Below are 72,089 nucleotides of genomic sequence, written 5' to 3'. Positions count from 1 at the left end.
GCACTAACTTTGTGGTTATTCATTATAATAAAATAAATAAAATAACTTTGTTTTTAACCTCTAATTTTTATTTTCCATCGACCGGTTTCAAAGCAAACAAGGTGGAAAATAAAAATAAGTGGTTAAAAACAAAGTTGTTTTATTTATTTTATTAAAAAAATATTACTTAAAGTAAATAAAAAATTAATAAACCTTGCATATAATATGATTTCTGTGTTTATTTGTTCCATAAAAAATGACTTATAGTTCTAACGTTCTTCTTGTAAATAAAATACTTTGTCTGTTTTCTACAGGTTCGCAATATTATTTCATTTAAAGAACAATATTATTAAATCCATAAAGAAAATCATGTTGATAGACCAGCTTAGAATTATTTATTTCATTCACCGCTCGTACACATTCGGCTCAAGCAAACAAAAGAACTGAACGAACTAGAGACACGAAAGATACGAAGATACAAATGATACGAAGATGCGAAAGATGCGGAGATATGATGATGTAAATGAGCCGAATGAGCTAAATTCGGCAAATTGAACTACTTAAAAGATTCGGTCACTTTGGTGAGGCGGATTAAGTGATACGTATCCTCTCGGTGACAGGGTCTTACCCCCGTCAACTACGTTCAAGTCGCACGGAAAGAATGCGGTGATGTGTTTTGACGTTGCCCGGTTGAGTTTCAATTAAAAATTGGAGCGTCGATATTTACGAATATAATATTTTCGTGAATATCGACTCGCCAATTTTTATCGAAACTCACCCGGACAACCCACAACAATACCGAATTCCTGATGTGCTCCTTAAACGTAGACTCCGAATGTAGGTACTTCAATATACATATTTATTATATAATATCGAGGCTTTACTGAAAGAATTTATTAAAACAAGGTCCCAGATAATAGCTTTTTTTTTTTTTATTCTTTCAACGCATTATTTCTCCCATAATTTTTATCATTCCGTGTGAATTTTTGCCATGGTGTGAAATGGGCCTTTTTTTATAAAACGTACCTTTAGTACGTCAGGTCAAAGTCACGAATCTGCATTTTGGTCAATTTTGAGATATCATATTTTCCTTTCTAATGGCGTATAGGGCACTACATCAGTACACCAACCGCAGCGTGTCTTTACATTTTTGTTTACACGAAGGTAAGATGATCAATCATACACTTCAATCGACACTCCTGTAACTATGACGTATTCTTGTATTAAAACACCTTTTAAATAAATATTTCATATCAATTATGTTGGGAAGTGAACCCGAAACCTCTTGTGTGGTAGGCAAACGCGCCGACTGTTTGACTACGAGACGGATAATTTTAAGATATGAATGTAGGTAGGTATAAAAAAACAACTTTTATACTTAAGTTTTTAGGTACACTACCAAAACAAATGATAAGATATGCTATCAAAGTTTGTATTTTAATATAGAACTGGGTTGTGGTTTGTGGTTTGCGGTCCGTGATTACTGTTGCGGACTCACGGATCAAAGGTTCGAGGTTCAAACCCCGCTTTACAGTTATTGGATTCCTATTTTGAATTGAATTGAATTTAAATGTTTTTGGTAAACCCCCGGGATACAAATATTTATTTAATAAAATGTATTTTGAATCTGGTTACTATCTACGGTAGGTATACTTATTTCAAATGGCGGCCGTTATGAATTTTTTCCAACTTACTACTTACCTTTCAGGTGCCAGTCCTGGGACTATGAAGTATTATAGTGTAATAATCTTTTAAAATAAATATTTCATGTCAATCATGTCAGGAATCGAACTCGAACCTCTTGCATGGCAGGCAATCGCGTTGACCATTATTTCACGAGGTGGACATTTTCATACAAACTGTCCGATAAAACTATAAAGTGAATATAAAAATATTTTTTGCGATACGTATATGAGTCTGCAAATAAAGAAATAAAGCGTAAAAACAGATTTTCGTAAATTCTAAAATCAGTGTTTAAAAAAAATTCTTTGCCCTTATCAGTGTTATTATTTTTTTGATTTCATTACCTTTAAATGGCGTTTTTTGAATTTTTTGTTTACATTAAAATATTAGATATCGTCGGCCTAACTTGCAAAACTTGTAGATCCAAACCTACTTTTTTCCATGGGAGAATGAAAACAGTTTTTACTTCAGTAATAAATTGTAGAGAATTTTTTTACATACAATTTTTTTTTCATAACAGTTACTATTTGTAAATACAAGTTTTACACACTCGTACGATTATTTGAAATCCTAACAGAAAACGTCAAAAATCTTATTTTTTACTATATGTGGATTCTTTAAGACCTTTACAAGTTAGGATGACGATATTTATGTTACTTTTATATGTGCAGAAATCCCTGCAAAAAAACTGCGTTTGCAGTTTGGCGGGAATTTAAGTGTACGTACATATAATTTATTGTGAATGTGAAAATCTTTTCAACAAACAAAAAATAATGTGCACGTTAAACTCCAATACGTCATTTTAAACTTTTTATTATTGCGTAAGTGCGGTACCTATGCAATTATTACATTTTCATATGAAATATTAAGGATAATAAACGTTACGTCATGTCGCGTCAATTATTTCGGACAACCAAATGTTTTAACGTTATGGTGCTTGTCGGCCACTTCATTTAACAAATTGCACATTCCGTGAGACATTATTTCTGCAATTTGGTGAGTAAATTACACACGAGACAAGACGTTGCGTTGTCGCCAAACTCAGATGTGACGCGAGGCGCCTGATAATGCCATTAGCCCACACCGCACTGTCTCTGATAAATTAATATTATTAGGCGACAGGTCCGCCTCCTTAGTCGTGTTATCCTGCTGTACCCGGTTCGATTGTCACTGGGTCATTAAATAAAGAAATCTCAACCGGGTCGGAGAATTAAGAGTTTACGGAACATGCGACCTTTTATTAGATATTACTAATTGTTTATATACTGTTCTGCCTTTGTTCTAACAAAGTCCGAATTCAGTTAATAGGGAAATATATTTTTTAAAAACATTTTTAAGTATTAAAAGTCTATGAAATACTGTCCAGTAAAAAAAATATTTTTGCTGATTAGCATAAAATATACTTTTATATTTATAATTTTGAATTCCCGCAAAAACGGCCATTCCATTGGGCACGCCCCTAATACGTCACTATTCATGTTTATTTGTTCCTGGCCATTGAAATTTGTTCAGAACAATATCACGAATCTTAAGGTTACTAACCAAGGCCAAAACACGTCGCATTTTTCTAACAACGCATTTTTATTAAATTTATTTTTTACATTTATAAGTAATAAAGATCTATGAAATACTCTCCCGTAAAAAAAATATTTTATGCTAATTATTAGTAGCATAAAAAATACTTTTAAATTTGTAATTTTAAATTCCCGTAAAAACGGTCATTCCATTGGCCACTCCCCTAATTCGTCACGATTCATGTCGATTTGTTCCTGGCCATTGAAATTTATTTAGAACAATATCACGAATATTACAAAAACACGTCGCGTTTTTCTTGCAACGTATTTTTACTGAATTTCTTTTTACATTTATGAAGGAAAACATTTCTCCACAATATCCATATTGATTTTGAAAATACAATAAATTATTCTAAATCCATTTCATATATTTTTATCGGTATTCGTAGTATGTGATATTTCCCTATTTGAAAAAATAAAATATTTAGGAATAATTCCGAATGATCAGTTTTTGTATTTTTTTTTTCGGAACTTCAAAAAATTTCCCAAAACCTTAAATTACAGTAAAATTCGGAAAAATTGTGGAGGAGTTCTAAAAAATTTTACACTAAGCGTTACTTATTTATTTATTTTGAGAAAACAGACTAATCGTAATAAAAAAAACACTATCTACTAATAATCCAAAATTGTTAGGCCAAATTATAGTTTTCTACAAAATCTTAAATAAAATAACAAAAAAGCATCTTTATGTACGTGAAGGGCACTGCTAGGAAAACAAAACTATATATATTTTTTAATACTAGAAAACAGTTATGTTATTTATTTTCCGTTTATCAAAATCAATTGAACCATAATATTTTTTGTACCTAGTTTGAAAAGGAGATCAAACTCAAATACGAAAGAAAATAACATGAGAAATATGTGTAATCAGCTTCATCTTCTTGTCGCCCCTCTTCCCGATGGAGGTTTAAATCATCACAGCAATTCTGACTTTGTTTGCAGCTGCCCCGAACGAAGGCTTAGTGCTCCAACGGAACCAGCCCCGCAAGTTCTTGAGCTTAGAGATGCGCCTTCTTCCTGCACTGCGTCTTCCTTCAATCTTTCCTTGTAGAATGACTCGTAAAATGCTTTATTTTTCGCCTCCCATCACATGCCTAAAATATCTAAGTATTTTTACTTAAGTAATTAATTAGTTAGCAGGTTTTTAAAAACGACTGTTGATTTCTTTATCCATATTAAATTGTTTTACAGTAATTTTAGCACATAAATATTTCACACGTTCAGTATGACAATCTTTTGAGTATGTCCAAATGTTTGTAGACAGGCTGGATTTCCAATTGAAAATTGTATTTAGGCGTTTCCTTGTAGGTGAATTGATTCAGCAGAATAAATCTCACTTATGATAAAGGTTCTAGCTCTTTTACTTCTCACTAGTTTAAAAAATGTTGATGTTTAAACAGGGGCAGAATGGTGATTTTTAGAAAGCATGGTCACTAAAACCAGTCAATGATAGGTAATAAGCCCTATAAATGCCTAGACTTTCATATTACCTTGTCAAAAATGATTTGTTTCTCTGTTGCAGCAAATTTAGGTTTAAATTGCCATCATTTAGTGACCAGTGAGTGGTCAGTTATCTGACTACATTCTGTCTCCTTCCCACGGGGTCACCACAGGAAAAAGAAGCATCTCGAATTCCTTTGTTTTGCAGGCCAGCAGTGGTGTTATTAAACGTGGGGCGGAAGCAATGAATATCCATTACAGCCAGTCTTAACCCTAAACGAGTTTATAAATAAGTTGAGGCGCAACTTTTGATAAAGTCGTCTTTTTGTGTAATTCGATTGACGTCGTACACACGCTTCCAATGCTCTAGGGAAAAATATCTTCTAACTTTTTAAAGAAAAGTGGGTGATATATATTTTTTTACTGTTACATGCCAAAAAAATTGGCCATTCAGGCTTTGGTTGATCGTGTAACGATCCTGTTGTTCTTCTTCACATTTAACACCATTTATATTAGTCAGATTTAGAGTTTTAATATGGGTAGGTTCTAGTGCATTTATAATATCAATAGAAATTCAATAATGTTTGAGTATGTTTGCAGACTGGGTGGATTTCCACCCTAGGGAGTTATTTATATTTAATTTTATTTCAACAGAGAGGGAAAACATTTTTGAGAACATTTCAAACATTTGAATTTCTGAAATTTCTGAAACATTTAAAACTGTTGTTAAAAATTTCACATTTAACACCATTTTTATTAGTCATTGTTTAGATTTACAGTTCTACTATGGGTAGGTTCCAGTGCATTTATAATATCAATAGAAATCCAACAATGTTTGAGTATGTCCAAATGCTTGCAGACTGGCTGGATTTTCTCCCTCGGGAGTTATTTATATTTAAATTTATTTTAACAGAGAGGGAAAACATTTTTGAGAACATTTAAAAACATTTCAAACATGGGGAGAATGGCGAATGTTACAGTGTGTGTGGCCACTTAAACCAGCCAATGATAGATCATAAGCCCTGTAAATAAATGCCTAGACTTCCATATTCAATAGAAATCATTTACAAAAAACGATCATTTAACATTAAATTGACACAAGTGTAAATTTGATGTTAAATTAATAAAAAATACTAACACATTTGCAAATAATATTTCACAATACGATAATGTTTGTGTATACTATTATTAGTTTTAAAAAAACAGAATTGTGGAAAAATAAATATCAAAGCCAATATGAACATGATCACGATACCAGAGAAATGGTAAAAATTAGTCTCTCGTTTAGAAAAAAAGGCGAATCCACAAAATTCAATTTCATACAAAGCAGTAAAAAAATATTATGAAATGGGAAATAACATTTATGATTTAAAAAAAAAACAAAATTCAAGTACAAAGTGTTAAATAACTTATAAATAAAATATATGTACAATGTTATTATTACAGCACACGTAAGAATATGTTTATATGTGCCCCATTTCAAAATTCAAAATGCAAAAAAAAAAAAAACTCTTTTTATTAACAAAAATAACAATTTCTTGATCTACTTTATGTTTTAGCTAGATTTTTCTGAATTATGTGTAGTCTTTATCGTTTTCGGTAAGGGCTGTTCTGAATTAATTATGGATAACTTATATAGCGCCATTTTCGTAATAAAATACCTCAAGGGCGGTATTGAAGGTTATAAAAAAGTCAATAAGGTATTTTTTAAATTGAATATTACAACCAGAATTATTTTTTTAAAATTATATATACGGCCTAAGCCAATTACAACAGTTACATGAAGAAACATAAATGCAAGAAACTAAACAAAAAGAACATAAAACTACTCGTATTAAGCAAAGATAAACAAGGGCAAAACAATAATTGTATACAATATATTTAAAAAAAACGAATGACCTAAAACTTCATATTTATTATCTTCTTTTTTCAAAAAAATAATACAATTCTATAAAAAAAGGTTTCAACTAAAGTTTTTTAATATAAATTTTTTAAAGTATTACCGAAGGCACAATTTTAAGTAGAAATAAAGGAAAATGTCACCAAAATGTATGTGATTTGGAATGCTTGTATTTCTTTTCAAAATCAAAAAAAATAAATTTGGCTTCGGCCACTTTCTTTAAATTATTACAACAAATTTTAGTTGAATACTTAGTCTTTATTGAGATCCCAGATACCTAAGTTTAGTCTAAATTTGAAATGGCGGAATCTGACGGTCTAAAAGTAATTATATTTTAGTTACATAAAATTTTTAAGTATATTTTTAACAGAAATAGCTTTAATTATAATAATATAATGCAGTTCCACCAAGAAATGTCAGTAGAAAAACTCAATATATTAAGAAATAGCTTTATAAAATATTTTTTTGTTATTGCGCGATTGAAAAAAAACATTCGTTTTAAAGTCGCAAAATCGTATAATTTCCTAATTTTGCGTTCGTTTTACCAGACTACAGCCTTTATTAAAGAGTGAAGTTTATGAAAAGGAGGTAATATTAAATGAGGCCAATTTAAAATTAGTTAGAGAAACCTTTTACGAATGTTTAAAAACGCTGATATAAAACAATAAGGTTTCAAAAGTGTTTACTAACATTATTTATTACGTTCCCATGTCGTTTTCTTCGTAATGTTTAAGAATCAATGATTGGTGTGAATACAATGCAATCATTGAATAACTTCGTTTTCATTCATTAAAAAAATGCTTATTTACATAGTATATTTTAAAAGATAAATGTGGGAAAGTGATTGCACAAATAATAATGCCTATTTGCTAGCTTATTAAATTATTAAAAATAATAATAACCATACAACTAATGAAGCAAATCAAATGCAATTGAGTCAACTGTCATGGGGAAAAGATTGAGAGTCAGAAATTAGAAACATCACTTTGCATCATTCCGACGCAAGCAATATTACTGATGATTGAGAAATAAATACAGGAACTTACTCAAAAACTCGCGAAAATGCTTTTTCTGTCATGCTCCGTGCGCCTGTTACAGACATAAAAAAAACTGTTTGGATGCATTAAGACACTAGATTTGTAAAATTGTTTATATCTTGAGGAAAACGGTAAAAATAGATTTTTTGCTCATCTGCATAATAGTGAGAATGCTACCCATTAATTTTGGATACATCGATAATGAACAGTGTGCAGAGGATAGGACCAAGCACGGAACTTTGTGGGACGCCAGATTTAGGAAGTGTAAATTAAGATTTTTAACGCACGACTTGAACTGATTGCATTCGCTCCGAAAGATAAGATCGAATCCATGCTTTAGTAAGCCTAGATGTTTAAAAAGTAACTTCTAATCTTTCAATAAGAAAGTTATGGTCAATTGTATCGAATGCAGCACTCATTCAGCCGTGTGGAGTTATCTGGAGTAAGCTGATTAGAAGTCAGAGAGCAAGTTGTTATTTTTTAAGCTAACTGAAATTTGTATAGCTATGCTTTTTTATAGGATTTTACCAAATATATTTTTTTATTTTCTTTTATTCAGGAACATACAATTGAACATAGTTTTACAGTATACAAAATAACACTTAATTCTAATCGACCAGTGAAGTTTACATATTAGATTACATACTTAGGTTATCAATCAACTATTTTGATTATTTCAAGTACAATGATACTATAAGGGAAAAACACATAAACGAAATTAGTTCAAAGATTAAATTTAAATTAAAATCTACAAAAACATCAAAATAAAAACATTCTCTAAATAATTACAGGAAAAAACAGCATTTAAAGTGTCCCAAAAACAACGAGTAAAAAGGTGTGTTACCTAATCAGTATTTACATAAGTGGAAATAATACTAAAAATTGAAAAAACTTAACAAAAGTTAGAATTTAAATTAATAAGAATAAAAACATGCTCAAACGCAAAAAAAACATTTTCAAAAAGGATTTTTAAAAATATGTTTTAAGAAATTTAAATAAGAGCATATGTGAAGCAGTAAAGAAGCCTAATAGAAATTAAAAGTAATTTATAAAACAACTTAGTATATTTGAAAAATAATATATTTTATTTTTAAAAGCAATTCAAAAAGTACTTTAAAAATGTATAACATGAGTTATTACTCCTGTTTTTTTTTCTTTTTGTAAAAAGAAAAAAAAAACAGTATTTCAAGCAACCTTGATACTGGAGGGAAAACGGGGGCTGACTTCATCATCACCCCGTTCTCCCAAACCAGCCAATGACAGGTCATAAGCCCTGTAGATTCTTAGACTAGAAGAAATCGTCTCTCTTGAATTCACCGTCTAAAAATTAAATTAAAAAAATATATATATTTCATGTCGATTAGCCGGAAAGCAAGTGAGATAAAACTACCAGTTCTGCTCATTTTGACAATATATAATAACATAACAATTATTTTCAATATTTGAGTTGGTCCAAATGTTTGTAGACAAAAGACTGGATTTCACCCCCTCGGGAGTCATTGAGATTAACAAATTATAACAGGGATGGAGAATACCTTAAATAAGGGAATATGGAAGTCTAGGCATTTACAGGGCTTATGACCTGTCATTGGCTGGTTTATTTATTATTTACCTTTAAAACTTTTTTAATTTAACTTTCTGTGCTGCAACTGGCCCTCAGTATTCACTTCGAATCCCTCAGAGTAAAAACGCGCTACGGCTGTAGATACGCCATTTCGCTCTATTGTATAGAACAGAAGCCTTGCAAATTTTTGCTTTAGTTTTTGGTTTGACAGACGTGTAACGGACGGTTTCGTCACTGCACCTGCGATTCTCGACCTGAGTACCTACGGTCCATTGTTTTACTGTAAACTACAACTAACGTCGTGATTGATAATCCTCTAGGATTCCAATGACTTTTGGCCGTATGGGCGGCTATATAGCTGTAGCACGCTATTATTCCAGTCAAATCCAGTAGCTAGCTTCGTTTAGTCTCCCGTTCCAGTTTTGTATTTCCTTTACTGAATTATTTATAAACTTCCATTTGGAGATAGCGAGGAAAGCCAATATTGGGTACAGAGTCAGTGTGGCCAACGCAGCAGCATAACACAACTTCCTCCATTGAACAAAAGTAAATAAACAAGCATCACTGGGTTTGTGGTGATGTTTAGTTTACGCATCATCTGTGGTAATCTTCCAGGTGTTCGATGCCATAGTAACCTGTGAGAAGACTCTGTATTCATAGTCATTTTAGATTTATTTCGGACCGTTACAAATAAACCACCGATTTAGGTCCAGTTGCACTAAAAAAAATGTTATTAAGTTCAACGTCAAATAATTGTTGCGTTTTCATAAAAACAGGCGAAACGAGTAATGTAAAGATAACGCAACCATTCATCCGCGCTTAATAGTGTATAGGGAACTGCTCTGGTACACCAACCGCATCGTATCTTGATCATTTTAGTTACTCGAAGGTAGATGATCAGTCTTACGCTTAAGGTACCAGTCCATGGACTATAAATATTCTGCTGTAAAAATCACATTTTTAATTAATGATTCGTGTCAACCACGTCGGTAATTTCAATTCCCGACGTGGTTCTGGTTTGCCCGAGACGTCTTGCACGGTAGGCAAAAGTGCTGACCACGATTTTTAAAAACTTCACTTTCTGTAGTTCAACTGCCCCTTAATCAAGCTTTTATGGTTAAAAATAACAATTTGATTAAAAATTCATTGAAGTAAATATAAACCTTCTACCTTATCAGCAAGGTAAAAAATAATGTCAATCCCATATAAAAAAAAATGTTTAAAAAATCAGGCTTAAAAATAGCTGTTTGAAATTTAGTGAAAGCTCGACGAATATTTTGACGTTATCTCAAGACCAATACTGTTCGTATTATTTCGAGCAAGTTGTATCAAAAAGAGTTAAAGTAAATAATAATTGGGATTTCCTCAAAATAGACAAAATATTTTTTTAAAGATAAAATAACTCATTTTGACAAAAATGCAAGAATCGCTTAACTTTTAACATTGTTAAACTCAACTTATTGCGGAGCATTGACTGACTTCGGCAGCAGACTGACATTGTATCCGATTCGGGGCGTAAAACATCGAATGCAGTTTCCCAAGAGAAGAGACGAGATGTTTGTATTGATTCGCTTTCACCGTTACCACGGGGTCGCACACGGGGTCGAATCCCAAACCGTTGGAAAAAACTAAAAATTGAAATTTCACCAAGTTTTTGTCAAATAGTTATTTGAATATATTTGGCATATAGCTCCATTCTTAAAAATCACATTCCGAGTTGTGTATCATCACTGTTACACTCGCGATTCGCGCTCAGCCACCGTACGGGCTGGGCGTGAAATATAGTTCCTCTCCAACCGTAGCTTATAATCTTATAATAAATTTGAAAATAAGTTATTATATGTTAGAAAACAATGAGTTAATGTTTATCAGTCGTTAGTGTGTAGTAGTGTAGTCATGTTTAAACAGACAGTGGAAAAAAGAAGACTATTTTTTTAATAGCATTGTTTTATACTTTATTCTTAACAAAATATGTGACAAATAGTGAACAATGGAAACATACAAAAAATAGTGCGCCTGTAACCTTAAAATCATAAAATGTTATATGAATCCCTTAAAACCGTTTAAGAATGCATCAGCTTTTGACGCGAAAGTACCTAAATTTTGGTATTTAGAACACTACACCCATAATAAATAAATTACAACAGTGCTACTAAAAGTGAACTGACATTTATTGAAAAATACATAATATTTCAAATATCTGCCTTCTAATAAAAAAATGATAAATCAAACCGCTCATACACGCGTTTGTGTAATATTCATGTAAAAAAGTGAATTGAACAGGAATGTTGCGTCTCATAAAACGAAATAATACGGACCAAAATGGACACCAAGTCGTTGGAACAAAAGGCATAATAGTACTACACACGTGCGTTTCCAGAAATTATCTAGCAGCCAGTGGGCCACATGGCGACGGTATCTACCTACTGTCTACAAAAGCTTCTCTTCGGACATCTATCTCCCTTTGTTAACCATGGAGTTGAAATAGTGTTTGATTTATTTAGTTTTTTATTGCTTCCTTCTTGGCATGAACACTTGACCAATTTACTACTATGCTCTATTTTTATAAATTTATTGATATTGTTTTAACTTTGCTGGAATTCCACTCGTCCATGCGCTTTGTAGCTGCACGATGATTGGTTATCTAGCTTTCATATATCAACTTTAAAATACCTAAATTTTGTAAATGGGGTCTAGAATTCCAATCGTCTATGCGCTTAGTAACTGCAAGGCGTGTTGTAATCTTACTCCTTTTTATTATTCATATTTTTTATTTTTTTAAATATCATTAATAAACTAAATTTATTTGTCAATTTTTAAAATGTGTAAATGGGGGCTAAATTTCTAATTGTCCATGCGCTCTGTAGCTGCAAGACGTCCTGTAATCTAGCTCCTATCTGTTATAATTTTTGATTGATCTTAATTGAAAACGAGGAACTAGAATCCCAACCGTCCATGCGCTCTGTAGCTGCAAGACGTACTGGGATATTTATTAATTGTACAGCGCCCTTGAGGTGATTTTCACAAAAATGGCGCTATATAAATTATCCAACTATATATATATATATATATATATATATATATATATATATACACTCGAAACTTGACCGTCGTGATTGCAACTTTGCCGACCGCGATTTGCCACCTTGTATTCTTTACAAATACTTTACAGAGAAGGGCTTCGAGTTTAAAAAAAAGTGTCATGTCTGTAGTAGTAGTGGGCGCGCTTTTCTCCGAGTGCTTGATTCAGTCTCATCAATTGTGTTTGGTAGTCAGCTCCAGTAATGGTTTCGTTCGGTTTGAGCAACCCATAATACACGACACCAAGCTGATCCCACCAAATACACAACGAGAGTTTTTTTCAATGAATATTTGGCTAAGCTGTAGATGTTGAAGCATGGCCAGGTGGTCCCCATGATTTCTCCTTTTTTGGATTTTCATAGTGGATCCATTTCTCATCACAAGTGACTATACGGTGCCGACAAGCCTTTCGTTTATGCATGGCAAGCGGCGTCTCACAGATTTTTTTAAATTGAATAAGTAAATCGAAAATCCCCGCAAATTACTCTTACAGCTCAAAACTCGACATTTTCGCACACAAAAGAATATATTGTACTAATATTTCAAAGTTATATTGCTGACAGATGTCCACCATACGATAGTGGCGTTTTACATCTGACAACGTTAACCATAACTTACTGGTGGCGGTCAAACGTCAAACGGCGGAAACATATTAATTTGTCCACCTAATATTAACATGTTTATTGATTGATGAAGTATCAAGTACGCATGAAGTAATGTGAAAAAATACATACCTAGCGTCCAAATTACCATTTATTTTACTAAAAAAAAATAATTTCTTGTGTCTGATATTTAGAAGAGGTGACCAGAAACTAACCGAAAAGGAAATAAATTCATGTTTGCAATAAACTTTAATACTTTTTTTATAAAAAAATCTTTTAAAATGAGGGCCGCTTCCAAACAAATTTGTGTGGTGGAGTTAAATGATAAAAATCTTCATTTAAATATAGACGTAAACAAGAAAATTGTTGCAATCATATTTTGTATTTATTTTAAGAATGGGTTTGTCAGTCTCCAAACTAAAACCTGGCTTTGAAAGTAGTAAGACGGAAGTATTTTCATACGTTTCTTTTGCAATTCGTAAAATGCAGCTAATCTGGAGTAGATGTACAAGAAGACCTAAAATTATTTTTAATATAATGAGACCATGAAATAAATGTCGATTAGCTTCTCGCGCATGCTTTATGTTTATAAAGCTATGTTTTATGAAAAATGATTTGCAAAAAAATTGAATAGTACCATATGCCGCCAACTGTCCTTAAAAGTTTTTATCCATAGCTTTGAAATTATTAAGCGTACTTTAGTACCAATTGATCCTATAGATATAACTGCAGATGCACAAGTAGCCGGGAATAAACTATTTAATATGTACAGATAATGCTGCTATCGGAAAATATTACTCATAAATAAATAAAGATGTATTTAATTTACTATTCATTTTATCGAACTTTCTTTCTAACCAGGTTTTCAAAAGTACCCAGAAAGAACGATATAATATAACTTTAAAAAATGAAGTTTTAAACTTATTAGGTCTGCCCAATGTAACGATATCCGCCATAAATGAAAATCAACTTGAAAATTCTTTGAAAAGTAAATAAAGTTTAAAAATATAAGTTTTTTTCATTAAAATTACTTTAAAACTATTGACGTGATAATATATATTGTTTTGTTTATTTGAATTCCGAAATTTCACTAAAATAATTTATTCCAAAAATTCGTGATTTTGGCTCTTGTGTGCGTCGGTCCAGTTCGTGAGAGCGAAATTGTCACAGTCATGACCTCGGAGATCTTGTGATACAAAAGGATTCAGAAATACGTTGTTTCGAGTTGAGTACATACGAGTATTTATGTTTTAGTTGTCTTTATAAACAATTTGAAATGTCGTCAAGTGATCTTTGGAAAATATTCTGGTTAAAAAATACATATTCTAGAAAATGCTTCGGTCTCGTGGCGACGGCTCCCTATCCGGATCAATCGACATTTCATTATGGCCAGTCTGTAGTCCGCACCTAAAAAGTTACGATAAAATACAGTTTATAGTTAAATAATTATTCCTTTTTTATTGATATGGACAAAATGTGTTGCATGAATAAAGTACGATAGGTAAAACACCCCCTTTTGACGAAAACGCTACTACGACTACCATCACGCTATTTCTCTACAATCTCTAGAGAGAGAGGATGGACCGCCGCACACGTCTACACATACATTCCTAGCTTATTTGACATTCATACATCTTGTCGTATATGCCCTTCGGTTGTATGCTTTTGTCATGACCAGATTTAAGTTCTTTGTTTTTCTGATCATGCGACAACGCAAATTTTTCAAACTCAACTTACCCTTAAAACTTAAAAAAAAAGATTTATCATTAAATCAGTTTATTAAGAAACCGAGACCACACAAAGATTATATGAAAAAATATGCATGATTCAATAGTTTCGTACTGATAAACTCAAATATTTTTTATGCCAAGTAAAAAGAATTACATAAATATAATAAAAAATTGGTGGAAAATTATGATTACTCAGCGGTAATTAAAAAAAATTAATGGCTCCGATAACATCGTAGATGAATAAATCACTGAAATTGTTTATGAAATACGTCTGTTTTACAATAGATTATTGGGTTACTTATTATTGCAAGTCATATTTGCATTCTTGTTGAAACAAAACTCATTGTAGTGTATTTTTAATTGGCGTTTTTTTCATACGAATTGAGTTTCGGATAGTGGTTTCATTACCCCTTTACCTACTCCCTCTTAAAAAAGAATGATTTATCATATTTTACATTGCACTATCCAAATAAACTTAAGCGGAGCAGTAAGAGTTGCCTGTGTTTATATTTGTGAGTGCTATTTATAGGACACGCGGGAAGAAGCGAGAGAAGAAACAGAGTGTTGGGGAAGCGATGAAAAGATCGGTTAAAGTATTAAGTAAAAATACTCCTAATTTATTACCCGCACTCTGTACTAGTTTCTGTACTCCGGATCATCTTGAGAAGATCCAAAATATCTTTATCGATTTTGTATTTCTTCTTCGGCCAGACCTCTGATTATAGTGGGAAGTTAACAGATTTATCTTCAATTATCAATTAAGTAAAATCGAATTTATTGTTCGAAAATGTGTATATTTGTACGAAAACTTAAAGTATCTTTGTCGATAACACTTATATCTAATTTTTTTTGTAAAGGAAATTCGATTTTGTGTATATTTAAAAAATGGTCGTCTTTCCACAGTCCTCATCATCTTCGGGAAAAGGAAAACATCCTGAGGAGACCAGCCCGGCGAACACAATAGCTGAGAGCATCAGTGTGTTCTGGTTTTTTTGTCAAAAAGTAGCAAGAAGCTACGAGGAGTGAGAGGGAGCTCGTAGCTTAGAACTCCCGTTCGTCGTTTTCGCTCTGGAATAATCTGGAAAATTCGTCAATCACATCAAAATGCGTCTTACTTATAGTCCTTGAAATATAGCTTGATTAGAATGACATTTGTCAGAAAAAGTGACTACATAACTTTGTAGTAACGTCAAAGGAGTTATTTATATTGACACACGAAAAATCATTCGTATCTGCTGTGATAATTATTTTTTTAAATACGCTTGACACATAAATCAACATTAATATATAAAATCAGCTTTAAAACTAAAATAAACCTAATTATTAACGACGTTCTTACAAGGTTATCATTTTGCAAAAACGTTAGAGATGTGACAAATTGATCAATGTAAATTGATCGAATAACAAATAGTTCATTTGATTTTGTTCATGAAAAGAGTATAAATGTCTTATTTTTTGGTGAATAATTGTGTTAAACACACTATAGTAAATAAGCTTGTTTTTGCGTTTTTCATATCAATTTTCAGAAACAGAGTTCCATGATTGCACGAAATAACTGATAAAATCGATTTGATCAGTGATCAGTAATTTCCCATCACTAATGTAATTAGTTTGACAGCTGTAATTCTAATCAAGATATATTTTAAGGACTATAGTTTGTCTGTCAAAAACCAACTACGCGTCCAAAATGGCCGAAAATTGACGCTCTTACAAATACGTACTTGATGCTCTTACAAATACTTAAATTTGAAATTACAGTATTTTTTTTATCAAACCTCTATAATGTGTAGAGGTAGCATTGCCTTTTTAAATATTATATGAATAAAAACGCTCTGTATACGATTTTCTTAATTTCTATTTCGAGCATATTTGACCGTGATTTCTGACCTTAACAATTCAATTTTGGGAACAGTATTTCCAAGTTTAGCATCCAATAATAAATAATTATAACTCGTAATGGATTATGGCGGATCAAAGTCACGTTCGGGGAAATATTTACTAAACACGTGCCGCTAAATGTGTGTTTGACGTATGCACACGTACAATACGACCAAAAAGCATCAGCTCGATTCCTCTTAATAAAAGAAATGCACACGTACAATACGACCAAAAAGCATCAGCTCGATTCCTCTTAATAAAAGAACTAGACTGTCTGCTTACTGACTGAGGATTTAAAACAATTTCATTTTGCAAAATAAATATTTGCAATTGAAATATAACAAGGTATCGTAGTAACATGCATTAATCCAAAGAAAATCTACCGTGTACTATTTTGAGAGGAACGTTAGACTGCACGAACTATAAAGAGCTACCCCTCCGAGAGTATCATGATCAAATGGAGGAGCTACACTTAATATGGCCAGTCAAAAAGAGCCGACAAATACCGAGATGAATGGAGAAGATACATATGTTCGCTGCAAATCCCAAGGATTGAAACCAGAAGAAGAATTTACGAAATATTTCCGTTCCAGGAAATAGAAACTAAAATTATTTAAACAAACTACGATGCCAATGACTTAATTGTAGAATTTCTGTACGATTTCTAAATAATTAACATTTCTTTGAATCAGAAAGTAATAAGCAAAGAATACAAAATATAACTAAAAAAGCACGTCAGAACCCCATACCACATAGGTACAACATTAATTCTAGGACGAGACTATCAAGGGTGATAAACCAGAGAATGCAATTATGAAGTTCAGTGGTTATTTTACTTTTTTAATTTGTTAATAGACAATCAAACTAAGCCAAAAACATTAAAAATATATTTTTATGTATCGTATTAGCTCCATGATTTTCTATAGTTTTGTAATTTTGAAATTACTCCGCCCATGACATCACAAGCTCTCACTGGTGAGTTCTGCTGATAGCCGAGTTGGCTTTCCGGAAACCGGAAATATATCACAACATTATCATTGGCTGGTCCAAAGATCTTGTGATGTAGTTTAAAATAGTTCATTTTCATGATTTTTTTGTACTTTTTCGAGAAACTTCGCCGTACAATTTAATGCTCTATTTTTTCACCGCGTGTTAGAAAACATTTCTTGAATCCAATTTCCCATAGCACTGAACTTCCATATTATTATAATAATAAGTATTAATCTAAAGATTCAGAAAAAAAAAATTCGTGAAGGAAGAGAGTGTAACATAAGCAAGCGAGAGTTAAATATAATAGTCAAGTATTAAAAAATGCAATAATTTATACTTATACATACTTACTATGGAAATTATTAAACATTATTTAAATGTAGAGCTAGATAAATCTGTCTAGGGGTTCGAACTGTTAGTAGGTTCCCAGTGAGTCACATCTTGCTGGAGGGTGTGATTCTATAAAATGCTGCAAACGCCCAGTTGCATTCCACCGGCAACACTACTGACTAGTCCAACACGTTAGCGTCCACGTCGCGAACCCCGGGCAAAGGGATCACACTCATAACGGTGTGATCACAGCAGATAACGAGAGGATAAAAGGCGAGTTCCTGGCGCCTCAAAACCAAAACCGACCAGCCAAGGGAAAGATCCCAGACAGAAAATCCACCGGAGAAAGCAACGGGAAACCACTCTGGTTATCTTTTCCCAGGAATCACTATGGCGAGTACATCCAATAAGCAGTTGTCCTGGCTGTGGATAAATATAATAAAGCGCAGGACCGAGATGCTTTCGCTGTAATGATCGCCAACGTCGGGGGGACTGACTAGGCACCGCAAGAAGAATGTATCTGTCTAAAGCCGATCATGATCACATGGTTGGTTTTTATTATAAATGATTTTTTTCAGGCTTTCTTTGTGACCTTAATTGTTACCATATGGCTGTGCAGTGTACTGAAACATGATTTATTATTTGTGTATTAATTTTTGTGCTCTCGGTGACTTAACTAATCTAGATTTATTTTTGTTCGCAGGTAAGTTCCATTACATCACTATCATCAGGAGTAGTTTAAACGCCTTTGTCTGCTCACAAGTAAGTTTTAATAATAGGACAGGAGACTTTATTTGCATTGCTCAAATAATATAATCTAATATTACTACTACTACTACTACTACTACTACTACCATCACGCCATTTCTCCGTAGGAAGAGTAGGCAGAGAGTATGGACCGCCGCACACGTCTATCCTGGCATACATCTAGACAAAATTTCATAATCAAGATTTTTTAAATTTATTTTGGCTTGATCCACTCATCGATCCGTGCGCAACCCACCTCCCTTATCCATTTCTTAATAGCAATTTTACATTGAGAGTACTAACTTATTGTTCTTATAGACAATGGAAGTAGATTGTACACTTTAACCGAGTAGTAGGCCAATTCCCTTTGACCGAAAGTTGTATTAAATTTAAGTTGTTTTTGCAGCATCAGGGTGGAGTATCTAGTAACTCTTGTATTTGTGTAATGAGTTATAGAAGGTAGAAAATAATGTTTGTGTGCGTAAAGTAACAGAGCTTTTACATAAAGTTGTTTTACAGATGTTACATTAAGATTTTCGAATATACCGAGGGAGCTAAATCTGATTGGGACTCTTAAGATAATTTTTATTAAAGATTTTTGTGCAATGATTATTTGTTTGATCAGTGTGTCATTTGCACATGCACACAAATGAATCTAGTATAGGAATAACGTGCATATTTATCATACGTCAGGCGTTCACACATAATTATCGTAGTAATGGAGTAAATAAGATTGATTGCTCACATGAAAAATCACTTTTTATTTGATTTAATTGTGTCTTGTCGCAATCCGTTCGCGTTTCCTAGAACCATCACTTACGCAGCGCGCGTAACCGACTTCGTGAGTTTGATTTTTACATATTAGCTGTCAATTGATTACACCCATCAATTCAATCAATTCGCGATAAATCTCATATTATTTTCAGCGCTTGTTTTATTATTTGAGTGGCGTCCAGGTCTTGTTTGTCAAAGTTTGTTATTACTGCTCTCTTTTGACATTGGCACATGACTGAATCCACGTCCGCTCCCATATGGTGGAGCATATGATATCCACGAAATCTCTCCAGTTGTGTTATTCTGAATCTCCTCTACCTCCTAGCCCGAGACAGTGGTTAATTTGGGGATTTTTATTTTTTGACTGCGACTACACTTTGCTTTATATATGGACACCCTGATGATTAAACGTCTAATGATGTATGTAATGGTGTGTAATTATGTAAAACGGAAGAAAAAACTAATACCGTTTGGTCAATGAGGAAGTTCAGTGGTTTTTTAAAAAAAAATTATTTGTTGATAGACTGTTAAACTAAGTATTTTTTTTTTTTTTTAATTTTTATATATCGTATTATCGGCGCTACGATTTTTCAAAGTTTTGTATTTCTGAAATAACTCCGCGTGTAACGTCAGAGGTTCATTTCAGCTTATTCTCATTTAGTTCTTCCCATTGGTCCAGAAGCGACAAGCATACCGGAAATCTTCCATAGCTCTCAGATCATAGGTCGATTCACATGAACCAGTGACGTCATTTAAAGTAGTGCGTTTTTATCAAAATATTTTTTATTATTTTTTCTGTACATTTTCAAGAAACTTTGCCGTACAATTTAATGCTCTAATTTTTACCCCACGTAAGAAAACATTTTTTGTATCCAATTTCCCGTAAGGCTGAAGTTCCTCATTCAACCTAATTAAGTATTTTGGGTAATGCTTTTCAATCATCAATTATGTTCTAAATAAAAATCATCGTTTAAATTTGTTGCAACAGATAGAGAAAAAATGAATTAAGTGATTCTTTTCGATTTAGTACACAAATATTAACATAAAATTATGTTTTTAATTGAATTGGCATTCACTTCGTAACACGTCATTATAAATTATTATGAAAATAAAACTTTGTTATCAGTGTTACACAATTTTATTATTTTCTTTTACAAGAACACATCGATAGTTTCAGGAGAGCACTCCTCCCATCGCTATGCTAACACCTTAGATAAGGGGAAAAAAACCCCCCTGGTCTAAGTTTCACTGATTAATTTGTTTATTTTTTGTTTAGATTCTATGACATTGCGAAAAATATTTTGTGTTTATTAGATTAGTTGTATATCACCCGTCGATGGGAGGAGTGCTCTCCCGAAACTATAGTTGTGTTCTTGTAAAATAATAAAATTGTGTAACACTGATAACAAAGTTTTATTTTCATAATAATTTATAAAATGATATCGTCAATACATAATGATATGACACACATCACAGTTTTACTAGGTCTGGCTGTTTTCTGCAAAATGCACATCTTAGGTTGTGTGGTCAGCCAGACTTTAAAAATCATTAAATAGTGTCATATGTAGAAGAAATTTCTTTTTTGTATTACAAAAAGACGAATGCATGCATTATTTATCATTTGTCAAAGTAAAAAAAACATTCCAACTGTTGTGTAGATTCGATTACTCACCTGTTTCACAAAAGTGCTTTTATTTCAGTTTCACTTTTCTATGGCTGGCTGCTTTATGCATAACTACGTTAAATTATTATGGCTTAGCACGGGCACAGCCTAAAAAGCCTTTTTAAATTCATGAGTATGTAAACGAGTGTAATTTTGAATGAATAAATAAAATAAATAAATATATCACACCCAATTATAATGCAACAAATATTAATTTCATTATTTTTTAAACTAAATTTTTTGATTGCTTTCTGCGACTTTGTGTTCATTTGTAATCGTTGCTGTTTCAACATTCGGTTCTTAGATAGCGCAACAACCTGCATGTGCAAACTGCGGAGTGCAGGTGGCAACATTGTCAGGTGAATCAACGTTAAATTACCACGGTGAGCATTATTTACGGATCGCCTGGGACAAATGCGTTATTTGTAAGTCCAAATACACATAGCGAGTAAAATTGTCAAATTTCATTTCATCATAATTCCTTATCCGCACCAATGGTGCATGTGGTACTGCATACTGCATTGGTACTCCAATAACAGCGTATCGCAATGACATATAATGTAATTATAATAACTGGAATGTGGAACAGGCCTCCTTAGAAAATAGGTTTCACTAGTGAAAAGGACTATCGTCAAATTTCATTTTATCTTCGTCATAATTCCTTATCCGCACCAATGGTGCATTGGTACTCTAATAACGGCGTATCGCAATATCGTATCGCAATGACGTATAATGTAATTATAATAACTGGAATGTGAAACAGTCCTCCGTCCTTAGAATAGGTTTCACTAGTGAAGAGGACTCAACCAGTCTCTTCCTTAATTTCACCTATTTTACTCTCTCTTTTGAGAAGGATACAGTCTTTCTTCGGACATATTGCTAGACGTGAGCCAGACAATCTAGAATAGGCAATAATGTCTGGCCGAGTTGAAGGTGGGAGACCCAGCCGGGGTAGAATCCCATATAGATGGACTGACCAAATAAAGGTGGCTACGGGGCTAAAATTTGATGAGTCAGGTCGTCGGGCTGAGGACAGACTGGAGTGGAACAGACTAATCAGAAGTGTTCAAGGTGATCACGATCCTCAGCATTAAAGGACCAACTTGGAAGAAGACTCTCTCTTTATTCTTAAACATAAATATTAACATAAAATAAAATTTTATATTTGTAGCACTTAAAGTGGTCTCAGCATATTCCGCCATCGTTCGAACAACGGTGAATGGATCCACCCTGCAGTGGCTTGGAGAAGTGCGTTATTAGAGCTTTTCAGGCGTTCCCATAGGCTCCATGCTCTTTGGCGAAGTAGGGCAGCGAAGGTGTTTACCCGTCCAGCTGTAAACATTTCGGAGGCACTGCAATACCTAGTCAGTCCGAATAATTGCCTGTATGAATACGTGACCCTTAATTTATTCCATGCTGCTTGCGTATAATTGTTCCATAGTTCCGCTGTATACATGGACGTCAAATACGAAGTAAAGATGATTTTCTTCACTTCGTTACTGCACTGAAAGAAGCGTCTTGCTAGCATAGAGGCCCTGACAATTATGGCTCTTCTCTGTCTCACTACGTCCTGATCATCTTTACAATCATCAGTCAGTATGTGCCCTAGATACTTGACTTTTGCAGTTACTGTTAAACTGTTGTTGTCCAGGAATACAGGTGGTGATGGGTGCACGAATTCAGAAAATGACCTCTTGTGCTTAAATATAAGTACGGCAGATTTTTTGGCATTGCATATCAAATCAATGCCAAAAATGCCTTTCTCAAATCGCCCATAATTTAGTCTTGCACAGTGTACTTATGGTCGTGTGATGTATATACATAGGTTTTTTTTATCCCGTCTCGATTGGTCACACTATCTCATTATTATTTAAGTTCCGTGCAGGATCTGGCGGCCCTGCGCGTGACATCCTCTCTTGGTAGGGCTTCCCGACTCCGGTCCATCTTCTAATCCCGAATGAACTAATATTTAATACCGTGTTTGAAGATACTTTGAGTCAAGCCACTTGAGCTGAAGCTGCCAAAGACAACGTGGAAACAAAAATAATAATATTTTGTCTGTCATAATCTGGAAATACGAAAGTAGAACATGTTTTGGGAAAAAAAAATACGAATGGTTGACTGACATGGGAAGCAAGGAGTCGGAACACGTGTTAACAATAATTGTAACGTAATTTATTGATAATTACTTTTGTACATTGCAAAATTATTTAACAATATTTAGGTATTTATGATATTTTCAAATATATTTTTTGACCTTTGCTTATACGTTTATATCTTAGAGTACTAATTAGCTCCCGATTAAAGAGAAGCTCTTTAGCTCTAATGCATAGAACAAAAACGTACTTTTTTTTGCTGGTTTTTAGTTTAACAACAAATGTGTAACGGACGGTTTCGGTTTGCGCTTGCAATTCTAGACCTAAGTACCTAGCCCGTTGTATTGCTGTAAACTGTTGCTGACTTCGTAGTTGACAATCATTTTGTGGTTTTTGTCCGTAGCCGGTATTATTATTACTACCGGCGTATTATTAATCTAAGATAGTTCTATATTGTTTTTTTTATCCTGCAGCATATCGGTTCCTTAGAACCGGCTTCGTTGCTCATTTAGGAACCAATAGATCTGTACAAGTATTCTGCCATACCACACTGCTTCGCTTGCTTAATTTATCCTTAGTGCATAAGTAAAATATTGGTTTATAATTTTGCAATTGTGATTTTTTTTTAATTAATTAAATATAATCATTCTTTTACAACACTTTTTTAATTTAATTTTATTTGAAAATTGATTTATTAACCCTTACGGATTATTGCATTAATTTTATAAAAATAAAATATATTTTTTTATTCATACTCGTTGATAATAATATTTTTTACATTTTTTATATAGTTTGTCTGGATCTTTTGTTTAGTTTTGTCTGGTATTTCATTGTATTATTTCTGTCCCTGATTTATTAGTCCAGATTTTCCTTGTCTTGTTTTGGAATGTTGTATGTGATGTTGTTCTGATATTATTATATTATGTTTATTACAATTTTTTTTTTTATGTTTTAGTTATTTGTCTGAAGTTGAAAAAGTTCATTAACATTTAATTTTTTAATTTTTTTTATAGAGTTCTTTAGCTGGTGTTAGATAATATACTAGCTTCAATATTTTATTTTGATGTCGTTGTAGTATGTTTATATCATTTTGGTTTCCTGTTCCCCATAGTTGTTGCATAAAATATATTTTAGATTTGACATAGGCTTCATACGAGTACATAAGAATTTTTATCTGTGACTTCAAATTTGTTCTGTTCAAATACTGTTTTATACATTTTTATTCTGTTTTTATTGTCTTATTTGGATTATCACAAAAACGTAAATATTTATTGTTGGAAAATATAAGCGATTTATGTCTAGTAGATGCATACATGTATACATAATTTATATGCGCGTGATTTCAAGTTTAACGGAAAGGAATATTGATCATTGATCATAATACTATCTACATCTAACGTAACGCATTGTCATTCTCTTCACGCATAAACACAATGTCTCATTGTATTGTGTTGGTCGTGTTTATGGCCCTTCGCCCTCACCAACTTGTTAGGTTTTCGTGATTTTAATTCATTCTCTTATCTGATGAACTTGAAATATAAATGGTAGCTTACAGTGGTTTTCATTTCTATTGTAATACAATGATTTTTTTCGTGTCCGAACGGATAAAGAATACAGTCGTGTGTTTAAAATCCCGAAATCCCTACTCCCAATTTAAAATATGCAGCCTAGCTAGATGTTTTTTTTACAGATAAATTTCTAATTATTTACAATTCACATACTTAAATTTCCGCCTATCTGCAAACGCAGTTTTTTGCAGGGATTTCTCTTAAAATTCGCCGCTGCGCTGCGCTGCTGGAATGTTTGAACTTATAGTCCTTAAAATATAGCGTGATTAGAATAACAGTTGTCAGCAAAAGTGACGACATAACTTTGTAGTGACGTCCAAGGAGTGATTTATATTGACACATGAAAAATCATTCGTATCTGGAGTGTTAATGAATTTTTTTAATGCAATGCTTGACATATAAATCAACATAATTATATGAAATCAGCTTTAAAACTAAAATAAACCTAATTATTAACGACGTTCTTACAAGGTTATGTCATTTTGCAAAAATGTTAGAGATAGGACAAATTGATCGAATAAAAAATAATTCGTTGGTTGATGTTCATAAAAAAAAGTATAAATGTATTATTTTTTGTGAATAATGGTCTTAAACACACTATAATAGGCTTGTTTTTTCGTTTTTATATCAATTTTCGGAAACAGATTTTCATATTTACACAAAAAAACTGATAAAATCGATTTAATCGGTACATAATCAGTGATCGGTAATTTCCCATCACCAATGACATTAGTTTCGCAGCTGTCATTTTAATCAAGCTCTATTTTAAGGACTATAGGGTTAGGTTTCAATAGGGAAATATCACATACTACGAATACTGATAAAAACATGTGAAATGTTTTTTTTTTTAAATATTGTATTTTCATAATCAATATGGATATTGTGGAAAAATGTTTTCATACATAATATTTTTAATGAAACCGTCCAAATATATGTCTTTACAAAAACACGAAATTTTTAGCCTTGTTGTTGTGAGGTCAAGATTCGTGACAATGTTCTATTTAAACTTAAACGGTCGCAAACAAAGCTCAACATTTATCCGAATCGTGACGTATTAGGGGTGTGGCCAATGCAATCAACCGAAAACGGTTGAAACGCGAAAACGCGGGAATTTAAAATCATAAATAATAAAATATTTTTTATGCTACTAATAAGTACAAAATATTTTTTCTACTCGACAGCATTTCATAGACCCTCTTATTAATTTAAAATTGTAAAAAAACGTGAAATTTCCTAATTGTGATGATATTTCATGATGTTTAGTTGAAAGCTCTATTTTTTGTGGTAATATATTTCTCTAGATTGTCTGCAGTTTGCTTAAGTAGGTACAAACTATTTTAAGGTAGACATTTTTATATGCAGGGCAAAAAATAATAAAGGATGACTACCTGCTAGTGTATTTATTACGCAAGTTTGTTTATCCATGCTATTAGCCATTTAAAGTGTACATTTTTTATTTTTTTTTATAATATAATTAAATTTTTGGAGATTTCTTAACATTTATCGTGATTTTAAGCAAATTCTATGATTGAATGGAGATTTGATAATTATTTTTGTAATTATTAATTTTGATAATACATTTGATTAAGCCGAATATTTTATATATGCATAATAAAATGAAGTATATTGTTCGTCTTTTTTTGGAAAATTAAATTACGAGTATTATTCTAATGCATTTGATAAAAAACATCAACTATAGGTGATGCAAAACTCACTAATTAAAATGTAGTATTTTTATTTTTTAAATAAGTGTAAAATTGCTATTTTTTTTTTCTTAATTTTTTTTCAACAACTGACGATGTTATTAAGATAATAATAATTATAGTTGGGCGTCATTCTGTATCTTTAGTCTGTGGGCTAATCAGCATATTTTTATTTGTGATTTTTACCGACTCAGCGCGCTCTGTGGATTTTCTCCCAAACTATTTTGCCAACCAACATTGAAGTTATAAACTTTTGTTTTAATTTCGTCTTAACGCGTTGCTTGTTTTTCCCTCACATTTAATTGAAAAAAAATGTACACAGGATACAGATAAATCATAAAATACACAAATAATAAAATATGTAAATTCATCCATTACCTGTACAAACTATAACGGAAATTGTATAAAAGTCTTCTCTTCGTTAGCTTGTAAATTAACACGTCACACAATCTTCCCACTGTAAATTTTATTGTAAAACAGGCTAGGGCCCCGATTACGAACGGAAGTTAACAGATCTTCAAATATTGTCCTTAAAGTAAAATATGTATATTTTTATGTAAAATTGAAGTAATATTGATGTTTTTTGTTGATATTTCTTAATAAAACTCTATAGTTAATGATTATGATAAAATTATAAATAAACTTATAAATGAAACTTCTTGGTTTAGTTTTACTTTTTATTATTTTGACCAACGAGCGTTTTCACCTAAGTAGGCATCTTCAAGACTGGTCTTGACCAGATCAGTCTTGAAGATACCTACTTAGGTGAAAGCACTCGTTGGTCAAAATAATAAAAAGTAAAACTAAACCAAGAAGTTTCATTAATAAGTTTATTTATAATTTTATCATAATCATTTAAATTGAAGTTCTTATTCTTAGAGGTGGGGTCAGTGCTATGCAAGCTCCTGACGTCACTGCGACCTGTGAAGATTTATGTTGTCGGGTCCCCGTGTATAGTTCTCGCCCTTCAAGCCCAGTTCCTCGATGACAGCGGACATTTATCTTCAATTTTATCCACAAAGTAAAATTAAGTTTTCATACAATTTATTCTTTTGAACATGTTCAATTATAGGTAACCGACGAAGATACATGAAATATTCATGCAAATATACTCATTTTCGTACACAAATATTGGTTTTTCTTTATAGACAGTCGAAGATAACTGTGTTAACTTCCCATAACCGGGGCCCTGGTCTATAAAGTGCCCGGCTACTGTGTTCAAGGCGAGGGTTAAATTAAATGAGAGTGAATTGTGTGTTACCTATAATTGAACATGTTTTTATATTATATTTTATTTTGTTATTTAAAATTTCTCACAGAAAGTTTGATTTTACTTCATAGACAATATGTCAGTCGAGTTAATAATCTTCAATGAGGAAGTTTAGTGTTTTTTACATTTTTTATTTGTTAATAGACTATTAAACTAAGCCATTAAAAAAATGTGGCGCATTATCAGCGCTATGATTTTTTGAAGTTTTTTATTTCTGAAATTACTCCGCGTGTGTCGTCTCAAGTTCTCTTCCGCTGCTTCTCGGTCAGTTCTGCTGATTGGTCTTTTTACTTACCGCAAACCGAAAATATTTCACAACTCTCGTATCATTGGTTGATTCGTAGAAACTATTGACGTCGTTCAATAAACTTTGCCGTATAATTTAATGCTCTATTTTTTATCGCGCGTTAGAAAACATTTTTTTTTATCCAATTTTCCGTAGGGGTTAAATTCGGCTGAAGTTCGTATGGAAACTAGAATACGCATACATTTTTTTTTTACATGTTTAATTATAGGTTACTGACGATGATTCTTTAAATTGTCATACAAATACGCACATATTCTTACAAAAAAATTGATTTTACTTTAAAGACAGTCGAAGATAACTCTGTTAAGTTACCATTATAATCCAGGCTTAGGGTGGTCGAATACAGTGTAGTATGTTCTACGTACTATATATGTCAAAATATATTACATAATATTATATGTAAGGTACTAATAATCTTATGTCTTTTCCTTAGTATACCTTGACCTGGCAAGGTTGCCGACCAGGCAGGTGGATGATCTGTAGTTGCGATGTTCGTAACCTATCAATTTAAACAATCGAATAATTTATAGCCAGTTATAAAAATAACGCGTTGTAAACTATTCGAATAAATTGAATGTTTTTTTTTATTACTGTACCTACACATAAATAATAATAATGGTTTATTAACAAAAATAACAATTTGTTTATCTACTACATATATACTAAATAGGCAAAAGATTTATCTGGATTACGTCTAATCTGCCTAACTAGGTACAACCTGTTTTAAGGCAGACATTTTTATGCAAAAATAAACAATAACATGACTGACTACCTACTAGTTAATTTATTATAAAGTTAAACAATATATATGCCATTTATTATTTTTAAATGTTTTTTGTAAGTTTTCCGATATTTCTCTACCTAAATCCAGTAACCATTTTATTTATTTATTATATACATACGGCCTAAGCCAAATTACAGCAGTTACATGAAGAAACATAAATACATGAAACTGAACAAAAAGAACATAAAACTATTTAGCAAAGGCAAACAAGGGCAAAACAATAATTGGATACAATATATTAAAAAAAACGAAAGACCAAAAACTTTGAGCTAAACCATGCCAATCCAACTTCATCCCACACTGTTTAGTCGCGAAGAGATCTACGAAAAGCCGGAATATCTATCCCAAAAAATTCCAATTCGTGTGATGAATTGACTAATCTACACATTCTGGACATTTTATTACAAATTTATTTCATTCAATTCGGGTCATGGTTTTGTAATGTTCGGGTAACATATTGAATATTTTGGGGCCCAGAAACCTGAAATTTCTTTGCCCGAATTCAGAGTTTGTGGACCTTTAGTTTGACTTCTGGAAGTGTGGGAGTGTTCCTTTTGGGATTTGGTAGAATAATTTGCTTTCACAAGCATAATTATTCCGGATATATATATATATATGTATATATAACTGCCTTATAACTAATATATCGAATTCCTCGAACAACTTGACGCGAAATAGTATACACTTGAAATAGTGCTAAGTGTCGAAAAAAACAAACATAATAATATGTAGGTCAAATGGATGACTATCCATAAAAAAAAACACAATCAGACGTTGGGAATGCCCGAAATTCCAATTCGTTTGATATAGACATATTACAACTGAGATAGAGAAGATTTTTGATGTCGGAAGCTCAAGGATTAATGAGTTTATTTATTGACAATTCTCGTTACAATTCTTGACAATTCAATTGAAAATTCTCGTCAATAACTTATATTTACATATAAGTTATTACATCATTCTGAAGATGCCCATTAGAGGTTGAAAGCGCTAATTGGTCAAATAAATAAGTGGAAGTGTACCAAGTATTTATTATTTATTAATTAATAACTTATATTATTAATTAATTAATAATTTATAATATTTATGTATTTATACTTTTACAGTGTTTGTATTATATTTTTTTATACAGAATAATGTTCCCTCACTGGGGTGTCCCGTGCCGAAAGAAACATTTTACAAAAGGTGAAACATGCCTTAAATTAGTTATATGTAAATATAAGTTATTCCATTATCAGTTTATTAATAGTAGAACAGAGGTTTTTAACTTTTCCTGTACAAAATATCATCACCATTATTATCACCCTCACCTAATGATGCATAGGGCACTGCAAAGCTACTCCAATTAAAGCTTATCTCGATCGATTGTTACTTAAAGAAGCGATGATATTGTACAAAAAAGTAAAAACACCAGTTTGAAAAAAACATCTATTCAACCGCACCGGGAATTGAACCCGAGACCTCTTACGTGGTAGGCAAATGCGCTAACCTGTAGATCGCGAGGCAGACAAGAATAATCGGTTTTCTAAATAACTGAAAGCATGACGACTCGGGATTTATCCCGACCCGCGGTTGCAGATTGTTGTAAGGATCGTGAGCTGCCGGTTTTCAAATCGTTTCCAGTTTAACCTATCTTGGGAATTGGCCCATTATCTTGTGCATTAGGGCCGGTTTACACAAGGTACGTGGACTATAATTTCCAGAACCATTTCTCTTTTTATTTTTTCTTCATTTACTCATTGAATAGTGAAATATCACGTATCACAACTACCGATGAAAAAATATGAAATGGATTAAGAATAATTCATTGTATTTACAAAATCAATATGGATATTGTGGAGAAATGTTTCCATTTTTAATTTAAAAAAAGAAAATATTAAAAAAATTGTGACTAGAAAAACGCGACATGTTTGGCATTGATAGCTGTGACGTCAAGATTCGTGACGATGTTCCATAAAAATTTGAATGGTTTGGAACAACGTTGGAAATGAATCTTTGCGTATTAGGGGCGTGGCCAAATGCGATTACCGTTTTTGCGGGAATTCGAAATTCAAAATTTAAAAAAAATATGCCTATCTTTGTTATATTGTGGTCAAGTTCATGTGGGACCAATATTTTTCCTATATTTCTTTTTTTTTTGTTGAATTAATAATATTGTACTGAAATATCATCGTATTATAAAATATTATTTGCTTATATTATGTTGGTACTTTGAATTTATTTGACACTTTTCAAAGTTTGTCAACACAAAAATTTATTTATTTATTAGTGTATACACGGCACAACTGCCTTTTATAAACATAAACATAAATACAATTAACATACAGTGTTCTATTACAAAATTATGAAATAATATAATAAAAAAATGTCTATACATATTACACAGTTGTTTTATAAATGTTATAAATAATAACTTTGGGATTTTAATACTTAACATACTTAGGTAGAAAAATAATAAAAATAAAGATAACGCTAAATAAAATAAAATACAAATATATTTTTTTTCAAATGGTCATTCTTATGATTTATATTTCAATTGTGGGGCCATTTTCAACAAGTTGTCAATAAAAGTGTTTTGAGTATGTTCAAATGTTTGTAAACAGACTGGATCCCTTTCCTATGGGTATTATATTAAGTCTAAATTTCTTGCAACAGCGAGGGAAAATATTTTTGAGAAGTGAGTATGGATATATAGGCATTTACAAAGCTTATTACCTGTAATTGGCTGGTTTAAGTGACCACTTTACAAACTGTGTAATATTCACCATTCTGCCTTTGTTTAAGCATTTACATTTCTTACACCAAACAACTTTTAAAACTGTTTTCGCGATTTGACGCTAATTACAAAAAAAAAATCTCTCCTGAAAAATTTAATTTCAAGCGAATAAGGAGTTTTAAAAAAACGGTCCTCAAATGTAGATGTTTAAACATCGGCAGAATGATGAATCGTTATATATAGCGATTTATACCACGTGTAAAGTGGCCACCTAAACCAGCCAATGTCACAGCCTAAAAAGCCTTAATAAATTCATGAACGAGTGTATTTTTGAATGAATACATAAATAAAATTAAATGACAGGTCATAAGCCTTGGAAATGCATAGGCATCCATATTCCCTTCTCAAAAATGTTTTCCCTCTCCGTTACATAAAAATTAGTTGTAAGTAACTCAATAATCGAAAATGGGGATTAAGTCGATTTCGCGATTTCGCGACACTACCACGGGACTGCGGCCCAGTTCAAAGTTTAAAACAAAGTTAAACAATAAACTTATAATTCCACTATGCGCTTGTGAAAACGCGGCCTAATGCATGGTTGCAAATCGCTCGGATGATTTCTGGCCGATTGCTGATTGGGTCTGAGATAACAATAATCACTAAATCACGTCATCAGTCTACGTGGGGTGGTTTAAATATGCCGCGTAAACTTTCAATAAATTACATTATGTTTTCAAAACTAATCTTCTTTTATTCTGGTAACAGTCATAACCTACCCTTAATCATTATTATCGCTATCTTGCAATTTACTTAATATCTTACCTGCGGCGCTATTTTGAACCGCTCTGTAGAAAACACTTTTATCTCGCGTATTTTGTATGTAAATACTAAAAAAATAAAGGATTTTTCAACGGCCGCGAGAGCGTTTGAAATCTCACCCCTGGGCCCGTATTATAATAGGAAGTTAACATTTATATTTAATTTTATCTACAAAGTAAAGTAAATTTTTCTGCATGAAAAATGGAATATGATTTTCTAAACATGTTCAATTACAGGTTACCGGCGTAGAGACTTAAAATTTTATCCAAATGTACACATTTTTGTACATAAATATCGATAATACTTTATCGACAGTCGTAGATAACTTATATCTTCAACATGACGCTATTTTTTATTTTTTTATTTTATTTATTTGGGATATCAACAGTAATAAATGTAAAAAAATATAACAAATAAAATATACAGAGAATAAAACCAATGACAGATATCCACAGAAATACATTAAGTACACGTACAATACATTCTAGTGTGTTTGTGGGAGTGTAAGTGTGTAAGAGGGTGGGTGAGTGGGTGGTATATTGGAATGAGGGTGGACATGTGGATAAATATTATTGCACAAGTGTCAAAAATACATATATATAAATATAAAGTTCAAGAAAATTTTTCCCAGGCGATCACGAAGATGCACTACCGACCCTTAACCTTCAAGTAGGTACATCGATATGTACCAAGAAGACGCATACGCGACGGTACACATATATTCTCATTAATGTGACATACCTTCATGATGACATCATATTTGAAGACAAATTCTCGTATAAAATTAATATTCAAGCTAACACTTAATTGAGATTTATTAAAAATTTTAATCGTTTTGAAGTGGCTGTTTACTTTACTTTTCTTATTGCTATAAGCCTCATACAACTTTTGAGACCTATTACACCAAAAACAAAAATAGTCCTTTTTTTGTATGGAGCGTGACACGCCGTATTGTACAACGCCTTTTAGGTGAATTTCACAAAATTGCGCTATATAAATTATCTCACTATATACAGGGTGTTCTTTAAACCCCGTCACATCCGAAACCACTATGATCAGTATGGGCAAGAAGATATAAGAATATTAAAAAAATATTTAAAACGAAGAAAATTTGTAAAATTTTAATTGGTAAAAAAAAACAAATAGTTGCTTACTTTTGCTGGAGAGAAACGAGGAGGGGGAGGGGGGAGTATGATAAACCGTCAACCGTGCGGCCGCGCCCCCCTGTATGTATATTGTCGAAATAATAAACTTTGTTTCCATTTTAAATATGAATGTTTTAATTTATTTTGTGTTATTTTATACGGGACAATTACTTTTTTATATACGTAAGTAATGCACTGTAAAAGTTTAATGTTGTTCTATACAACAAAATAACGTACACCAATTCTTTTATGTAAAAAAATAAAAAAACAAAATAGGCAGGAACAGAAATATATATATGTATACATATCAATTATCATTTCAATTATGTTTTTATATATATATTATTTTTCTACTGATTTCAATGATACTCTTATTCTGTTTTTTTTCAATACTACTATATTTTACTATTATACTTTTATTTTGTTGATTTCAATGATACTGTTATTGTGTATATTTGATTATGTATGAACATAAATTTGTGTAATTTATAATTTACATTTTAATATTTATGTGTTATTATTTTTTTAAAATGTATTCTTTAGAATTTTATTATTTATTGCTGATACCTTTTTTTTGGATTTTTATTATATTGCATCAAATGTCATTATATTTGAATATAATTAATTTTACCATGTATTTTTTATTGTTATTTATTATGGCTTTACACGGGGATAGCCTAAAAAGTCTCAATAAGTTCAATTATATTTCAATCAGTGTAATTTTGAATGAATAAATAAATATCTTTTAATTTTGTAGTTATTAAAATTATCTACCTATGTAGGTTCGTATTTATGTAAATATTATGCTTTGTAATTACACTATTTAACCGGTGGTTTATATAACTTTCGTTCGTGATTGTGTGTGTATTTCTATATTCTTTTTAAAAATCCGAAGGAACTACCCCTTGTTTTAAGAATAATACATTTAAGTATTTTATTGATTAAGAATTTCAATCATTAAGTACATATTTTAAAATGCTAAATTGCGTTGTATTTGTGTAAGTGTGGAAGGGACCTGTGGCTTTATTTTTGTTTTACTATTTTAGATATTGTTAAGTGTAAGTCAAAGTAAAAAAAAATATACTAAACTATTTTTTTTTTCATAATAAATATTATGTATTCAAATATTATTTTCCCTCGCGTATTGCGAATGCTGCATCTCACTGAAAGCATTGCGAGCTTTCCCAATAAAGCGGGACAACAATACGGGCTTCGGATTCTGCGATCGTGTATATTCCTGAAATATGAAAAACTCAACACACCTGCGTTCTTTCCCATTTGTAAAAACGCAAAAATAACTCGCAGGCTCGGCGTCAAAAGAACCAAATTACAACTCGCACAAGGCGCGCCACCACGGTGAACGCTTTTAGATTTTAACTAGTTAGTATAAAATGTCGTTTATTTTTTAGTTCAGCGGAGTTGATGTTGTATATGTTTTTGTAGTTTTTTCGTCTCTTTCTCTTAGCCGAACAACGAGTTTAGAAAGAGATGTATGTAGTGATTGTATGGCGTTGTTTCGTTTTAAAAGGCGAAGGCGTCCGAGCGTGACTCGAAGGTGGCTTTAGATTTTAGTAAGCATGCGCAGATGTGTAGTCTAGTACAGATACCTATATTGTGTGGTTTGTGAAGGATTTGTTTTCGTTTTGATCCGAGTACGCGCCGCGTGTGTTTTTACCGGCTAAAGTAAATAATTGTTTTGTTTACTTCTGAAAAGTTTAATAAAAAGTAACGAAAACAGTAAATAAATAAAATAACTGGTGAACCGAAATTTGATACTGTGAAATAAACGTCAGTACGGTATAAGAAACTTAAATTTGTGTGATTGTTGTGTTGATTATCGATGCGTTTCTTTTTATGTAGTTCTTTTGTTTTTAACTAAAAATGTTTTTAAAAAACAACGAATTGGTTTAGTGAAAAAAATCGTTTAGTTCATTTAAACTGAAATCATTTTAATTTTTTTTTTTCAAACATAATACTTCCTATTTCATTCATAGCGAGGCCCGGCCCGCATTACAAGGACTAAAATATTAAACGATTCTAATTTTTGAAATGTAAATAATATTTAGAAATTTGGCGTTAACTCCGAATCCTGTATTTTGTATCCTACAAATTTTGTTATTTATTTAGTTCACAAAAATAGTGTAAACAAATATTGATGTTTTTTTTATGTTTATAGCGAGTTTTTATTTTAAAAAATACATATTTAATTACAATATTACTTTACATTATAAAACATAAAATATTAGACAATATTCGCCTCGATAAACTATGATGTGGGTGAGATTTATCAAGAGTTGAGGAAATGCGAAAGTTTAAACATGGGCAGAATGGTGAATGTTACACAGTGTGTAAAGTTGCCACTTAAACCAGCCAATGGCGGGTCATAAGCCCTGTAAATGCCTAGACTTCCATAATTCCTTCTCAAAAATGTTTTGCCTCACTGTTGAAATAAATTTGACCTGCTGAATGATATTTAATCATTTCCACTAGCTGTTAAATTTTTCTATCAATTTTATTTCGCCATAAATCGTTTCTCATTTCCGATTTCCCGCGAATCCAGGTCGCTAGTCTATGTGGTATTTAAAACAATTCAATAGTGTTACAAATTAATTTTGCTAAAAAAATCATTAATAAATTTGTGGTAGCTATTAATTACTTCTAGATATCACGCTCATTCATATCCACAATCAACTGTGTGGCCAAATGTCAATAGGTCCATATTAATAATACATTGATAATGCGGGGTATTCTCAAAAAGAATATAAATATTATCTTATCTAGTGTTGTCAATATCAATTTATTTACTACTCACATTGTATGAATGTATAAGTACATGCATTTATTATGTATGTATGTATTAACACGGTTAATTAATCAATTTTAAGACCTTTTATTGAAATTCTCCGAGTTTTTTAAAATAAATTATACAATAATGTTTTGAGCATGTCCAAATGCCTGCAGACTGGCTGGATTCTCTCCCTAGGGAGTTGTTCACATTTAAATTTGTTGCAACAGAGTGGGAAAACACCTTTGAGAAGGGAATATGGGAGTCTGGGCATTTACAGGGCTTATGACCTGTCATTGGATGGTTTAACAGATGGAAGAGTTGAGAAAATGTGGATGTTAAAACATAGACAGAATGGTGAATGTTACACAGTGTATAAAGTGGCCACTTAAACCAGCCAATGACAGGTAATAAGCCCTGTAAATGACTCCCATATTCCCTTCTCAAATTTGTTTTCCCTCTCTGTTGCAACAAATTTTCATTCTTACAATGTTTGAATAATCCAAGAAAACACAATAAAAAAACACAAAATGACGAATCTAAGAATATTTTTGCCGTACTTATTGTAGGTATATTGAATAAAAATTTATTCCTTGATTATTTTTTTATTACATTTGTTTAGTACCTCTATTGTTTCATTTGAATTAAGCAATTACACAACATTTTGTAGACAATTATTTTAATTGACGTGTTTTACATTTTTGTAACAAAAACGTTTATTTTATTATATGTTGCTTTTAGTTTTATTCACTAATAATTTATGGCGCTATAATTTCGTAGCTTGAAATAGTATTTTCGAGGAATAAAAGTATCGTTTTATTTTTTTTAATTGTTGAAATATTTCATAAATAATTAATCACATTCAATTTGATTTATAAATGAAAATAAAAAAAAACGAAAAATTCATAACGTCATTGTATTATTTATTTAGTCGGCCTCGTGGTGTAGTGGTCAGCGCGTTTGCCTACCATGCAAAAGCTTTCGAGCTCGATTCCTGACATGGTTGGCATTAAATATTTCTTTAAAAATTTGTTTTTTCTACTAGAATACTTCGCAGTCCCGGGACTGGTACCTGAAGCGTAACACTGATCATTTTACCTTCATCTAACAAAATTGATCAAGATACGCTGCGATTGGTGTGCCAATGCAGTGCCCTATCCTCCATTGGGTGCGGAGAAGGAATGATGATGAATTGAAACCGAATTGCGGCTTCTGTTCTAATTTCTGCTGAAACCGAAACTTATTTAAATAGATTAATAGTAACTTCAAATCGCAAAAATAATAAGCATTTTTTGTAGTTGCTTAACCTTACGAGTTAATAAAAATAAGTGTTGATATAAAATACACAAGGAAATAAAGGCATAAATTTAATGAGTATTGTTGTTTATTTTTAGCACTTTTTGATTCCTTGTCTTAGTATACATTTTACATAGTATAACTTGTATGTAACAGTTATTCAATGTACTCTATAAGAACTTAAACTTATTATAAAGGAATTACAAAAATATAAATATAAATGATCTTCGAACTACGAACTATAGTCAACAAATCACAAAATCAGCCTTGTTTTTATTTTTTACGTTGGACAATGTTGGACAACAACTAATTATTTGAATGGACAACAGTCCTGTATCTCTCATCACACCCGAGTACAGCCGAACGTAATACGACACATCCCGACTGCAGGTTTCAAAGTTTCGGCCGATTTTTAACCGAAACCGAAACAGCGGCCGAAGCTCGTTTTATTGGTTGAAACCGAAATTTAGGTCCGTCACTAATTCTCATCTTAACGAATAATAATAATCCCTTCACGGTTATCAAATGAATTTATAAAAACAAAACAACGATTATCGCCGTTGCAGTGACAATAAAGTGATTGTATTTTTTAATTTTTTTTATTGATGTTATTGAATTAACCGGAAATAAAATAATTGGGGGAGTATTCTCCGGCGCAGTACCGCGCATGATCGGGGATGCTGTGTGCTCTGCCCTCCTCTCCCCTATCAGATCTATCCTACTTCCGTCTTCGTCTACAGATCAGTTTTACCGAGTCACTCGCTGCCGGGTGACGCTCGCTATCGTCCGTCGTCTCCGTCAAATAATATTTTCCAATCCATGTAATACCGCTTGTCAGTTTGGCCAAATAGTTGGAGAAATTCGCATCGTTTTCGGCTGTTTTATTCCGTGATGTTGCAATTGTTTAGCTGTGTGGGTGTTCGTTTTCTGTCACAATAAGATCTATTGTTTGACAGGGTAGACTGCCACCATTCGGTACCTATTCTAACGTCAAATGGAAATAATGGCTTTTGTTGTGTTGTGTCTGCGTTCGAAAATTCCCGATATAACCACGGAACATAAGAAAACGAGTAACATACACCTTTATCCTCGTTTAACAATCATTTTAAAATAGATTTTAAACGATTTTAACTCGACACAATTCTTTATAACTACTTAAAAACAACACTAATCGTTAATGCTTAACCGACTAGTATTTACTTACTTCTTTGTCCGTGATTTCATTTCAAATTACTTGAATTAAATCCACCGAATCTTGTCAACTGTTTTTTATTTGCGCAATAGTTTCTACTTGAGATTTCTCAAGATATTAAGATTCTTGTATGTTCAATTTATTTAGTTGATGATAATTTCTGTTTGCTTTGTGCGATAAAATGCATTGCACACACCATCTGCATTCTTTACCCACATCGTAAAACTCACGTCAAAATGCTTCTAGCCACTTGCGACATAAATAATTTGTTTTGTTATTTGCTAACCGAAAATATTAACATACACACGTACAGCCAAACTTCAAATCTCAATCGTATCAAATGTTACTCAATGACGATAATCTCTTTTCTGAATTGTATACAAGATTACATTTTACGCGGTTTCAAAACGCCGAACTATTTAGATCTTGTTCTAAATAACGATTGTTTTAAATTCACCACACAGTCGCTTGATTACTCCTTCGCACGATACCCAAAGGGCGCCCTTCACGCAACAACTTATCAAAAATATGGGCGGTTTTCAGAATCGAGATCATTATTCGCGTGATTGTTTATCGAGGGCTATTATTGTAATTTCAGGGTTTAAATCATCGCTACGTGTGAAATAGTAATTAAATTTCCCCGTTAGTTGATCGGTGATACAAAATAAATTTAACAATCAGCTGTGTTCGAAATGCTTGTGATAGTGTAATGGACTAGCAGCCTCCTCACCATGTTCCAGTGCATCATTCAGCCTCGCAATGGCTGGATCCACTCCCCGAGTCCCGACATGAAGGACGTGTTTCCAGGTATTTAAATTACTTCCAAGTATTTACGTCCCGTTCCTTGCTTAGCGTCCCGTTTCAAGTCAGAAACTCGATTGCATTCATTTCCATAGTGGGATTCTGGTCTGCGCTTCTAAGAACACAATTCACCCGAGACATTTAGCCTGTCATTCAAACTGATTTAGTATCGTACATTTGATTCTTCATCCATAATATTATCATAAAATGAATCTCGAATAATACCCATAGGTCTGTTGTATCGTGCAATCATATAGGGTATTTTGTTTGTTGGTTTACGTTTTCAAGGTCTACGTATTATGTTAAACATAATATAATAGGTCTACATTCACATGTGCAGGGTATACGCATATGTATGTATGCCACCGAAGCTAGACAAAAACTCCTTGTATTCATACTCTTTCAAAAGGAGGGTTATTAAGTTCAAGGGGTCGCGGTCTGTAAGAAAGTTCGGGTAAGGGGATTATTAATGCCTTTTTTACGTAAAATAGTTTGGCAGACATTATTTCTTAGCACGACAGCTATTTGGATTTCACTACCTCCCATAATAACATCTTGTACGCTCGTTCCTTATCGGGTTAAGCTTCGGGGTATACCGTATACCGCACGAATCTGTCGTTCGATGCACTTTAAAATGTTTTATTATCTATAACTCGATTAAAAGACGGTGGGCTATGAATTATCAGTTATCATTGCGCTAAACGACCAAATTGCCCGTGCATCCCATCTTTGGCAAGCGTGTTATGCTGTCAAAAGACTCCAATCAGCGGCTCCTTATGACCGCGTCTGTTCGGTAATTGGTTGTTTTATGGCGTGTGTTTTGGTTTGGCGTCTACGTGGAATTCGTCTTCCGCATTGCTATGTCAATTCTTTCTTAAACGGGAAATGGATTTATTATTTCGCGAGGGAACTCGTATGTATACGAAACCAACCTACAGTCCACGCGTCTACAGTGCATCGAGTTATTATTTTGAATTCATTTTCATTATTTAATTAGTATGCAAAGCGTATTGTTCTTGACAGGTAGCGCTGGCTCTGGTACCTTATATAACAGGAATCAAATACATAATTTTGAACATCTATTCGCTGGTTGAATAATACCGCCGAAAGTAATCGATTCACTCGAAATGTTTAGTACGAAATAATAATCGCGGTTGATCCCAACCAGTAATCGGTTTTGCAAATGGTCCTGGAATCTGAAATTACATCCGCCAGATCTTTAGATGCTACTGTTGTTATATCTCGCACACGTGCATAACTAATCAAATCCGTTTCATAACGCTGCCGAAAACATTTCATTTTTTATTTTGCTCCTGTAATAACATGCTTGATTCATTTCTTTGTTGGGATAATGTACACCGTTGATCTGTTTTATGTCGTTGCTACCTGAGAGACGCGCCTCGCTGGGTTTGTAGTTCACTCTGATCAATGATAGTCGAGATTTTTTGTTTACGTAATGGGCGTAATAGATACATTGATTCGTTTAAATTACCACTTGTTCTCGGTATCAGCGCGTATCTTGCGTTATATTGAATGAATGCTCGATCCAGGACTGCAATTTTATGGCAATTCAAACGATCGATCGACGAATTCGTAGATCAGAAGTCAGTCTCTTTACCCACTCATACTCGTTGATTTTATTCACAAATAAGAGGCGTTTTAAGCTACGTAGTACCTGAATATAAAACTCGACGTTCGTATAATAATATCCACACTAATTAATAGTGGGTGCTGTTTCCGCCGAGATTAAAGTATTTCGAATGCGGAGCAATAATTTTAATGAATTGAATGATAATAGCGTCAAGTTGTATTTATTTTAGTGATATCGAAAGCGCAGTGAGAATGGACCCATAAATCATCCTTCTGCCTCTAGATACGTTTCTTCATCAATCAAGTGTAATCTGTGACAATGGAGTCCATTAGGCAGTCCGCAGTCTACAGTCCACACTGCGGACCGTGGCGGCGGAAGGAGTGAGCCCTGGCGGAATAGGCACTTCCGGTCCAATCGTCGATGGGGAATAATAACCCGCGGTTCTCCTACTGCGGTGTCATCGCCCCCATCGGGAAGCCATCTTTCACACGTGAACCCGAGACTCCTCTGATGCGCGCTTCTTGCGATCCAAACTTAGATCTCCTCTCCTCGCTAACTTCCTGGTAGCGGTCGCAGTCATTACCTGCTAGTGTTCGCGATATCTACTGCCGCGTCAGTAATTTACATCCATGAATACAATAATCAACTTTTTATAGAAATTTACAGGGCTTATGACCTGTTATTGGCTGATTTAAGTAACCACTTTACACACTGTTAACACTCACTATTCTGTCTATGCTTGAACATCTATATTCCTTCAATTCTTTCATCCGTTCATATTTTAGAAGTTAAATAGCCAAAACATTTTTTTAAGCGGGTGAGATTCTGACCGAATTATTTCACCTTCATACTAGGCAACGCCTGAAAACACTTTTCAATTTTTATCCTTCTTCTTGGACCAACTGGTTTTGTTGGACGAGGAAGTTCAGTGCTACGGGAAATTGGATAAAAAAAGTGTTTTCTTCACGCGGTAAAAATTAGAGCAATTTATTTTAGTTATTTATTTAAACACTATATACATATACAGTTTACATACATATTATGCATAAGGGCGGGCAAATTGTCTTGAGGCAATTTCTTCCTACCTACCTAAACCGTTCAATTCGAGAAAATCAGTGGTATATGAACATATTGTTGGTTTATCAATTATTTCTGTATAAAACAAAATATTTATACAAACAAAAATTGTACGATGAAATATCTCGAAAAAGTATAAAAAATTAAGAAATATAATTTTAATAACTACTTGGAATTAAAGGAAGAATTGAAGGAATGTAGATGTTCAAACATAGGCAAAACGGTGAATGTTACACGGTGTGTAAAGAGACCACTCACACCAGCCAATGACAGGACAAGCCTTGTAAATGCCTAGACTTCTATATTTCCTTTTGTAAAATGTTTTTCATCGCTGTTGTAATGTATTAATATTGATAACTCCCAAGGGGGGTGAACCCATTTCTTGTTTACAAAAATTTGGATAAACTCAAAATATTGTGTTACAATAATCATTGGACGCATCAATAAAACAATGACTTTTTAAATACCTTTCCGTCCTGTTTTCTTGTCCTTTAAATAAACATATTTTCATAGTCGTCTTTGCCCTTTCCGCACCCAGTGGTGCATAGGGCACTGCATTTGTAAACAAAATGCAGCGTATGTAGATCATCTGTTATATTAAGGTAGGTGGTCAGCCCTACGCTTCAGGGCCCATTCCAGGAACAAAGAAATAGACGGTTTAAAAAACCTTTTAAACCAATATTTTACATCCACTCTGCCAGCAATCGAATCCAGGACCTCGAGAATAGTAGGCGACTACTGAAAAAATATAGAAAAATGTTTAATTAAAAGAATCATCAGTGTGTCTACGAATCAGTTGCACCAAAAAGTTAATTGAAAAAAAAAACAATGAATACATATTAAGATATGGGGGGCTGTTCACATGTGGACAATACAATAGATATGACGATATTGTCTTGTCCCAGCACCGCGAACAGCCCCTACCGCGCAGGACAACTCCGGGACTTCGGTCGCAGTTCACGCGTGAGCGCTGCGAAAATGAATAGACGACGGCGTTTATTTTTGATCTAAAGCTAGGGTTTCCTAGGACAGCGGTGCCCGTATTTTAACGGCCGTTGTGAACGGTGATGCAGTGGACAGCCGTCGTAAAGGTGACTACAGTGTGGTTTTCTAAGAAAACGGTGTTATCAACACCATTTACAACCGTTTTCCTAGGAACCACTATCTAATCACCTTTACGACGGCTGTCCACTGCATCACCGTTCACTACGGCCGTTAAAATGCGGGCACCGCTGTCCTAGGAAACCCTAGCTTTAGTTTATTGCGACAGATGAGGAAAACATTTTTGAGAAGGAAATATGAAAGTCTAGGCATTTATAGGGCTTATGATCTGTCTTTGGCTGGTTTAAGTATGCATATATTTTATGCCATAATGTATTGGAATTGTTATAGGACGAACTGAATATAAAAATGAAATGTTTTCTGCCGCTATTTCAGCATTATTTTTTTGGGAGCGACACATTCACTCCAAGCAAATCGCTATTGTCACAAAGTCCCGTCCGTGCGTGTTCCCACTAGGACAATGCGGCCGCTGGCGGCCACAGGCGATGGTGGGGGTAATCATTGTACCGCGGAGATAAGCTACTCGTCTCTATCGGTGGTGATGTCTCGGGAAAATGTCTTGTCCTATTAATTGAACGTAGTTATGCAGAAAGCACTACAATGATAAAATGAGATTTTTGTGTTATCGGCTGCAGTAAGGTCTATTCTATGTTCAGCTAAAAACTGCCAGGTCGTTTTCGTGCAAAAAACTGTTATAATCACCTTTTGAAAATAGTGTCGACCACAAAAAAGGCATTTCTTAATTTGCAGAAAACACCCACATCACTAGAATAATCGTACGGTATATTAAAAATCATAGAAATGGTCAAATACGTAATTAAATTCTTGTTTGTAACATTAAAAAACTAATGAATTAATTGTTTATCATTTGTCAAAAGTCGAAAATATTCTAACTGTTGTGTAGATTCGATTATTCACCCTTTTCTCAAAAGCGCTATTATCTCAGTTTCACTTTTCTATGGCTGGCTGCTTTCTGTATAACTACGTTCAATTGCTGTTCACGCGTAGACAATGGTGTAGTTCTGGGATAAAACAACATCGTATTGTCCACGTTTAAACAGCTTTTTATCTCCAGTCGATCTCTTCATTTTTATCTGTGTTTACCTGTCATCGAGTCGAAAACATTCGTCCAGGGTTCCGAGTCTATTTCACACACGGAACTGTATTCTTAATGCGCCCGGTCACAGAAATAATATCAGTAAAATGACACTGTCACCTTTCTCAGGTTAAATCATTGTAGTTTTTATATGTTTACCACCTGCCCTCATACATGAGTAGGCGTAGATGCCGTAATGAGAAAAATTTATTTATAGAGATCCAAAAAATATTTTCGCTAATCGCGTATTCTTGTAGATATCACGCTTTTACCTTTTTTTCTTATCTACGCTTTCTATTTTCTGGTATTCTGTGTGGGTTTATTTTTTGTGTCCGTTTCTCCTGACAAAGACTACTATAGTCTATTCATTATTACAAGAATTTCCAAATAAACAAACCAGCCGCGTGATACCCGATGGAGAATAGCCTATTGCACACATATCTTAATCTAAACGACTCGGTAAAATTAAAGTGCATGGACATTTACTGTCGGCCTCGTTGTGTAGTAGTCAGCACGTTAGCCTACCATGCAATAGGTCTCTGGTTCGTTTCGCGACATGGTTGACACGAAATATTAATTTAAAATGGTGTTTTTACATTAGAATATTTCACAGTTCCTGGACTGGCACTTGAAGCGTAAGATTAATCATCTTACCTTCATGTTACAAAAATTATCAAGATACGCTGGGATTGGTGTAGCAATGCAGTACCCTATGCACCATTAGGTGCGGAAAGAGAATGAAGAAGAAGAAGAAGAAGACATTTATTTGATCCGTTAGTACCTATTTAAATTTGATAATATTTATATTTTTCGTTTTTTTTTTTTAAAGCTCCATAGTCAATAACTTTAGTAAAAATATCAATAAAGACGTCTAGGTATTTATATGATTTAAAAAAAATAGTAGCGTTCTTACAATTTTGCTGACTATTTTCAACGAGTTGTAAATAACTCATTATTAGAAAATGGAAATCAAGTTGGGGTAGAGTGGGGTTCGAACCTCGGATCTCTGATCCTTGCGTCCGCAACTCTAACCACGGGACCACAACCCTATTCAAATAATATAGTAAAACTTAACAAAAAAATCGAGCGAGTACTCTCAAATACAAATCTTGCAAAAGGAAGTCGACTGGAGATTAGTCGGTCTCATGGTGTACTGGTTATTGCGTTTGCCAGGCGTTAAGGAAGTAAATAATTGTAAAACAATAAATACCGATCCACCGTTTTGTATTTTATCACGCCGTGTAGATTTTTGCCGAGTTGTGAAATGGACCAATCACGCGATATCACACAGCGGGCTCGTGGTTTGCACGTGCACAGCGGTCCAGTCGCCGTAAATGTACGGTAGAATTGTTTTCGCCACCATCCAGTCTCACGCATCTAGTTTATTCGCCCGGTGAAATCATTTCTCACAATCATCAATGACAGCTTTTGTTCTCTCGTGTTCTCCGCGAACCCGTCACCTTTGTTCTTGGTGATGTGTGAATTTAATTATATTTTATTGTTCGACTGCCAATACTATCAAAATCAATCTCACGAGACATGCAGCGCTTTATTCCATTTCTCGCCTTGGCTCCTACTTTGTGTAAATCGTCGGGATGTATTATTTCATAGTCCATAAATCATGTTTCGTTTTACGGGCTGTAGTATCCGCTGTATATTTAGACTAGGCTTGTTCCGTTTATAGGCCGAATAGTACACGCGCTCGGGTTCTGGTGCACTATGATGATAAACACTACGCTCCGATCTCCTGTCTGCTCCGTTTTTGCGGTTATTTGTTGTTTTTGGAAGCGCGCTTCGGGAATAATATTCAAAAATAGCGGCAAAAGCCGGGGACGCCGGACTGCGCGGCGACTTCAATCTGTAAAGCTGCCTTTACTATCAAAGTCTCGCGATAGAAAATTTACCACGTGATATATTCGAAATGTTTTCAGGTGCTTCCGTAGACGTAGTTGAAAGCAACCGAGCTTTATATAATGCAAGTATCGACTTTATCAAAGAGTATCTTTGACCCGGATTTTAAAGACTTTTGTGTATCTAATTAATTATCTAACATTACCAGCATTAAATATCGGTGCATTGGTGTGGCATTTAAGACGCCTACGCTAACTAAAATTTTATCAATAAAGTACTCACGTTAATGTATATACAATTAAAAGGAAACGCGGTCTCACCTTTTGTGCATATCTCCCTGTATTTTCGTATTTTCTCCCTGGATTTTGGCACTAGAGATTTTTTTTTACACAATATAGATTTTTAACATTGGCGTGCCTATCGTTGCATTTTGAAAAAATGTTTCTTAAGGGAGCTCGGACCACCCAAAAAGCCCCTTGTTTTTTCGGCTGTCTTCGGGCGTACGGTTTTTTTTTATTTTTTTAAAGAAATCTTTGCGTTCTTATAATTTACACAAATATTTTAATTTTGGTGGCCATTTTCAACGAGTTGTAAAGAACTCACTATTAGAAAATGGAAATCAAGTTGTAGTAGAGTGGGGTGCGACCCTCGGATCTTTGAATCACGAATCCACGACACTATCCACGGGACCACAACCCGATTCATATACAAATATAATAAATAATTTCGAAAAACTCTTTCTTAATAAATATAACCAAATCGGTTTGCTTTTGGGGTACGAAAAATGGGACAGCGAAACGTCGATTTTGTCGATTTTAGTTAGACAAAATTAGTCCGAAGTGCAGTTGTCTTTTACGCACAGTACCGGGGGGGGGGGGGGGGCGTTTGCGAGAGAGTGACAGAAAATCAATGCTCAAATATCTATTTATCAAAATTGTCACGCATCGCTTGTCCTCTTAAAAGCTCAAACTTGTTTCATCATTTGGGGGTTTTGTGATACTTGACAAAGTGCATAATGCAGCATAGTGGCTTAAGATAAGGTACAGGACGTGACTCGCAGTTCGCAGGTCAAGCGGATATTGCTCCCGCAGATAACCAAGTAGTATTTGACGAAAGTTTACCACCGGTTACTATTCTGAACTATAATAATACATTTTAGTTAAATTACCTTTTTACGACAACGGCGAGAGTATTTAAAAGTCATGATTTATGCGCAAACTACCAGGCAAAGTTTTTATAGCAATTTTCAACACGATGCAAAAAAATGTACCCGATGATAAATATGACTATCGCATGGTCTCATATACATGACCATGATTTATTATATCTGCACAAATTACACATACATATTTAAAGTTTGTACCTTTGATGGTTTTATTTTAATATCTTCAATGATTTTTAAGCTTTGTTCATGTTTGTGTACATTGTGAAGTGATGTTTACGTAATATAACCCTGAGCGATGCACAGCAGAGCAGCAGAAGTGTGTTTGGTTGATAAGAAGACAGGAAGTGACGCCCCTGGCGAGGACGGATATAGAACTGGAATATATGAAAGTCACATGCAGTACGTGTAATATTAAAATGAATATTTTCCTATTTGAGTAATTCTTTGGCTTTCTTCCGACTGTTTAATTAATGCGATCTCCCTGAGATTCGTAACCGAATTTGTGCCATGTTTAGACGGAATCAAACATGTCGCGTTTTTGTTAAAAAATATTTTTATTTTAAAATATCACGCATAAAAATGTTTTAAAATCAAAAACTTTGTTCCGAAAACGGAAAAAATTCTAATGTACGAAGCCTATGTAAAAACTAAAATATGTTATATTCAACTACTATGGGGAACAGGAAATTAAAATGACATAAACAGACTACAGAGACAGCAAAATAAAACATTAAAGTTAGTATATGACCTACCCTATCTAACAGCAATTAAAGAACTTTAAAAAAAAACTAAGCAATTAAATGTAACTGAACTCTTTAAACTGGAATTCGTAAAATTTATTCATAAATTAGCCACTGATGTAATTGTAGGCGAAGAATTAAAACTTGAAAAAAACTGTAGTAAACATGAACACAATACGAAAATATCAGAAAAATATCATATACAACCTTCTAAAACGAGAAAAGGACATCGAGACTAATAAACCATGGACTGAATTTATACAATAAACTATCAGACAAAACTAAACAAAAGACTCGGACAACCTTTACAAAAGATGTTAAAAATGTTATTATTAACAGTAGAATGTGAATTTTAAAAGTAAAAATATTTTGTTAAATGTATGTAACCCGTAAGGGTTTACCAATGAAAAATTTTTAATGAAAAAAAAAAATCTCCACAATGTCCATATTCATTTTGAAAATACATTTAATTTTTCTAAATCCATTTCACCGGTTTTTGTAGGTATTCGTAGCATGTGATATTTCCCTATTAAACGAGGAAGATTTTAAATTAAGTAAGCCACAGCACAGCGCAGCGGGACGTTCAGAGCACGTATTACATCAGTATTATGAATATACATTTTTGTTTTATTATTAATTATTATGCATTATAAAGCTAAGGCGGGACTGTAAACAGTGTAGACTCAAAGAAAGGTTTTTTGTGTGGCGCCCGCGAGGATCGCCCTCGGGATGGGCGAGTTGCATCTCGCATGTTACATCCGTGTCTCGTAATAATTTATTAGGATTAGATACCGGTCATTGGTGGCATTAAAACTCCATTAACGTCTAGCAGACGAAACCAGCTGGTCAATTAAAATAAATATATCTCGCTCTCAATCCTCGGTGTCTTCATCAAATGCGAATTATGGCGACGGTTTTGTCGAGCAGAAATGAGTTGAGTAGCGCCGAGTTCAACTATCCTCCTGCGCTGTATTCATATTTTAATACAATTATGAAATAATTTTAACCAAACATAAAAAATATTTTAAAAATTCAGGCGTTGCCTAGTATATCTTCTTCGCAGTCTCAATCCTGGGGATTGGTTTGCAGCATAGTCCCGCATCTCGTCCTCCATTGGTCTCTATTTTCTGCAGCCCTCTTCAGTTCGACATATGAGGCGCAGTTTAAATCTTCGCACACTTGCTCCAAATATTCCCGTCGGGGGCGCCCTCTATAATTTGTCCCCTCGGCCATTCCCTCTATGATGTCGTGCAGGAGACCCTCATGGCGCATAATGTGGCCGATCCATCGGGCTCGCCTCTCTGATATAGTTTTGATTAGGTGCCTACCTTCTACGATTCTGTTGAGAACCTCGTCATTAGTGATGTGGTCTCTCCAGCAAATTCCTAATATTTTTCTGTATCACCACATCTCGAAGGCCTCTAGTCTTTTTTTATCTCTTTCGGTAAGGCACCATGTTCACAACCTTAAACCACAAAATACTTATTTATTTTCTTTGCTAAGATCGGTTAATCTGTTATTGGCTAGAGGGTGATTCCCGAGACGCTGACTTCCAGCTGTCTATCCATCTCTTTGGTGGTCTTCCGGGCAGACGGCGACTAGCTGGGATTTCACGGCCACGGTTAAGGGGATTCTGGAGCTGTCCATTCTATCGACGTGATCTCTCCAAAATATTCTCCTTGTTCTGCTCCACCGTACTATGTCGTGGGTATCGCAAGTCCGTCTAATTACCATAAAAAATACGTACCGTAAAATCTGCAGTCAATAATGTATACATTACATACCTACATAAAATAAGAAAATTAAGAAAAATACAACGTATTTTTGTAAGGTTTTTATACAAAATAATAAGTAAATAAATAAATAAGTAACATTACTATTATAAATTAAATGAAAATTTTTCATTAAGATCCTTTGCATCGTACCAGTTAAGTGAAATATATTCATCAAAATCTATAATATTCGTTCCCAAGAAAGTAGGATCTTGGGAACAATGAATTAATATACGCATTGGTTTCGAGATAATATATTTTAATGGAATTTGACGTCACTTTGTCCCATTATATTATAATAAAAAATAAATTATTCATAAAAAAAAACAGCTATCATTTGTTTACAAATATTTGGCGATACTTAAAATAATGTTAACTATTATTATTTCAAACAGATCACGCTGATCAGTAAAAGTTAAACTTCATGGACATTTTGTAAACTCATCAAATAACAAGAGCTTACAACCCATTTTTTTTACGAACAACGTGCGACAAACCTAAACCTTTGAGTTTTGTACAAATCAAAGAAACACAAGAAAAGAACGGATTAGTTTATTGGTCAAATATTTTTTTAAAATCATAACAATTGACGATAACAGTATTGTAAATACCCCGGTCTCTCTTACCTAAATCATTGACAATTTTTCCATTTTGACGTATTTTGTTTTTGAGAACCGACAGTGAAAAATTATGAATATATCTACTGAAGTCAATTATCAATTTGATTCGTGCTTCTAATTTGTCATCCAGTACCTAACTCATAATCAACATATTATTTTTGCAGTGTTATGACACTTGCCAAGGGCAACCGCCGCTATTAAAATAAACTCACTCGTTTCCATGCGGTTTTACTGAATTATCCGACGCAAATAGTTCCCCGCCTTCCCACGTTATGGAACAAACAGATTTTTAGATTTGCGTCCGAATTTCGTCAAAATAATTACAGCGGAGATTCAAAACGTCGCTGACTTAGCCGATCATGCAAATTCTGCTCCGTCGACATTACCACCGTGCGATTTTGCGGTTAGCAAATTTTCGCGTAACATTAGTGACAGTCGAATAAGTTCTTCCGCTGATATTATGAGCGGTCACAAAAATACATTTCCGAGGTAGCAATCAACTTCTACGTCTTGAAATGTTTCCGATTTACGAAATAATAAGCAATCCAAACAATCACCGTAGTGGATTTTTTTTTGGAAATAAAAAAAGTAATATTTTGAATTAAATTTAAATAACAAAATAAAAACAACAAAATCATAAATCACAACAAATTAAATTGCATATAATTTAAGACGCTACTAGCTCTCTAAAAGGGCAAACTGTTCGTGATTAGAGACGGAGTTTGTTTTAATTTTATTGTTTTTAAATATTTAAAAATAATTTTAAATATTTCCTATTTTACATTTTTATATTTTCAAAGGTGTATTAAAAAATGTTAAAAAATATCTAAGAGTAACGCTTATCAGATCATGATTTACCTCTTCGTTTTTATTCTCAAAGCACCCTCTAAACACCCATCCACAATTCCTCTTTCTTCTCTAACTCACACAGTGTCCATGCGGCTCGACTGTGAAATCATCTCTTATCCACTATCAAAGATGTTACTACAGTATTTCTGTTTAAATCACGTCTGAAGAAACATCTCCTTTGTCTTCCTTAATCTATCCTTCTTTCCTCTATCCTCTTTATTCCCTTTTCCTATCGATTAATAGTACGGATTCAAGGTAATAATATAACGCAATATTACAATCCGTGGTCTTGTGACAAGTAAATAAAACATTTTTTTTTTTTAAATATTGCAACATGATAATTCCCGGCCGAATGCAGCAAGATTAACCCAAGAAAAAATAAGGCTGCTAAACCGGGAGGTTTTACCACATCCCCCATATTCCCCAGACATAGCACTATCTGATTTTTATTTATTCCGGTCCATGGAACACTACCTGAAGAATAATATTTTTAAATGTCGATGGTGTTCGAACTCACCTAGAAGCATATTTTTCTTCAAAAAATACTGAATTTTATGAAAAGGGAATTAAAAGTCTACCAACAAGATGGCAAAAGGTCTTAGATAACGATGGAGATTATATAATCAATTAAAAATAAAATTAAATGTAGTTAAAATCTTTTTTGTTGCCACTTAAATAATTCATTACTCAAAGGTAGCGCCCTTGAGGTGATTTTCACAAAAATGGCGCTATGTAAATTATCCAAACATTATTATTATATATATTATTTAGTTCCTTGATTTATTTATTTTTGCCTTAATATATGTAATTTTTCTAGAATTGTTTAGGAAGCCTAATATTGGTAACTCGAAGATCATTTTAAATCTTAGTGATCTAGTCTTAAATTTTGTATTATTATTTTCTTTGATCGACTGATTAATTTTTCATTTTCTGTAAATGTCATCAACGTTTGATTAATCTTTTCTGTTTATTTTTTATTGCTCTTACAACAGAACTTCCCGTATTAAGAAAACTAAAATACCTATAATATCGCGTAAAAAAATACGTCCATGTTTATTCAGCCTGTTAAACTTTAATTTGACGGAGCCTGATTTGATGTCTGAAAAGATAATTGATTTTTTAACTAGGAAGTACTGTGGTTTGGTTAGGAGAGTAAATATTTATTAGCTATTGAAATCAAAGTCTAAAATCAATATCCATTTAAAGTGCTTACTGCATAAGTACATAATAATGTTTCATTTGTTACAATATTTAGTATTTGTAAATTGTCCTGATTTGAACTTACAATGCCATATTAATTTAAATGGAATGATTAATGATTACGTATTACATTACGCTTCTTAATTAAAACACAGACAAGAGAGCATTGAACATTTTTTCCTGTTATTCAATGACTAAAATTTTCTACTCATTTCCCCTAAAAAATTTTACACATTGAACAATTGAACATATTGAAAATCTTGCTGGAAGTTCGTTGTAGAAACAGTTATTTATTATTTTTCGTCTATTTTTAAAGATCGTATCCATCTTACTTTAAACTTCATATCTTTATGAGAACCACGTGAAAAATTTACTTGACTTATTAGCTCCGTGTGTTTCGATGTATATTATACTATTTAGTAATCACTGTTAAAATAAAATATGATGGTATTCATTAGTTAATTATACCTTGATAGAGAAGCTTGTGAAGCTTTGAAACCGTTCGGTAGAAAAAAAGTGGTTTAAAACAGAGCTGTTTTATATATATTTCATTATAATGAATGAATGTAAAAGTGAGTTCTTCAAATATAAATTTTATACAATATTTTTAAATTCAAATTAGTACCCGTAACCGAAAACGAGTTTTTTTTCAAGTCTTTGCATTTATAAAGCATAATTAATGAATTATAATGAATAAAACTTTATGTATTTTTAATTTCTTTTATTTCTTACCCACGCTATAGTATATCAGCTTAAAGTCAACTTAAAGTTCCATTTTGGGCCCGAAATGCCTATTATGAAGGATATACAGGTGTTCTCTAAACCTTGTCACATCCGAAACCACGATGATCAGTATGGGAAAGAAGACATATTAGCATATTAAAAGAAATATTTAGAACGAAAAGTTTTTTTAAAAATAAAATATTTCTTCTTCTTTCTGTGCCATATCAGGTCTCCCCGACGTTGGCGATCACTCTAGAGTAGGCATTCCGGTCCTGCGCCAACTGGAACAGCGCCTCAACCCCACGCACTCCCGTCCAGTCGCGGATGTTTCTCAGCCAGGACATCTGTCGCCTTCCAACCCCACGCTTTCCCTCGATCTTTCCCATCATAATAAGCTGTAGAAGCGTATATTTGCTTCCGCGCATAATATGGCCCAGATATGCGAGTTTTCTCTGTTTTATTGAGGACAATAGTTAAATATTTAAAAAAACAAATAAATGCTGACTTCTGCTGGGGAGAAGTGAAGGGGGCACAGCCGCGCGGTTGACGGTGTTTCAGACTCCCCCTTCCCCCCTCGTTTCTCCCCTGCAGAAGCAAGCAACTATTTGTTTTCTTTAAATATTTTATTTTTGTAAATTTTATTCGTTCTAAAAATTGATTTGAATGTGCCAATATGTCTTCTTGCTCACACTAATCATCGTGATTTCGGATGTGACAGGGTTAAAAGAACACTCTGTATAATGTATAATATAGTCGTTGCGCCGGTAATATTGTTAAGTGACATTTTGTTTTTTTTTTAAGACGATAATTTAACAATGTATCTTTTAATGATTGATGTTATTTTTAAATACATTTTTATTGGTGACAAAAAGGATAAATACGTCATTTTATTTTGACAAAATATTTAACTATATTTTGTTAAAACAAAATTGCTTAAAATGAGAAGTTAAAAATACTTAAAAAAAAAAAAAAACACTTAACAGGTATTGTCGACGATATGTTCAGTTGATAAAATTAATTTTAAAAAAAAATCTTTTTTATTTCTCCTTGTATCTTTAAATGATTGATGTTATTTTTAAATACATTTTTATTGGTGACAAAAAGGATAAATACGTCATTTTATTTTGACAAAATATTTAACTATATTTTGTTAAAACAAAATTGCTTAAAATGAGAAGATAAAAATACTTAAAAAAAAAAAAACACTTAACAGATATTGTCGACGATATGTTCAGTTGATAAAATTAATTTTTAAAAAAAAATCTTTTTTATTTCTCGGTTTTTTATTTTTTTAATGATTACTGAAGCGGTTAATGATTTATTTTGATAACCTGAATATTTAGCCTCGCTAAATTCCTTTACTTGGAAAAGTTTTAATTTTTGTTTGCTACGATCTACAATAGAGCAGAGTTGATCGTTCGAAATAGCCGCGGTTGTTTCATGTAATTTCAATGCCGCCGAGAATTTTGCACTGGTTCAGTTCCTTGAAAGTTTCTGAACTCCTGTTCACCAATTCACCACTCGCATAAAGAGCAGAAAACAATCTGTGCAGGGACATTATTTGCTAGAATATCTTTTGTGTTTGTTCGGCAGTAAGTCATTAGCATCGCTCAGTCTACTTCCTGTACACCTGTCGCTAATTCTGTAGCTAAAATACACTCGGCCACTATATCGCTAAAGTCACGACAATGTTATTTCATTTTTAGTGATTCATTTTTTGCTGCTTGTTTTCTGTTTTTATTTATTGAATCTCAAATAGATGTTTCCATTACGTAACTGCGGCTATAAAATATACAAATTAGATACTCATTTTAACGTCTGATAACAATAGTTTACTGCCTCGGGGGCATCGAACTTTCTTGTCTATTATTATTATTATTTATCGTTTTGCTGTTTTTTTTTCAAACTATTTTAATTAATTTGTGTATTATTTTATTTTGAATAAAAATTCAATGAAATTACGGTTTATAATTCTATGATAAAATATATAACACTTGAAATATAGCACACATACAACCTATTCTTATTTACAATATTTTGAGTTTATCCAAAAAATTGTAGTTTGTCAACCCCTAGGGAGTTATTCGGATGAACAAATTACAATAGAGATGGAGAACATTTTAGAGATGTCTTTAGAGATTTAAAAGTCAATTTAGTATGAAAATTAAAAAAATTGTTTTGCCTAGTATGTGAAATAATTCAATCAGATAAACTTCTTCACAACAATAAAGGTTTCAGCTCTTTTATCTCACTAAAATAAACATATGGAAGAATTGAAGAAATAAGGATGTTCAAACATATGCAAAGTGGTGAATGTTAAAGTGGCCACCTGAACCAGCCAACGACGGATCATGTGCCCTGTAAATGTCTGGACTTTTATATTTTCTTATCTATCTCTGTTGTAATTCGTTGATATTCTTTTTTGCCATTACAATAGTCTGTTCTCATTTACCATTACAATAGTCTGTTATTTTTCACCATTGCAATAGTCTGTTCTTATTTACCATTATAATGGTCTGTTCTTATTTACCATTACAATAGTCTGTTCTCATTTACCATTACAATAGTCTGTTATTTTTCACCATTGCGATAGTCTGTTTTTATTTACCATTACAATGGTATGTCCTATTTCCTGTTTATGTTTTTTGTTATTTTTTTACATATGTTTCGTATCGTAGTATGAAATGGCTTAATTTTTGGCAACGAGAATAATATTTATTTTGAAAAATCCTTTGTTTTTGCCAAAAAAGAAATGGAACGACACATTGCCCACCTTTTTTTGAACTTTGTATAGTGAATCACGTTTTACAGCACTCCATTTCAATTAAATTCTAACTGCCTGCTAACAGTTCAATCCGCAGCCGAATACATTAAAGTCAGCTTTGTAAGGTGCAAAAACTTAATTGACCAACTTGTCAAGTGTCTAAAAAGAAAACATATCGAAATCAGAATAAATGTATTTATTTTGGGAAGCGAATGTTGAAATCTCCACGATCTTTGTACGAGTAATATACAGAAGGTGTCGAGGTATAAAATTGGTTCAATCGCTGATACTTTTAAAGCCAACCAACGGGTTGCGTTTTCCAGATGTGGTCTGAACGTCTGAATTGAATAAACTATGTTTACTGCCAAAGCTCTATCGAAGCTTTTCTTATTATTGTTTTAGACGTGGGATTATCAGAAATTCAAAGGTTTCTTCCAACCGTGCGTCTTGTAATTGTAATATTTTGATAATTTAATGTTTTTAGATGCCACACTTATTTATTTATCAATTATTTTGCAACAATGATTACCAGGAACTAATTTAGTCTTTTATTTGAAACGAACAAAACGTACCTAAAACTCGATAATATTGATTCGACAGTAAATTGAGAGCTAAATAATACTGATTTTTCTGAATACGCAAACCATCGTATAAAAAAAATAATAATTAAGAAACTTTGTTAATGATTCTACATGTTTAAAATAAAACATTAAAATTACGCAACTTGAAAATTAAGAAAGCCATAAAAAATTATTAATAATTAAATAAACAATATTTTTTGTAAATATTATCCTGTCTAATTGAAGTATACTCTTTTCATTTTAACCCCCCTCACCTCTCACTCTATACTTTCACAAACACAAAATACTATTCGACATAATGACTTGACTTATTACCTCCATTTGCATTAGATTACATACTTAATAAGTAGCTACTTAAAATTTGTACGAAACCGGGTTGTGGTCTTGTGGTAGTATTTTGGACTCACGGGCCAAAGGTCCGAGGTTCAAATTCCACTCTACCACAAATCGATTTAAATTTTTCCAGCTCAAGTTATTTATGATTTTTAGAAAATGGTCTGAAAATTTAAATATTTTAGTAAATAATAAGAACTGAAGTATTTCTTATTTTTTCTTATTTTTTTATTTATATACAACTAGCGGACCCATCAGCCGTTGTCCTCCACGAACGTTGGCTTGCCTGCTATTAGCTTGGAAAAAAACTTTTTATTGATAAGCAGGTACCTAGGTACTTGTTTGTGATTAAATTCCCAAATTAAAGTTGTAATATTCAAATATTTAATTTAATTAGGTACCTAGGTACTTGTTTATGGTTGATTTCCAAAACATAAAGTACGTATATTTTCAAATATGGCTTTCTTTCTGCAAACGTCAAACTCCCTTCTTCTCACTAACAGAGGGGTGTACTTACGTAGGAATACGATTTTTTAAAATGTATTAAATTTAATATGATTTTAGTATTACCAATAATCCAGTTAAAAGAAATAAACGGATAGAAATTATAAGGAATTTAAGGAAACCAACTGATTGAGATTTACAAAAAACAAATTCTGTTTGTAAACATTCAAAAACAATTTTTTTTATACACAAAAAAACAACATCTTTCCCTTTTTTTTGTGAATGCATTCTCCTCGGATGCAACCCTGGTAGATCGATGAATAAAACATTTATTCTCCTTACTTCTTTTTTACATATTAGATTGAGGATTTTGAAATCTACGAACACGCACAGCGCAAAGATCTATATTTCTCTGAAAACCGCACGTAAATCGGTTAAGCCGTTTAGGAGGAGTTCAGTGACATCACACGTACAGAGGAATTATATATTTATATAGATAGTGTAATATTCATTAGTAAATTGTACCTTGACAAGAAAGCTTGTGTAGCTTCGAAACCGGTCGGTAATTAAGTTAATGTTTAGCAGGTGAAAACAAAGTATGTATTTATAATTTAATTATACATATAATAAATAAAGTCAACATTAGTGTTAAAATATAAAATTTAGTAAATAAATTTTAATAATGATACACTCACCTAGTTGCTATATCCCATATAGATTACACACATGATGATGTTCTCATTTTCTTTCATTTATTATAATTTAAGAACTTATGGATTCCTTGTAATGTGAGGTGCAGTCAATTTTAGTTTTCGTTCGTTAAAAAAACGGGGATCAAAGTGACAAGGGGTGAGAAATTTGAACTTCGGACCTCTGATCCCGTCTGATCCCGATTCTGGTGTTTATATTTATGTACTATCATTTGAAATACTTAAGTTACTAAAAAAATGATAAATTGCAGTCGAGTATTTTGAACAAATTTATGATTGGAGTCCAGAGATAAAGCTTGACGTGTTTGTAATAAACGTTCTGTTGCACGTTCGACTTAAAGGGCCGTTTACGCGTGGATAATACAATAGATATGGCAATATTATCTTGTCCCAACTCCGTGAACAATCTCGACCGCGCAGGACAGAACGCTGGGATAATATGAAAATTCGGCCGCAGATCACATGTGAGCGCTGCGAAAATGAATATACGACGGCGTTTATTACTAGCGCATTCCTTTAAAAGTATTATTAATTTTATACCACGATGTATTAGAATTGTTAAAAGACGAACTAAACAGTAAAAATGATCGTTTTCTGCCGCCATTTTCAGTAGACTTTTTTTAGGAAGCGACACATTCACGTCAAAGAAATCGCTATTGTCACAAGGTCCTGTCCGTGCGTGTTCACACGAGGACAATGTAGTCGCCGGCGGCCTCGCGCGGTGGTGGGTGATAATAATTGTTCCAATGAGATAGCCTGCCCGTCTATCGCGGTTGCGAATGTCTCCGGACAAGTTTTTGTCCTACAACTTGCTGTTAACACGTGAAGAATGGTCGGGTCCTGGGACAACACTGTTGTATTGTCTATATTTGAGTAGGTATGAGTTGTGCAAAAGTTAGTTTGCAACCAGTATCCTTTGGGTAAAGCTAGGGTTTCCTAGGACAGCGGTTTAGCCACATTATGAGTTATGCAAAAACCCTTAAACAGGTTTTGGCATCTGTTGTAGTATAAAGTTTTTCCATATCTAAAGCTAGGGCTTCCTAGGAAAGCGGCGCCCGTATCTTAACGGCCGTAGTGAAAGAAGATGAGGTGGACAGCCGTCGTAACGGCGGCAAGAGAGTGGTTTTCTAGGAAAACGATGTTGATAACACCGTTAAAAAATAAAACCACTCTCTAGTCACCACTACGACGGCTGTCCACCGCATCACCGTTCACTACGGCCGTTAAGATACGGGCACCGCTGTCCTAGGAAATCCTAGCTTAACGGCCGTAGTGAACGGTGATGCGGCGGACAGCCGTCGTAACGGTGACTAGAGAGTGGTTTCACCATGATAACACCGTTTCTAGTCACCATTACGACGGTTGTCCACCGCATCACCGATTACTACGGCCGTTAAGATACGAGCACCGCTGTCCTAGGAAACCCTAGCTTAAGACTGCTGCTTTTGGGCGCCACCGTTGACAGGCCTTGAGGGTCACCTGGGGGCGTTCTGGTGCTTCAGAGAGTTGATATTAACGTTTCCTATCACTGTCGACATAAATGGGTTTGAACTGGGTGATGGATTTATTTATTTATTTTATTTATACCTCCCCTTGTCCCCACCTTGTAGACGATGAACGGGGTTAGAGTGACAGTAAAAGGGACATTGAAATTGGTAAATGTAAATATTTGTTCGCGCTTTTACTGAATTTGGTTAGTAGAAGAAGAAGAAATAAAATTAATTCCTAATGAAAAAAAAAAACAAAAAATTGCTTGCTTGTATGAGTGAATCCGAAGAAAGATATCTAGGGCCTTACTTATAAATCGGGTATAAAATTAAGCTTGAGAATAGTGGTAGAATAATGATGGTAAAAAAAAAATATTACTTATAAATCTTGCATAGAGTTAAACTCAGTTTAAATCTGGGATAGCGACCATAGAAACTTATACCTGCACATTGTGTGGTATAACGCTGGAATAAGCACGCGATGTGTCAAAAGTCATATTTTTCGGTAATCAAAATGGATAGTTTAACAGTTTTTTTCAAATTTAAACAATTTCGAAGTCCTGCGACCTTCTCAATACGATTTAAGTGACTTTTGATAATTTGTATCTTGTAATATTTGAAATGTTATATGTTTGTTTGTGTTTTATTTAATTGCGATAAAAAAGAAACACGAATAAAGTGAAGAACTCGTTTTTACCTTCTCCTCTTCTTCCCAATTTTGATTTCTTTTTCTAACGGTTTTCATGTTTTCCATTGCATTACACTGACATTAGTCTCGATTTGACTTTGACGTTTGTTTTTGGTTTGGTGTTGTTATAAAAGTTACTGCGCACGCGCACATATCAGTGTTGACTGTTTAAAAAAATTAAGCGTGAAATAACCTGTGAATTTTTATTCTAAGTAATAAATATTTTTATTAGCAAGCTTTTTTATATCGGTTATAAATAGTCGAACCGGGTATAATCATTTCTTAATGTAAACCTGATAATGTGTCATTAATTTTGAAGATTTTTTTTAAATTGACCTAAATTTATTGTCTTATATTTCACTCTTCAAGATTTTTCTCATCGTTTCTTTGAATTCCTTAAAATAAATACACCGCAAGACAAATAAATTTACGAGTTCTCAAAAAAAACTAAAATTGACATATAATGAATTATTCTTGATATTTAATTAGTTTTTTTATATTGTTTGACATATGTGATGACTACTCGTTATTTCAAGGTTAAAATAAAAAATCTTACTCATGAATTGTACTTAGAAATTGCCATTATATATCAGGTATCAGATTACCCGAACCTTAGAGACCCATAACGGTTCATTTATGGTCGAGTGTTTGTGATGGAATAATAAAAGACATGTTATTTTTTAATTCATATTTAAGAAGTAGGTTCTTATCGCTTTATTTTAAATTAAAGTATTTTACATTTAAACATATTTATAACATTTAAAAATATTTAGTACTTAGTGAATTCACCTTTATTTTTTATAACATGTAAAATTCTATTCTTTAGAGAAGCGTAAAGCGAATCTAAAATTTCTGATGTTATTTCTTCTTCCCAAACTTGAATTAAGTTTTTTTTTAATTCCTCAATGTTTTTTGATTTTTTTTTCCCGACTTTTTTTTCATAATCGCCCATAAATTTTCTATCGGGTTCAAATCAGGGCTATTCCCGGGCCACGTCAACGATTTTAAGCCAATTTTCTCCTTGAATTCATTGATCTATAAAAAAACAATAAATTATTTATCATGTGGTCACAAAATGCATTTAAAAATATATATATTTGTACTCACAGTGCGGGCTCTATGGCACGGCGCAGAATCGTCCTGAAAAATTGGGTCCGCGGTATACTGCGTAATGTCCTCGATTGTTGGAATAATATGTTTTTTTAACACTTTTTTGTACTGAATGGCATTCATCGTACCCTGTACAAAATTTAGAGGTCCTAAACCGTATGCTGTCATGCACCCCCAAATCATCACGTAGGGTGAATGTTTAACGGTTCGAGTGACGCACGACGGATGATATCTTTCCCCACGTTTTCGTCGAACTATCTTTCTGCCGTCTGGACCAAAAAGGTTGAATTTTGATTCATCAGAGAAAACAACATTTTGCCAATCCTCCAAGGTCCAATTCTGGTGCTCTTTCGCCCAATCCAGTCTAGCCTTCTTCATTTTGTCCGTGAGTAATGGTTTCTTTGCGGGACTCCGTGCTTTGAAACCATGCTCCAACAGCCGCCTGGACACTGTTTTTACTGAAAATGTTGATGTGCTGGTAGACTGCACCTCTGCGTGTATTTCAGGTGCCGTTAAAAATCGATCGCGCATAACAATTTTTTTTATTAAGCGATCATCTCGGGCAGATGTCACGCGCCCCCGTCCGCTTCCTTTTTTCCGTTCTATGGATCCAGTTTCTTGGATTTTTTTTAATAAAAACCTCACTGCACCTTCTGAATACCCAACTCGACGAGATATTTCACAATTAGATATGTTTTCTTGCGACAATGTGATTATTTTGGATTTTATCGCAATCGACATTTGCTTTGCACTTTCCATGATTGTTGTGTTATGTTCACTCAAACGCGGGTAAAACAAGACTGTTGAGACATTTTAAAATGTAAATATTGTAGAAATAGTGTCATAGTGTCCTTAATTTATTAAACAAAAGAAAGAGGTATCGATAAAGGATTTCTTAGAAAAAGGGTTCAGTAAAGTCAAGGGGCGCGGTAGCAGGTAAACTCGTAATTTTTTTTGTCTTGCGGTGTATGTGTATGTTTTTCCTTTTTTTAAAAAAATGTTATTACTATTTTATTTTATTTTTACATCTGAGCATGTTTTTCATTCTTTATTTCAATTCTTAATTTTTAATTACTCTAACAAATTTTCTTCATTTTTAATATTATTTCCATTTGTAAATACTCACTACAAACTACAAACTTTAAAATATCTTTTTTTCACTTAAATTTTAAATTTTAAACAACTTTCATTTATGTTTTTCTTTTACCTTACCTTTTTTTTACTTTCATAATTAACCTTACATATAATTGCATTATAATATGGAAACTTCACTGGTCCATTAGAATTAAGTCTAATTGTGTAAAATATTAAACTTTGTAACTGTACTGTATGTTTCCTAAATAAAAGAAAAAAATAAAAATAAATAAGGAAATCTAATAAGTAAGGCCCTATGTCTTGTCTCTGTCTCTATACCCTATGGGTATGTGGTGGATGCTTTCAATGTCTATGCGTAAACGGCATTTAAGAGATACGAGTAGAACATAGAACCCAAAAAAGAATGTACCTTTCTTGTTATGTAGCTTTCTACGTATCAGTTCACATTGTTTACGTTGCGTTTTACAACTTGTTTATCATACTACCATCTCGTATCTTTATTTTCTTGTATAATACACGTTTTTGTCTTTCCACTAACGATGCTCGTTTCTTCACGTCGCTCTGTCATTACTGCGTTTCCCTCGTTTCTCATTTCAAAATAGCAAATGTTTGTAATTAATTTTCTTGATCAATATAATTACACGTCCGCGGGGTCTGGCTCGCGTTTCCACAAGATAAAAGTCGTAATTGCGATATTACTCATTATCATTATGGTTCTGAAGATTTTTCACAGTGTACAAGGTTAGCGAGAAGACCGCTGACATCGTGAGAGGAATTCCGAAAACCATAGATTGGACTCGCGTTACAAAGAATGAACGTATAAATTTAAATTATTTTGAACCGGGTTGTGGTCCCGTGGTAGCATTGTGGACTCACGGACTAAAAGTCTTCGGTTTAAATCCCACTCTACTACAACTCGATTTACATTTTTCCATCACAAGTTCTTTACGACTTTTAGGAAATGGTCTGAAAATTTAAGTAAATAATAAGAACTCGCGTATTTATCTTTTTTGCTTTTGTTTGTGGATTTTTGTATTCTATGATCTATTTTTAAAATATTAATTCAATTCGACATTAATTCCATACACTGTTTATTCCATTGTCGCCCACCACATACTAAAGAACATATCTTTCGGGGTTGAAATATGGTAAACGCAACCATATCTGCTTAAAAACCTTGCTTTATTTTTTGTATACTTAATTATATTTATTTTCTCTCGTTTAAAGGAAGAAAGGAAGAAAGGCTGATCTGGAGTTACTCCTTGTGCATCCGCTGACGAAAGGATTTTCATAAGGCAGTCAACAAAAAAAAAAAATACATATATATTATTATGTTCTTTTTAATTATTAGTGGAATTATACGTCGTGGTTTTTCACGAGTACGTTTTTTTCTTATTTTTTGCATTGTATTTACTCATATATAGAAAATTATAATTGGCCTGTAATTTTGGTTTATTTGTAAATATTGTTTTTTTTGTTACAATGGCTGTTATTTGCTTAATAATAAAATAATAATAATAATAATAATAAATAAAATACGGAAGAGTGAGGATATTGTTTCGTTAAGACGGTGTCAACTGTGACCATATGGTCACGATCGTACTCAAAGGATTAATAGTAATGGCGATCGCCTGAAAAATAATCATATATTATTTTCAAAGCATTAAATCTGTGCATTCTTATTATTTACCCATATATATCAATTTCCAGACAATTTCAGCGACAGGCGTCTCGCCAAGTGGCGAAGTTGGTTCGACGGCCAACTGTGAAACTGGCGTCGCGGCTTCGATTCCCACCAGTGGCAAGAAAATAATCGAAGACCAGACTATTTTCTCAATTGGTCCGGGTTGTGGTGTTTTTTCATAACTTCCTTCCATATTCCCTCTTTCCGACCTGCTGACATGCCTCTAAAATAGAGGCTTCGCGGGTTATTCTGAGTCAATGTGTGAAATGGATTTAGACAAATTAATTGTATTTTCAAAATCAATATGGATATTGTGGAGAAATGATTTCATACATAAGTTTTAAAATCAAATTGTTAAAAAATATTTGTCTACAAAAACGCGGCATGTTTGGCTTTGACAACTGTGACTGTAAAATTAGTGACGATGTTCTATTGAAATTTAAACGGTCACAAACGAAGCTCAAAATTTGACCGAATCGCCAAGTATTAAGGACGTGGCCAATGCAATGGATCGATTTCGCGGGAGTTAAAAAATATTTTTTGCGCTACTAATAAGTACAAAAAAAATATATTTATAGTGTTTCATAGACCCTTATTAATTTAATTTGTAGATAAAATTGTGACATTTTCTTATTGAGCTGTGGTAAGAGTCAGTAGAGTGGGATTTGATATTAGGACCTTTTATACGTGATTCCACAAAACTACCGCGGAACCACAACTCGGTTAATATGGCTTCTAAAATTAAAATATATTCTTTTCATTTCACGTAATGATCTATTTATCTCAACAATGTTTTGAGTATGTCCAAATGCTTGCAGACTTTCTCCCTAAGGAGTTGTTCGTATTTAAATTTGTTGCAGCAGAGGGGAAATATTTTTGAGAAAGGAATATGGGAGTTTAGGCATTTACAGGGCTTACGACCTGTCATTGGCTGGTTTAAGTGGCCACTTTACACACTGTGTAACATTCACCATTCTGCCTATGTTTAAACATCCACATTTCCCCAACTCATCCATCTGTTGACTTTTGTGAAGTAAAATCTGTATCTGAATTATGCTATTTACATAAATTATTAAATAATAAAGTAGACTCTTTTAGCCTACTCTCCAAAATTAATCTCAATGTCGCTTTTCGCGTGACAAAAAATAAGTATTTGTTCCATCTGCCAGTCTGTAGCACTAACTATGCACAACACCTTTTCCTCTATCGTTCTTGCTCTAACTATAATGCTTTTTTTTCATCTATTGATATATTTTACATGCCCCTTAATTTATTTAAAAATAAATTAAGACTCCTTATTTCTGGCTGCGATACGAACCCACTTACTATTTAATGATGCTCACATTTACACACACCTGAACACTTACTCCTACACTAATACACATAAACACACATCTACACTTACTCTCATACAAATATACATAAACACACCCTTTTGTTGAAACACAATTGAATAATATGTATGATTCTTATTTAGAAACTTTGCTGGTCTGTCTTTAAACTGTATTTTTTTTAATGTAACTATATCATTGTCGACTGTTTAATTCTTTAAAATAGATAAATAAAAGAGCTGAAACCTTTATCACGTGGGTGAGATTCATTTCAATTCACCTACTAGGCAACGCCTGAAAACAATTTTCAAATTTTTAATACTTAAACTAGCCAATGACAGATCAGAAGCCCTGTAAATGCCTAGACTCCCATATTCCCTTCTCAAAAAAATTTTCCCTCTCTGTTGCAACAAATTTAAATCTATTTATCTGTCTATATTATGATTTTGGTATTTTATTTATTTTATTTTATTGACATAAACGGCAAATCTGCCTTTTACAAACAACAAACAAAACATATTTGGCTTAATATTTTTCGTTTTTTTAAAACATAAATTTCCTTATACCCAAGATTTATAAAAGAAAATTAAACCTAAAGTATATACTGTATAAATATTTAATCATTCAATAATATAAAAATTATGTTATTGAATCATTAACACTAGCGGGAAACAAGTAATTATCATAATTATTATCTGTTTCAATATTTGTTATTTATTGGTCGTTTCATTTATCTGTAGTGTTTTACTCGCGGGATCGAACAGGTGCGAGTGCTAACATTTTCGTCAATCGCGTGCACATTGTTGTACTGCTGTAAACATTTGTCAATCTACCACGTGCAAACCGGTCGTTATCGATAGCGGTAACGACTTTGCTCTGGTTTCTCGGCCGTTAGCGAAGTTTCGACAGCTTTTCTAAGGCGGTTTGTTTGTGTTTACCAAACTCTAGCGGCGCTTGTCGTACAGGAGAACGGAAGCATGATTGGTGCCCGACTGACGACTGACGACTCGCTCTGCCCAAATCAAACATCAAACCCGATATAAATTACACCAAATTGACTTGTATTCTATAGTTTTATTTTGTTCTTACCCGCATTCAATATTAGTAGGCTTCAACAGATTATTTGATTTGCATTAGTATCTTTTTAGTAATTTACACTTATCTGTTTGTACCGTTTGTAGTCATTTCAAATTAGCTAAATGGAACAAAATGTATATTTTAAAGACTAACTTTGCGGTTATTCATTATATGATTCAGATTAAAATAAAAACACTGTTTTTAGCATGTTGTAGATCAGAAACCGGTCTGTAAATTAATAAATAATTAGTTGTTAAAACAAAGTATTTTTATTTATTTATTAGGTAGGTTTTGTTGGCTTTTATATGTTTTCCATATATATTATTAATCATTTAATCATTTATCATTTATTTATTCATATATATGTACATTACAAAATAAAATATCTTAATTCATACATATAGAAATAATTAGGTAAAATTAGGTAAATATAAAAAAAAACACATTAGTTTACATAATATCCTAAGAATAATATGTTAAAAAAGTAAGAGAATCTTGTAACGAAAAACTCCCTCAGAGACGTGAAAAATGTCCATGTCCAAAGTGATATTGTTCAACATAGAGATAGATATATATATATATATATATATATAAAGAACAGACATGTATTTAATACAAAAGTAGCAAAAAATTAAAATGATGTAATAAGAATAAGAAGAAAAATATATATGAAAACTAATCTTACATATAGTACAAACATATATTCTAGTAGAGAGAACAGAAGTTCATTTTTTCCTATCGGTTATATTTATTCATTTATTTATTTATATACGGCATTTCTGCCATCTATATATATGTGGTATAAAGAGTGCTTAAAAATAAAAATATTAAAAAATCGAGTAGGATATATAAATATACTCGTACTATACACATCATAAATTACTTGAAATACATACATATTTTAAAGAAATTATACAATAACAAAATACATTAATCAATCAAATTATAACTATTCCAACCCAATCACCTGAAGTTGATTTGCTTTTTTTGATAAAAATATGTTGGACACTTTATTTTTTTAAGTTAGGCAGAGATAAACGAATAAAAGAATCTTAAAATTAGAAGAAGGCAGAAAAATAAAAACTAAGAATTCAGGTATAAGTTAATAAAAGATATGCAATTTAAAACAACAAAGTATTATTTAAGTATTTAGATTTGAAGATAATAAATTGATACGCTGCCTTTTAAAATTTATAAGTGTTATATTAAATATATCTACATCATTTGCGTATTCATTTTTAAACGCATGTATTCTCCTTATAGGCGAGTGTGCACTGTAGTTTGTTGTAGATACATTTATATATAAGAGTTTATTAAATCGAGTAATCCGGCGGGCACTCGCAAGTTAATTAGTTTTAACAGTTCGGAACAGTCAAATATTGAATTTAATATTTAATAATATTTTGATATAAATTTGGTGCAACAGAGAGACAACATTTTTGAAAAGGGAATATAGAAGTCTAGGCATGTACAGGGCTTACGACCTGTCATTGGCTGGTTTAAGTGGCCGCTTTACACACTGTAACATTCACCATTCTGCCTATGTTAAAACATCCACATTTCCTCAACTCTTCCATCTGTTGACTTTTGTGAAGTAAAATAGCTGAAACCTTTTTCACGTGAGTGAGATTCATCCGGCTGAACCAATTCACCTACTAGGCAACGCCTGAAAACGATTTTACAATTTTTATACTTCTTATACCAGTTAGTTATTCAACATTGTTTTGAGTGTGTCCAAATGTTTGCAGACAGGTTGGATTTCCTCTCTAGTTATTTAGATCTAAATTTGTTGCAACAGAGAGGGAAAACATTTTTGAGAAGGGAATATGGAAATCTAGGCATTTACGGGGCGATCACCTGTTTCATAAGTCCTGCACTTAAGGTGCTAGTTCATAAATAATGAAATACTTCAGTTTAAAATAACTTTAAAATCTATGTTTTACTGCCAAGAAATGAATCTAGGGCCTCGAGAATGGTAGGCGAACGGGATAACCAATACACAACGAAGCGAAAATGTCTTAAACGAAAATAGGTCATTCTCAAAATTTTAGTAGTTTAATCTGATTTAAACGTCATCAAATAGTACTTAAACGTCATGTTTATGTAGATTATCTATTAACAAATATTGAAAAAAAAAAAAAACACCTAGCTTTCTCATTGCTATCTCGATTCATTGAAAAAATTTAAAAAAATCTAAACCAGGTAAATTAGATAAATTTACTCGAATTTTAAGAATGACCCAAATATCAATTATTAATAATAAAAGTTCGAAAATTTTCTAATTTCACTTATGTCTTACTGCAACTCGCCTCCGTTCACCTCACACCATAATTTATATTCTATCTACCTTAGATAATATTTTATGACTTCTCTTTACGGCTATTCTTCTCGTTTCTATTTGTATTTCTCAACTCGTCACTTTCCTAGCTTATCTGTACAAAACTTTACATGTTCAGCAATCAAAGATCTCCTATAAAATAACAGTTATTTTCCCGCACTTCAAATTTTAATGATATCGTGATTTTATGATACCAGCACGAACCGTATAAAATTTGATTGTATCCGTTTGCATATCTTTTGCTATGTGAATTTTGAAATCGTATTCTAATTATATAATAATCATAGCCGTTTTATGCTATTGGCCGTAGTAATTTTGTTTGTAGAACACGGTTATTCTTTTTTACATTATTTTTAATATTACACGCTATTCTTTTCACCGTAAAAGAAAATTTCCGTTACAACTGGACCCAATTTAAAATTTGGACCTTTTTCACTTTCCGGGCAAGCGTTTACGTTTGAATGTTTTTATGTAGCTGTTTTATTTCAGTTGATGCGTTCATCGTTTGTTTCCTGAACATGATTTAGACACTTTTTCTTATTGAATTATGTTCTATATAGCTTGAAAACGATTATATATTTTTCTTGTTTTTTAAAAAAGAACTCTTCATATGAAAAAAAAATGCGTTACAAATTCGCACTGTCTCGGAATAAAAAAATACTATATTTTCAATACGATATATTAAAAAAAATCAAAGAAAATACCGCATTATGTACATGCTTCCACTTTCCATTATATTGTATCCCAATTTAACACAGGGCTCTTGGCCTCATAGAGTTTGAGATACGTCATTATGATTGATGTATATGTATTTGTATGAATATTTCATTTTTTTAAATTGTGTTTTACTCTAGAATATTTCACAGTTCCTGGACTGGCACTTGAAGTGTGAGACTGATCATCTTAACTTCAAGTAACAAAAATGATCAAGAGACGCTGCGATTGATGAATCAATGCAGTGCTCTAGTAAAGAAGAGGAAGAAATTAATCAATAAAATCACATATTTAAAAAAAGAATTTGCCATCATAACTATAATAATATTAAAGTTTGTAAAGAAGTAGGAATTTTAACACAACCAAACGGGTGACATCTCTACTTAAAATTGACCCAGGAGTCATTTTTTGGAAATGATTACTTCGAAATTGCAGAAACTACAAAAAAATGACAAAATATGTACCGACAGCGATCAGTTACATCAAATGCATTCTTATATAAGAGATATAAATTATTTTACACCGGACAAATGTGTACCGTCCGGGAGCAATGGCTTAAACAGTTTTTTTTACTTATGAGTACACCTACCCGCTAAATAAAGTAAATTTTTAATCACGTTATTTAATTGATCAGTAAATGTTTGTGTCTAATGAGTCAGAAAAAACTGTGTCCTGGCGGCTGAAGACCAGAACCCTAGGCAAGTGTTCTCGACTCGATGGATGCCTTCGGACAAAAGTCCTGAAAAAGGAAATACAGTGGGGATACGTCTGCCTCGTTGTGTAGTGGTTGACGCATTCCTCTACCATTCTTAAGGTCCTAGGTTCAATTCCTAACAACGTGGACATGATATATTGGTTTAAAGGTTTATTTAACTGAAATGTTTCATTGTTCCTGGACTGCCACTTAAAGCGTTGCGTTAAAGACTTACCTCACCTTCATGTAACGGATGATCGAACTGCGCTGCATTTTGCTTACCAATGCAGCAGTGGCGAACGGTGGTTTTATTTATAGGTAAGCTATAAAAAAAATCATATATTTGTACCTACATAGAAGGTACATAATATAATGTAAATAATATATACTATAAATTGATATTTTTCTGTGGTTCTGTGTGATACAACAACTCTCATCCATGAAATCAACTCAAACAATGTAACTTCGTGATATATTATATTATGTAGATATATTATCCATTACTTTAATATATAATTCATTAAAAAATAAATAAAAAATACCATTATGAATTCAGTCGATATTAGGCATTCAATTGAAATGTCAACTGGTCGCATTATTCTAGTAATTAATAGTGCTAAAAACGGCCGCGTGGAGCGCTATATGTCCTGCAATATGACGCACGAAAGTAATTATGGTCTTATGTCAAAAGTACCATCTCAAAGAAAAATATTCTTTAAGAAACAATGTTTGAAATACTGTTTTCCAAATCAAGAATCTTCAAATAATTTGTGTAATCTGTAAGTTTAATCTAGGAGAAAAAACACGCACTGGGGTAATACTTTCAAAATATAGGATACTTATTTGTAAGAAAAAATAAGCTGGAATAATCGGGTAATTTCTTGGCTCACCGCATGCGCTGGGCGCGCTTTATTAAAATTTATATTTATATTAGGATAAAAATACAAACGGTGTAAATGATTTAAAATGGACGTGTTCTCATCATCACTATGGCAGCATCATCTGCATGGCATGTAATGTTAATGACCTTATCTCCCTTAGTATATTCACTACTTTTTTTATTCTTAAAAGCGTTTTTTATATATATTTATTCTGCTTGTGTAAGAAAATGTTTTAGGCGTATATATTGTTGCTGTATATTTAGTTATAAATGTGCTAAACTTGCTTTGTTTCTTTGTTGTTCTCAATATGTGATATTTTCTAAATGCTTATATTATTTATATCCCGAATTGAGTTGTTGTAACTCCTGGGAATGTAATTCAACGTATTATACTTGTAAAATACTTTGTATTATATGATTTATAAATAAAAAATAAATAATAAACAAAATATAATTTAAAAAATAATTGTTAATTATTTATTTGTTTTTCTGTAAATAAAATTACAATAAAACATTATTATGGTTAGTCAAATATAATGGTAAGCTGCGCATAATCGCTTCAATACACTGATCGCCCCTGCAATGCAATGCCCTATTGCACCGCATTAGTTCGTTAATACTGTGGCATATGCAGCATTAGAAGCGGATATGGACATAATGGTTTGAGTGGTAGAAATAAAATGAGGCAATCTTCTCGATATCTGGTACAATGACAGTTCCGGTGATCGTTGCAATAATGCACGAAGTTCTGAGCTGTTCCAGGGATGTGCGCCAGTATGGCCGACTTTACAGGACGCGGACGTGTGATTCTGCCTTTAATCATATCCGCCTCCATATATAAGTTGTTCGCGGCAATTATTGCACCGAGCACTAACTTGGCAGCAGTGAGACGGAGTAATTTGAAACACCATTCCGCCACGCTTCAGTGGTCGGCGCGGCGGTCGGCATTCGTACTGGCG

This window comes from Micrasema longulum, unplaced genomic scaffold, assembly GCF_059751315.1.
Source record: "Micrasema longulum isolate JH-2025_06_02 unplaced genomic scaffold, ASM5975131v1 h1tg001015l, whole genome shotgun sequence".
NCBI classification, from domain to species: Eukaryota; Metazoa; Arthropoda; class Insecta; order Trichoptera; family Brachycentridae; genus Micrasema; species Micrasema longulum.
This window is presented reverse-complemented; position numbering follows the sequence as displayed.